The sequence below is a fragment of the Bos indicus genome, chromosome 3 (genome assembly GCF_029378745.1).
Source record: "Bos indicus isolate NIAB-ARS_2022 breed Sahiwal x Tharparkar chromosome 3, NIAB-ARS_B.indTharparkar_mat_pri_1.0, whole genome shotgun sequence".
NCBI lineage: Eukaryota > Metazoa > Chordata > Mammalia > Artiodactyla > Bovidae > Bos > Bos indicus.
This window is the reverse complement of record NC_091762.1, coordinates 10072001-10144089: the sequence shown is the minus strand read 5'-3', so window position 1 is coordinate 10144089 and position 72089 is coordinate 10072001. Positions and strand designations below refer to the sequence as shown.

Below are 72089 nucleotides of genomic sequence, written 5' to 3'. Positions count from 1 at the left end.
GACCTGAAATTATCACAACACTGTTAATTGGCTACACCCCAATACAGAATAAAAATTTCAAAAGAGAAAAAAAAGAAGAAATTGAATTATAAAAATAAAAAGTAGAAATTGAATCATCTATTATATGTATTAAGGAAAATAATGTAAACTAGAAATTTAGTCCACCTCTTCACCTCACAATCCTGTGGATGCTCAGCTCCATTCACTCTCTCCTGTGCCCACATAAAGTTTATTGAAGTCATAGCCTGGTGGACCAGAGCTCAGGCATGGGCTGGGTTGCAGACGGACTGCTGGTCAGAGGCCCAGGGCATGGATGAGGACTAGGAAACAGTGAGAGCTTTGCCAGTTTCACTCTTCCTGTTGTTCTGGACAGTGAGGATGTTTGTGGCTGAGTTCTCAGAACTTAAATGCCTTAGATAACCTCAACTCCAGGTATTGGCTAATGTGTGAAACACTTTCCAAACCTACCTCTGAAGGCTTTGTTTTGGTGGCAAAGGGAACAAGATCATTCCCGAGTCAGGAAAATGACAAGTTTTCTATTAGAGATTTCAGGCATTTCTGGAGCTTCAAATCTCTATAGTCATGCTTGAAAATGCAGGGAAAATTCATTCTATCTGCCAGTTTAAGTGAATCATTCAAAATACGAAAAAGATTTTTAGCACATGTATTATTTAGAGAAATAGGCGCTTAGACCAAATATTTATGCTGCCCATTGATTGAAGCCACAAATCTGTCAATTGCTCTGTAATCTAACCACCAGTTAACATTCCCCCTTAAGGCCTACTCAGATCTACCTGGGTCTCTCCAACATGAATGTCTTAGACATACACCAGCTACTATCACTTCCCACCTAGATTTCTAACAACACTCATATTGTTCTCAAAGCTACTCATCCCCCTTGAAAGCAGCTTTCACAAAGGAGCTGGAATAATCATTCTAAAACAAAAACATCAATTCTCACAATTAAAACATACTATTAGCTCCCTATATTTTAATTTTCCAGTCATAATAGAAAAATAAGACAAGAAAAAACAAGCTTGGGATGGGCATTATGTGAGCCAACTCCCTTAACTCTAAGGACCTTAGCATCCATTGCAAGCTCCTCACCTATTGGAGCTGTGTTTAATCCTCTAACTTCATTTCTGTCCACACCTCACCCTGAACCCTAGCATCCAAGGCTGGTTGATCTTTCGATTCTTAAAACATGCTGGTACCTCTCTTAACCCCAATGTCTGCACATGTTGTTCATCCTTTTCATTTTCCACGTTATTGATTCTGACTCACATCCTCTTTTGACCAGCTAACACTCGCTCTTTTTCCATTTTCAACTTAAATGAAACCCTCCAAGAATGATTTCTGCACCTCCCAACTCTAAATAAGATGACTCTCCCAAATTTATCAACTGTGTTGTCATTGGCTGTTGACTTGTATGTATTGTTCACTATGACAACGTCCTTGAAAACGGTAGTAAGTCTCTGTCATGTATGCTATTGTCTCAGTGCCTAGTCCAGAGTCTGTAGATAACTGCTGAATAGTTATGTGTCATTCACTGCTGAATAAATAATACAAGGATACCCCCTGAGGTATTAATTTGCCATTGCTGATGCTGAATGTGTTCTATTTTAAGTAAGTAGCATAAAGCTTCCTTGTGTCCGATGAAGGTTCATAACAGTGAGCAACCAACACTGTTGGAGATGATCTCCTATGGAACACATGTTCACCAAAACCCTGAGCTCTTGCATTGCTTATACTGGGAGCTGAGGGAGGCAGACACATGACACATGAAGGCATCCAAGGAGAATGAAGGGAACCCAAGGTTAGAAGGTTAGAGACTGGCAGGCCCAGTGTATACCAAGAACCCTGGCTCTGCTATCTGCCAGCTCTCTGCAGAGGGAGCAGAGTCTCTGAGAGGATGTATGCTAAATGTACATTTAGATCCTTGGGACTCCCACCCTAGACCAAATGCCTGTGATCCATTTGACAGAAGTAGCAGAGTTGCAGACTTCAAGGAGACCTTGAACAATGGGCATCTCTGCAGTACTCAGTGGACCTTCCTGACATTTGAGTGTTAATGTAAGACTCTCAGAACCTTTACCTGACCTTGGGTCATTGGAAAGGGAACACCAATAATGACTAAGTTAGAGTGTTCAATAACTCTATGGGACATAAGCCCAGGGACTTACTTAACTTGATTTAAAGCAAATAGAGGTGTGACATTCTTGCTCACCTGAGTTTATTGAATAAGATTTATATTCACAACAAAAATGAATGGCTTGATGATTTATACTACCTACATATGATGGATGAAATAAGTAATCATTCAAACTAACAGTGTCATACCCAAAGAGAAATAAGCCTCACAATGACAAAGCTCTATCAAAGGTGCTTACTACCTGGTTTTATTCTCTCTGAACACCATTATTTTAACCTAAAAAAATCTGGATCCATTCTGTCATGCTTTCTCAGTACAAGAATTCCTAAAAGATCTTCAAAAATCTTCAGAAAAATAGCAAATGGATCCACTGAGGCTGACTGAACTCACATTCTGTGATGAGAACAATATGTTTATTGGTTATAACTACTTGGCCTTTCAGGTTAGACCACGTGTAATGATTTTTCTCTTTTGTTTCACCTTCTTACTGGAGAATAAGAGAACACTTAATCCATGAAAGATAATCAACTATCATCTGTCCTGGTCACATCTAAATGCTCTTTCATGAGTCCCCTGATATTCCAAAACCCCCTACAATTTGATCTACTTTATTTTGATGACTTGATTATCAAGTCTCAGTACGTGCTTATGCACCTGCTCAAAAGAAAGCCTGGGAAGGCTCATTCTCTATTGATTTATCTGAAACATCTGGCCTTTCCCAGACCTCATCAATCTGGGAAAGAGAATTGAATCTCATTAACTGAAAGCCTTTTGCAACCCTTTCCCTAACCCCAGAGCTGCTGCTGCTGCTGCTGCTGCTAAGTCACTTCAGTCGTGTCCAACTCTGTGTGACCCCATAAACGGCAGCCCACCAGGCTCCCCCATCCCTGGGATTCTCCAGGCAAGAACACTGGAGTGGGGTGTCATTGCCTTCTCCAAACCCCAGAGCTACACTCAGCTATTTCTGAGGGTCCTAGCGGTGCTTGTAGGAGTTTAGTTCCTTCTTGGACTTCTATGATCATTCATTTTTCTGAAGCTCACCAAACCTCTCTCTCTTGAGTTTTGCTCTCACTGAAAACACTGTCCTCTTTGAGAAGACCAATATTTATTCCAAGGATGCCAGGGCTTCCAAAGCTGCCCTCACCAGGTGCCAAAGCTGGGTGCTCTCTCTTCTGTCCTCAAGACAGCAAAGTTTTGCTATCTTTCCCCATGAAGTAGGGGAAATTGATATCTCCCTAGCTCAACAGAGAACCAAATATGCTTTGATTGTCCCCCATAAGGTTGGACAAAACTATAGCTTATTTGGTTTCTACCTATCACCCCAAATCTCCAAATTGTTCAAGAATGGATCAATGGACCCAACGAGAAAAATAATCTGACATATACACCCATCTCCAGTTATTCTACCATCTCCAGTTGTTCCCCAAATGTCCCAAGCAAATACTGTCTCTTCTCCGTAGGACCAAAAGTCCTGAGGCAAATTAACTCCTCCTGGTTCTGTCTCTGTTTTATTAGACACTTCCTAATGCCATTTTACAGTCTCTGCTATATAAGAAAGCTATAACTTGCTCTAATTTTATAGTAGACCATTTGTTTTTATTTCCCTAGTCCCAACCATCTATCCTTGTCTATTTCTAAACTATAGACACAGAAGCAAGAGTTTTCTCTGACAACCAGAATCCCCTAAGTTTTACCAAAACTTTACTTGATATTTGCAGAGTATGTGTGGTTTCTATCGTCTAGCCTTTCTGTGGAAAATTCTAAAGCTGTCGAATGAGTCTTTCTCTTGTAGGTCCTTTATACAAAATTGGACAAAGTGAAGTGATCTAAAAATTACATATCAGTGGGACTTCCTTGGCTGTCCAGTGGTTAAGCTGCCATGCTTCCATGGCAAGGGGCAAGGGTTTGATCCATGGTTGAAAACAGTTCCCGCGAGCCACACTGCCAAAAAAAAAAACAAATAAATAAATTACATCTCAGAACCTCAAGAGTTTCTCTGTAAACTGATCACAAAATATTGACTCATTTATTTTAAGAAGGCATGTCCTGCTCATTATAACTTTTTCTCAAATATTCCTCACAAGGAAAAAAAATGTGTTTGTCCTCAAGTTCTATTCAAAATCTCACCACCCTTGAATACCTTCTTGACCCACATACCATCTACAACTTTTCCCTCCCTCGTTTCAAAAGAAAAATAAATCACTCTGTTAGTTCTTATCTCCTATAGTTCATTATTTACTAATATATTACACTTCTCTTTAGAATATAACTGTTCACGTGTGTTTTCCTCATCTGTAAGCCACAAAGACAGAGGCTACATCATCTTCATCCATTCATTTATTCATTCATTAATTTATTCAGTCATTCACTTATTCATTTATATCTGGTTTCACTATGTGCCAGTCACTGTATCAGGCCTCTATCTCACTAAGAGACATTAAATGACTAGCTTTTGCCTGAGTAAAGAGGAAGAAATGGTCAATTAAGAAATACATAAGGACTTTCTTGGCCGTATGGTGAATAAGAATCTGCCTGCCAATGCAGAAGATGCAGGTTTGATCCCTGGTCAGGGAAGATGCCACACGTCTTAGAGCAACCAAGCCCGTGGGCCACAGCTACTGAGCTGACATGCTGCAACTACTGGAGCCCATCTGCCTAGAGCCTGTGCTCTGCAACAAGAGAAGCCACTGCAGTGATAAGCCTGCGCACCACAACAAAGAGGAGCCCCTGCTTGCTGCAAGCAGAGAAAGTCCTCGCACAGCAAGGAAGAATAAATAAATAAATAATAATAAATTAATTAAATACTTCTTTAAAAAAAGAAATAAATAACTTCCCAAAACTTCCAAAAAATGATTTTCCATTCTTGGGTTGCTTCTTCCTAGTGCTTCTGCTGTGACACTTTCAGTTGTTCTACCAGTGGATGACATTTCTCATCTCTTCAAATCACTTAAAGACTACAAAAAAATTTTTTTAAGTTATATGTAAGGACACTGGATTTGGTAACTCTAACTCTGGTTCCCTGAAATTCACATTCCTGAGAGGCTACTTATCGTCACTGCCTAATGTTCTCAAATTTCCCTCTCTTCACCTTTTGACTGACCCCTCACAATGGACATAAATCCTTCCCTCAATCTTCCATAACAGAACTAAGCCCATATTGTTATATTTAGAAAAACATTACTAAATCCTCAAAGGTAATGCAAAATTACTCAAAGTTCTTAGATCTAGTACCTGGATATGAACATTCTCAGAGCCTACAGGTTTGGTTTATGCTCCTCAGATGGTCTTAGTCTACTTTTCTCCTGTGATACTGTAATTTATAATAAGAAATATATATTTGGTTTTGTCCCATTTCCTTGGAATTTCTTGAAGAGAGGAATAAAGGTGCCTTTGTTATGTTAATGAGGTGACTTTTGCACCCCACCTAAGGATAGGGGCAGGTTGCCACTGGGGCCAAGGGGATGATTGGAGGGTTGGCACTTCCAGTCCCACACCATGACCTTAGGGGAAGGGAAAGGGGCTTGGGGTTGAGTTCAATCACCAATGGCCAATGATTTAATAAATTATGCCTATATAATGAAGCCTCCAAAAGAAAAAAAAAAAGCAGAAGGACTGGGTTCAGAGAGCCTCTGGGTTGGTGAGCATTTAGAGGTTAGGGAGAGGAGCCCCTGGAGCTCCAGGCTCCTTCCACATACCTTTCCCTATGCATCTCTAACAATGACATCTGAGTTATGTCTTTTCATAATAAACCAGTGAACTAGTAATGAAATGTTTCTTTAAGTTCTGTCAACCACTGTAGAAAATTAATTGAATTCAAGGTACAGGTCATGGGAACCTCTGATTTATAGCCAATTGGTCAGAAGCACAGGTAACAGCCTGAGTTTGTGATTGCCTTCTAAAGGGAGGGAGAGGAAGTCTTATAGAACTGTCTCCCCTAACCTGGAGGATCAGTTGCTTCCTCCAGGTAGGTGAAATTCAGACGTGAGCAGAACTTTTTTGAATTGTGGGACACCCAGCTGGAGTCCTGAGCTTTGCTTGTTGGTATGGGGAACACACACACACACACACACACACACACACAGAAATTTGGTCCAGAAACCCAAAAAGATCTCTCAACTCAAAGGATGCCCCCAGGCAAGAGCCAAGGAATACCCTGACACATTTCTATCTTCTTCCACTCAAGTCTAGGCCCGATGGGCGATGGCCTAACATAAGAATGAGTTCCCTCTCCTTCCTGCTAAGCTCCATCTTCATCTTCCTTTGAATTACCATCATGCCATAATAATCAACACTGGAAATCTCTAGACATTCTGTGGGAGAATCAAGATCCTACTTTTGTCTGGGCCTTATCTATGAATCAAACTCCCAATGTAAGAATAACCCAAGCTTGGGACAAGAAATAAGCACACATTAAGCTATGAAATTAGAAGATGCTTACTCCTTGGAAGGAAAGTTATGACCAACCTAGACAACATATTAAAAAGCAGAGACATTACTTTGTCCACAAAGGTCCATCTAGTCAAGGCTATGGTTTTTCCAGTGGTCATGTATGCATGTGAGAGCTGGATTATAAAGAAGCTGAGTGCAGAAGAATTGATGCTTTTGAACTGTGGTGTTGGAGAAGACTCTTGAGAGTCCCTTGGACTGCAAGATCCAACCAGTCCACCCTAAAGGAGATCAGTCCTGGGTGTTCATTGGAAGGACTGATGTTGAAGCTGAAACTCTAATACTTTGGCCACTGATGCAAACAGCTGACTCATTTGAAGAGACCCTGATGCTGGGAACAATTGAGGGCAGAGGAGAAGGGGATGACAGAGGATGAGATGGTTGGATGGCATCACCGACTCAATGGACATGGGTTTGAGTAGACTCTGGCAGTTGGTGATGGACAGGGAGACCTGGTGTGCTGCGGTTCATGGGGTCACAAAGAGTCGGACACAACTGAGCGACTGAACTGAACTGGGGCTTCCCAGGTGGCTCAGTGGAAAATAATCTGCCTGTCAATACAGAAGACAGGAGTTTGATCCCTGGGTTGGGAAGATCTCCTGGAGAAGGGAACGGCAACCCACTCTAATATTCTCACCTGGAGAATCCCATGGACAGAGGAGATTGATGGGCGACAGTCCATGGGGTCAAAAAAGAGTTGGGCATGACTTAGCGACTAGACAACAAAGGATGAGGGAGGATATTTTTCTAACACTGTCACCTCCTGAAGGCTGCTTCTCCTTCCCAGTGTGTTATTCTATTTTTCTTCTCTTGTCCATTAATCTTACTTCTTATGTATACCTTGCCCCTTGACTGTGGACTTGCCTCAGACTAGTTTTCTCAGCTTCAACTTCAGAACACCCAACCCAGAGAACTTGGCTTGTACATGCAACACATGCATATGTGCCCAAACCTTTAAATAGGCAAGAATAAACACATATCCCTCAGGAGCCCCTGGAGTGCATCATAAAACAAGCCTGCTGCAAACATGAAATATACTAGTTTTGTGCTTTATCCTAAAATGAGTACATATTTTGTACTCTAATTTCTGTTATATTTATCTTTTTTCATATTCATTTTAGATTTAAAATTACTCAAAATCACATTAAACAACCCAACCGTGTTCCACCTGTCTTACTGCCCTGCAGGTAAGAAGTTGATGTACTAAGCATGTCACTTTTAATATCTGGACTGAATTGAATTGAACTGGCAGTTGATAAATCAAATTCAGCAACCAGGCAATTGCTCTTGCCTGTCTGGTTATCATAATATTTCAAGAGTCTAGGAGCACTCATGTAGATACAAATAGAATCAGCTTTTGGTGGTGGGGGTTATATGAGGAGAGAGGCTCTTTGTTTTAATGTTTGATAATCATGTCTGAGTGATCACACAGATGACATATCAGGAAACTGTCAATAACCCACCAACATGTACAGCTTGTAATTGGTAAAAATTATGATCAACATATTTTCTTACTGAGAAATTAAGTAGCTTTTGTCATTTGTTCAGTTAAAATACCTGCTGGTCCACCAGACAGTGTATTTTACTATTTCGAGAAAACACTTCCCAAAGGAATGATGTTGTTCCTTATTTTACCACCAAAGTTATCATTTCCATCACATATACATGAATAAGGAGTTTCAAATGATTCACTCTCCACAATCATCTTTCTTTAATCAATCTCAAAAATAATCTTCATTTCAGTATGTTTCTTATATGCCATAAAAACTTTAATAGTTTTGCCTTACACTTATTTATTAAGAGTATTCAGGCTCTTACAAATTGTTGGATAAGTCAAATTTGTAGCCCTTCTATCAATGATTAAGATAAAAATTTAATCAATTCACACTGTCTAGCTACTTATCCATTCTGGAGGGCATCTTTTTTCTGTACAGTTGAGTAATAAATCAATCTTCAATTTATAAACTCTAACCTACATCTTCTCCAAAGAATTTAGTATATAGTATAAATATACATAGCTAGCAGGGAAAAAAAGTACTTTCAAAACTATTTCCTTGTTCATAATAAATTTCCCTTAGAACATAACTTTTATTAAAAACTGAAAATGTAGCTACATTTTTAAAATTTAAGTTAATTATTTGGAGGGATAATTTTTCCCTTCCAAAAATTTCTCAAGTACAACAAATGACTGTGTAAAAAATATAATCAAACCTAAATTAAATAAGTTACTTTTAGTGAAATAACTTGAAAGCAAAACTATACAAACTATTCCAAATTTTTACAGGAAAAAATTATATTTGGGGAGATAAATACATGTGAATATATTCCTGAGTTTTAGAATGGAATCTCCAAAAGTTAAGAGTGTGCAGATTTTTAAAGCAGCTACATGCCAATAAAATTTTTGAAAAAGAATGTGTCGATTTTATCATATAAGAAAAAAACATTTTATTTTCACTCACTGCTGCTGCTAAGTCACTTCAGTCCTGTCCAACCCTGTGTGACCCATAGACGGCAGTCCACCAGGCTCCCCCTTCCCTGGGATTCTCAAGGCAAGAACACTGGAGTGGGTTGCCATTTCCTTCTCCAATGCATGAAAGTGAAAAGTGAAAGTGAAGTCGCTCAGTCGTGTCCGAGTCTTAGCGACCCCATGGACTGCAGCCTACCAGGCTCCTCCGTCCGTGGGATTTTCCAGGCAAGAGTACTGGAGTGGGGTGCCATTGCCTTCTCCGATTTTCATTCACATTTAAACATAATAAAATCTGAATTTGAAAGGTTTACAAGGGGTAAAGCGTCTGCCTACAATGCGGGCGACCTGGGTTCGATTCCTGGGTCGGGAAGATCCCCTGGAGGAGGGAATGGCAACCCACTCCAGTACTCTTGCCTGGAAACTCCCATGGACACAGGAGCCTGGTAGGCTATAGTCCACCGGGTCGCAAAGAGTCGGACACGACTGAGCGACTTCATTTTCACTTTCACTTTCACTTTACAAGAACATCCTAAAGCTTTTAATTTGGATGCTGCTGTTTAATGCCAGTTCATTCATTCTGACAAGGGGTAGTTTTGCTATCTTTTCTGTTTAGTTCATGTTGAATGTTTATTTCACTTTTTAAAAAGTAAGATAAAGCTTAAATTCATATTACAAAGTAAAAGATGCCATTATGAAAAGGCTACATACTATATGATTTCAAGCATATGATATTCTGGAAAAGGCAAAACTATGAACACAATGGTTGCCAGAGATTGGAATTTGGCAGGGAGGGATGAATAGACAGAGCACAGAGGATTTTTAAGGCAGTGAAACTGCTCTCTATGATACTATAATGATGGATACATACATTTATCCAAAGCCAAAGAATGCACACCAAGAGTGAACTTTAATGTAAACTACAGATTTTGAGTGATAATGAGTATCAAAGTAGGTTCATCACTTATAACAAAAGTATCACTCCAGTTCAGGATGTTAATAGTGGAGGCAGTTGCTCAGGTGTGCAGGCAGGGGATAAACAGAAACTCTCTGTACTTTCTGCTCAATTTTGCTATGAATCTAAAATTGCTCTAAAAAATAGTTTATTAATCGTTAGAAAGCAGGTTATATTTATTCTAGAAAATGCCAATGATTTTTTTCAACTATCTACAATCTCTTCCCCTCCAAGAAAACCAATTTGAACATTTTAGTGTGAATCCCTTTTGTATTTTTCTAAGCCTATACACACCTGTGTGTGAATGTATGTGCTTTCTTTATTTAAAAAATGGGGAAATATGGGTATTGATACTCATTCTTTCAAATTAAATGCATGTGTGTGTATGTTTATATCAAAATATTGAAAAATACACCAAAGTAAGCTTTATGCACAATTCCCTTGGTGGGTCCTATGCATTTCTCCGGTTGATATCTCTTTGGAAAGATGAAGTACATACTACATTTCTCAGGCTCTTTTGCAGCTCTGATTCTAAATGTGAATAAGGTTCTACCAGAAGGAATCCCTTTTCCTCCCTTCTTTCAGATGGATTTTGCTGGCTAACAAAATCATGGAGACATGAGATTTCCTTGGGGACAGGATTCCAGTGCCCACTCTTCAGTGATCTGGGCATGGAGAAACAGCTGCCACAATATCTTGATTCTAACTCTCTGACTCTTGGATGGTAACTGACAATATTGGAGAGGTTTGTCTAGTTTTTGTTTGTTGGGAGGTTTTCCAATTTTATTGAGTTATATTTGACATACTGTTGAATTAGTCTATGGTGCTCAACATAATGATTTGATATATATATATACTGAGAAATGATTTCACAATGTTTCATTAATAGCCATCACTTCACATAGTTATAATTTTATTTTCTACTCTCTTGTCAACTTTCAAATATATAGTGCAGTATTCTTAAGTATATTTACCATGCTGTACATTACACTGGCTTGAAACTCAACATTAAAAAAAATAAGATCATGGCATCTGGTCCCATCACTTCATGGCAAATAGAAGGGGGAAATGTAGAAGCAATGACAGGTTTTATTTTCCTGGGCTCCAAAATCACTGCTGACAATGACTGCAGCCATGAAATTAAAAGACGTGTACTCCTTGGAAGGAAAGCTGTGACAAAGCTAGACCGCATATTAAAGAGCAGAGACATCACTTTGCCAACAAATGTCCATATAGTCAAATCTATGGTTTTTCCAGTAGTCATGTACAAATATAAGAGTTGGACCATAAAGAAAGTTGAGTGCTGAAGAATTGATGTTTTCAAATTGTGGTGCTGAAGAAGACTCTTGAGAGTCCCTTGGACTGCAAGATCAAATAAGTCAATACTAAAAGAAATCAACCCTGAATATTCATTGGAAGGACTGTTGTTGAAGCTGAAGCTCCAATACTTTGGCCACCTGACGCTACAAACTGACTCATTGGAAAAGACCATGATGCTGGGAAAGACTGAAGGCAAAAGAAGAAGTGCGCAGCGGAGGATGAGATGGTTAGAGAGCATCACTGACTCAATGGACATGAATTCGAGCAAATGCTGAGAGATTGTGGAGAACAGATGAGCCTGGTGTGCTGCAATCCATGGGGTTGCAAAAAGTGGGACACGACTTAGCAACTCAACAACAACATAACATCCCCAGGACTCAATTATCCTATAACTAGAAGCTTATGCCCTTTGACTACCTTAATCTTTCTCTCAAATTCTCTCAATCACTAGTCTGTTCTGAGTTTGAGGTGTTTTGTTTTTCTTTTTTTAGTCTCCACATACAAGTGAGATTATACCTTTCTCCTGTCTGATTTATTTCACTTAGTATAAAGGTCCATCCATGTTGTTTCAGAGGCTTCCCAGGTGGCTTAGCAGGTAAGGAATCCACCTTCAATGCAGGAGACATGGGTTCAGTCCCTAGGTTGGAAAGATCCCCTGGAGGAGGGCATGGCAACCCACTCCAGTATTCTTGCCAGAAGAATCCCGTGGACAGAGGGGGTTGGTGAGGTACGGTCCATGGGGTCACAAAGAGTTGGACAGAACTGAAGCGACTAAGCACACACGCATGTTGTTGCAAATGGCAGGATTCCCTCTTTTGTGGCTGCATAATATGTTGCTATTTATTTATTTTTATTTATGACTTATTTCCTTTGGATATATAAGCAGAAGTGGAATTGCTGGATCATATGGTAATTCTAGTTTTAGTTTTCTGGGGAACTTCCATATTGTTTTCCAAATGTCTTCACCAATTTACATTCCCATCAACAGCATACAAGCAATCTTAAGCATGTCCTTGCCCACATTTGTTATCTCTTACCTTTTTGGTAATAGACATTCTAACAAATGTCAGGTGGGATTGTGTTCTTGAACTTGGAGTTCCAGCAATGGCCTCAAAGGAGACTCTGGGGTGTCACTTTTTGTTTGGTCTAGGAGTCATTCCATTCCCAAGAACCTACTTTTTCAGTTATTCCAATGATTTTGCAAATACTTAATTAGCTGTTTTAAATCCTTCCCCACTTAAAATATTTAGAATGATTTCTCTTTACAACATGGAACACTGACTAACATAATCCCAACACCCTAAAGTTTTTATAATAAAGTAATAACAGAGAATCCCCACCTTTGCCTATTTATTGCAACATGAACGTGTTTCCCAATATACCTATCTTTGATCTCTTTATCTGCTTATATGCCTATCATCTGTATACCCATATACGTGAAAATATTTTTGTGTTGTGAAATGGAATTATGCTGCACATGCTGGTCTGACATTTTTCCTCCTAAACCCTTTTCCCGAATGTGAATGTATCTTATTCACATTCACATGTGAATATATCTTGTTATTTTTTCATAACTACACAATGTTCTGTAGGATATTTGTAGCATAATTATTCAACCAATCCAAAAATTCCCCCATTGATGAACATGTGTTTTTCCAAATGTTTGCTGGGAGAATGCTGTAATGAATATTTTTTTACATATTTCCTTGGGAGTTTTGATTTTATTGAGGTAGGATAGATTTCTGTAAGCAGAATTAACTCAAAGAATATGAGTATTTCAAAATTTTAACAGATAATGTCAAGTTAAATTCCAATAAACTTCTACAAATGTACACTCCATGCACAAATACGTGAAACTGCTTATATCTACATAACCTAGTTATAACTGGATATTAACGACTTTTTTGCCAATCTAATAGCGTTTAAAAATAATATACTTTTAATGTTTATAAAGTAACATTTTAAAAGTATCATCTCTAAATTTCCTTTCTTGGATTGCAAGTAAGATAATGTCATTTCACATTTTTACTGGCCATTTGCAGTTTATGTGCTGTGATTGTCCTTTCACATGTACCTTTTGCCCAGTGAATTAATGTTCTCATCTATTTGTAAGCACTTTTAGTATATTAAAGATATTATCAAAAAAAAAAAGATATTGTCCCTTTATGTTCTCTCTCTCTCTCACACACACACACACACACACACACACACACACACAGAGAGAGAGAGAGAGAGAGAGGAAAGAGACTATTCTCCCAGTTTGTTGTTTGATATTTGTTGTTGACTTTTGCTAAAGCAAGTTTTTTTATGTAACATGGGTTTATTGTATTGCTCAGAAAAGTCTCCATGACTTTGATATTTTGCAAATATTTTTACTGTTTGTCTTTTGTTGTTTATAATTAAAAGTTTAACCCACCAAATTTTTAATTGTCTGTATTATATAAAATCAAGATTTAACTTTATTTTAGTTCAGATGGATAGATAACAGTCCCAGCAACAATTACTATCTAAGCCATCCTTTCCTCAATTGAAATTAATTGCTTAACTCTGCATATACCTGGATCCATCTCCAAGTTTTTATTTGTGTTTCACTGGACTATTGTCCAGTTCCTATTCAAATGCCATATTGATTTAATCACACTTTTTATAGATAGTAAGCTCTGGCATCTATTAAAAAAGAAATTTCCATTTTCTGGGTATTTTTTCCTTTTTGAAATATTTCTTGCTATTCATAGCATGTTTATTCTTCAAGATCAATTTCAGGTTTATTTTCTTTTATTAAAATAAGCTGGAACATTACTCAAGTTAAGTTAAATTTATATATTAATTTAGAAATGATTGACATTCTTGGAATGATTGCGATTTTATGATATAAAGTCTCACCATCCAGGAACACGACATGTCTTTTCCTTCAATTGATTCATGTCTTGTCCTTCAATAGTAACACTCCTCTTCCTTCATATAGATCTTGTGATTTCTATTGAGGTTCTTCCTAAAGAGACTGACAGTTCTACAGAATATGACAAACTAGCATGGACTCATGGCTCTTTCCTTTGAACCAAATCTTGGAGAAACCACCAAACTGAGAGGGAGGTAACTGGATCCCAGTATAAAAATATAATGGGAGAAATGGTTGGGAAGATGACATGACTGAGCCCAAGCATGAAACTGAAGAAGGTCTGAGCCAAAGGAAGCCATACCCCCACGACTTGGGGGGTAATGGGAAGAAATTGTCTAAAAGGGCCTTTTATTCTCTTGCCCACATTGCCTTGGGAGTGAAAGCAAGTAACTCAGATTGGAACTTGAACTCAACCAAAACCCATGGACTTCCAACTGAGATTGCACATGTGGTTTCAGGACTTAACTAAGCTCAGGTTCTTAATGTCTCATTGCAGAAAAAAATCAGTCAGAGCCAAAGTGATATTTAAGAAGTGGGTTTCTTTAGAGAGAAGCACACTCCACATGCAGAGCATGGGCCATCTCAGAAGGCAAGAGCATCCTTGAAATACGGCATGGTTAGTTTTTATGGGCTGGGTAATTTCATAGGCAATGAGAGGGAGGATGATTCCAACTATCTGGGGAGAGGGGCATAGGTTTCCAGGAATTGGGCTACCACCCACTTTTCCACCTTTGATGACTGACCTCAGAACTTGTTGCTTGTGAGTGTGTCATTTAGCTCGCTGTTGTGTTACAATGAGCATATAGTGAGGCTCAAGGTCTAGTGGAAGTTGACTCGTCTGCCATCCTAGACCCATTTAGTCTAATCAGTTTATGTCACGCCCTTAGACTATGTCATTCTTTCAAAGGTTGTGCCCTGGCCCCTTCCCTCCTGTTTCAGGAGGATTGTTGCCCATTTCTTCACAATGACTTGCTAAAAAGCAGCATCACTAACCCAATACTAATTCCAATGCTAAGTGGCAGACTCACAGTAGGGTGACTCTAACTGAGTGAAGAGCTGATAACAAGAAGTGCACAGAGTCTAGTCAGTCACTAAGCATTCCTTTCCACATCCTTCCCTCTATCTCACCCTGTGGAAGCATCAGTCACAATAGAGGAAGAGAGCCTCTGGACAGCATAAGTACTTACAGCAGAGATATTAAACAGATAGGGGATGCTGAAGGACAGGGCCCCTTTGTGGGTGGAATGAAGTAAACAGAAAATGGTTGAGATCACATTACAATACTAGAAGCTCTCTACTCTGTTCATACCCCATTTCCACTCTCAACCTCACCAATAGGAGAACAAGGCAGGGCAGAGGATCTTATCCCTTCATTAAAGTACATGTTACCAATCAAGGTAGTTGATAGCTCCCAAAGAATATGAGCTTGCACAGAAAAATGTTAGCAAAATAGGCCTGAGACTGTTATACTTAGGAAGGCCTGTTTGCAAGGCTGAACCTTCTCTTTCACCATAAGAAGATGTAAAGGTATTAAAAAAAACACACACATACACACGTAGCAAACATAATACTTAATCATAAATTATTTAAAACATTCCCCTTGAGATTAGGAACAAGAAAATGGATGGTGACAATTATCATTTCTATTCAAGTGTAAGTGTACACTGTCGAATGAAACCAAAAATAATATATGAGTCTATACTGATATAAATAAAGGAATGAATTAATGAAGAGAACGGAGAGTTTTTCCTTTAGAGCAGAATGTCATTAATAAGCTAGAAAGAATGATGGAATTAGAAAATCACCATTTGATAAACTATCACAGTAATAATTAATTCAGCTAAGAAACACTGATAGCTGTAAAACTAATGAGTGAAAGCTTGATGAGGAAAGGTATATGTACATACTCTTGATGCATTTCCTCACAACATATCTATTAATTGCAAAGAGAAAAAGAGTAACTTTAGGGACTTCCCTGGTAGCCCAGTGGGTAAGACTCCATGCTCCCAATGCAGGGTGCCTGGGTTCAGTCCCTGGTCAGGGAATTAAATCCCATATGTGCAGTCAAATAAATAAAAAAATTTTAAAGAGTAATTTAAAATGTAGAAAGCCAAATAAAGCCACTTTAATAAAATGATGAAGTAATGAGACAAATAAAAATGTGTTCCTCAACCAAAATTGAAAAACGCACATGTAGCCAGTGTTCACTCAGTTCAGTTCAGTTCAGTTGCTCAGTCATGTCCAACTCTTTGCAACCCCATGAACCACAGCACACCAGGCCTCCCTGTCCATCACCAACTCCCAGAGGTTACCCAAACTCATGTCCATTGAGCCGGTGGTGCCATCCAACCATCTCATCCTCTGTCATCCCCTTCTCCTCCTGCCTTCAATATGATTGAACATCAGGGTCTTTTCAAATGAGTCAGCTCTTTGCATCAGGTGGCCAAAATATTGGAGTTTCAGCTTCAACATGAGTCCTACCAATGAACACCCAGGACTGATTTCCTTTAGGATGGACTGGTTGGATCTCCTTGCAGTCCAAGGGACTCTCAAGAGTCTTCTCCAACACCACAGTTCAAAAGCATCAATTCTTCTGCACTCAGCTTTCTTTATAGTCCAGCTCTCACATCCATACACAATTACCGGAAAAACCATAGCCTTGACTAGATGGACCTTTGTGGACAAAGTAATGTCTCTGCTTTTGAATATGCTATCTAGGTTGGTCATAACTTTCCTTCCAAGGAGTAAGCGTCTTTTAATTTCATGGCTGCACTCACCATCTGCAGTGATTTTGGAGCCCAGAAAAATAAAGTCAGGCACTGTTTCCACTGTTTCCCCATCTACTTGCCATGAAGTGATGGGACCAGATGCCATGATCTTCATTTTCTGAATGTTGAGCTTTAAGCCAACTCTTTCACTCTCCTTTTTCACTTTCATCAAGAGACTCTTTAGTTCTTCTTCACTTTCTGCCATAAGGGTGGTGTCATCTGCATATCTGAGGTTATTGATATTTCTCCCAGCAATCTTGATTTCAGCTTGTGCTTCTTCCAGCCCAGCATTTCTCATGATGTACTCTGCATATAAGTTAAATAAGCAGGGTGACAATATACAGCCTTGACGTACTCCTTTTCCTATTTGGAACCAGTCTGTTGTTCCATGTCCAGTTCTAACTGTTGCCTCCTGACCTGCATACAGGTTTCTCAAGAGTCAGGTCAGGTGTAGCTAGGACATGGAAGCGACCTAGACATCCATCATCAGATGAATGGATAAGGACATATATACATACATACAATAGACTATTACTCAGCCATAAAAAAGAATGTTTTTGAGTCAGTTCTAATGAGGTGGACAAACCTAGAGCCTATTATATAGAGTGAAGTAATTCAGAAAGAGAAAGACAAATATAGTATATTAATGCCTGTATATGGAATCTAAAAAGATGGTACTGATGAACCTATTTACAGGGGAACAACAGTGAAGCAGACATGGAGAACAGACTTATGGACACGGGAAGTGGGGTGAGGGGAGAAGGAGAGGGTGAGATGAATGGAGAAAGTAACACGGAAGCATACACACTGCAATGTGTGAAATAGATAACCAATGGAGATTTGCTGTATGACTCGGGAAACTCAAACTGGGGCTCAGTAACAACCTAGATGGATAAGAAGGGGTGGGAGGTGGGAGGGAGTTTAAAGAGGGAGAGGATACATGTATACCTATGGCTGACTCATGTTGATGTACAGCAGAGGTCAATACAACATTGTGAAACAATTTTCCTTCAATTATAAATAAGTTTGGAGGAAAAATGTGTTCCTTTTGTTGGAATGCAGTGAGAAGTATAACAGCCTCGGTTCTGAGATATTTCTGCCAAAAATTTATAACCTGAATCTAATCATTAGAAAAGATCATGTAAATACAAACTGAGGAATGTTCTGGCCTATAACCTTTGAGTGTTAAGATTATGAAAAAAATAGGAAACGCTCCAAATATTGAAAGAGACAAAACAACATTCAACAGTGTTCCTAGATTGTACCCAACTATCTATTGTTAACAGCAGAAAAAGACTGTCATTATCCAATTATACAAAAGGTTAAGTTGCAACTTAGTGCAGATGCCCACTGACAGTGCACCCTGAGGGGAATTTATGATGGAAAAAAACTAGATGAAGAACTCTGTGCTTTGGATAAACAGGCCCTTATATATTTAGATGAACATCTCAGAAAACATTTCAATGACTACAGATGCTTGCCTCTTTCCAAAAATAGAAAAGCCCTAAAAATATGAACTTGAGGTATCTATACTTTGTGATTAGCAGTAATCTTTTACTAAGATGTATCCTTGACTACCTGTATTTCCTAGCTAAAACAAAAAAAGCATATAGGCTGGCTCCTCTACCTCTTCAGTGCAGTTTCTCAGAGCTACTGAGAGGCTGTCTCCCAGACTGTAGTCCCCAGTAAGGCCCCTGAATAAAACTTAACTCATAACTTTTATGTTGTGTGTTTTTCCTTCAGTAAAAACTATACAGGACATGACTGGGAGAATTGGTGAAACTTGAATGGGATCTATAAATTAGATAATAGTAACGCATTAGAATTTCCTAATTTTCATGGTTGTATTGTGGTTATGCGAGAGGTCTTTGTTTGCCTGAATTACACTTTAAGGGCTCCCTGGTAGCTCAGATCATAAAGAATCTTCCTGCAGTGCAGGAGACCTGGATTTAACCCCTGGGTCTGAAAGATCCCTTGGAGAAGGGAATGGCTAACCCCTCTGGTATTCTCGCCTGGAAAATCCCATGGACAGAGGAGCCTGGCTACATGGGGTCTCAAAGCGTCAGACACAACTAAGTGACTAATATTTTCACTTTTCACTTTCACATTCTAAAGAAAGTGTCCCCAGGTCCCAGGCCACAGACCAGGTCAGTGGCCTATTAGCAACCAGGTCACACAGCAAGAGTTGAGAAGCGGGTAAGTGATCAAAATTTGTATTTACAGCCACTCCCCATCACTAGCATTGCCACCTAATCTCCCACCTCTTTGGAGCAGTTTCTCAAAGCTTTCTGAGATGCTGTCTCTCAGGCTGCAGTCCTGATTTTGCCCCAAATAAAATGTAACATGCAAGTCTCACGTTGTATATTTTTTTTAAGTCAGTTGAAATTTTTGGAGATTTGAGATGGTCTGCAATTGACAGATTTCTCCTAAAGTTATCTGATCACTCTACTTTCTATTCTATTCATTCTTAGTAATTTTTAAATTTCCATCTTCTTTCTGCTTTATTCTCAGAAGTGTACTACTGAATCAAATGCAGACTCCATGGCCATTCCCTCCCTTCTCTAAGAAGAAAGTTATTACACATGTATAACAGACCATTCTGTGAGCAAAAATACAGTTTTACAATCTCTCACTCTTGTAAGTATTTCTTCATTCTCAGAAGCATCCAAATCATTTCTTCACTGCTGCTGCCTCCTCCAGAGTTAGTTAATTCATCAAATATTTATTGAGAAAATACTATGACCCATACCATTCTATAACCTGGGAATTCCTTCTTTGGAAAGAATGATGCTAAAGCTGAATCTCCAGTGATTTGGCCACCTCATGCAAACGATTGACTCATTGGAAAAGACTCTGATGCTGAGAGGGATTGGAGGCAAGAGGAGAAGGGGACGACAGAGGATGAGATGGCTGGATGGCATGACTGACTCGATGGACCTGAGTCTGAATGAACTCCAGGAGTTGGTGATGGACAGGGAGGCCTGGCATGCTGCGATTCATGGGGTCACAAGGAGTCAGACACGACTGAGTGACTGAACTGAACTGAAGAGAAAACATACTCTAATCACCCCTGCCTCCGAACAGGTCATAAATTCTTTCTGTATCTATCGGAGTGTAACCGCAGGCTTATTGATTATTAACTGTTTAAACACCTAACACTTGATAACACTTTAATAATAGGGTTATTTGTGATTGTATTTACCCTTCCTTTGTTTTACGTAAGTCTCAAGGAAATTGGGGTGGTGGGTTTGGATACGTACACATGGGGTATAAAAGATTTTCACAAATGCTGGTCGGGGTCCTTGGCTAAGAGGAGACTCTGCCTTGGGCCCGCCGGTGTAATAAACCGCACTCCACTATCTGCATTGTCCTTCTGAGTGAGTTTGTTTCCCAGAACGCCTGGCTATAACAGCACCTGGGCAGAGTGCAGCAGGGTAAGGGAGCCCGGGAGGACTGCTCTGCCATGTGGCTCACAGTCCTGGGTTTATGGTGACGGGATTAGTTTCCAGGTTGTCTCTGGCCAATCATTCTGACTCAGGGTCCTTCCTGGTGGTATGCACATGGCTCAACCAACCAGAAGGAATCCAAAGGACAAATGGACTGGGGGTCTCCTGTCTCCTTTTGATCTTTCCCGGATTCTTCTGATTGATGGTGGCTTGTTAGTTCCATGTTCCTTACCAGGACCTCCTGTTGTAAAATAACTATGCACATGGCTACTGTGGTGCCTGACCAGGGTGGATGGTTTCCGTCAGAGATTTCCTCTAAGACGTTTGTGGAAGAAATGGAAAGGGAACATGGCAGGAGGGCTGGGAACCTGGAGCAAGTAAGAGGTGTGTGAGGCTGCGACTGAAGGAAAGAGAAGTCTGAAATCACAGAGCTTTGAGCACCAGGAAAAGGGTTGTAAATTATTCTAAGTGCAATGGGAAGCCTTTGCAGGTTTTTCCTCTGGAGAGGACTTGGTCTTATTTACATTTGAAAAGATCATTCTCTCAACACCAGCCTGTGTGGCAATGCTTCCTCTTTGAGCCTGACCTCCCAGCAAGAAGTCGGAGGACTCTGAATTTGTGAGGTGTAGTTAGTGCTTGCAAAGCCTTGCTCTCACAGGAGGTCAGCTGTGACCCCCTTGTCCTCCAGTCCAGCTCCGCCCAGCCACCACCTTCTGAAGATTTAGAGTTTCCAGGCCTGAATTGACTTGGGCTATTCAATGATACAAAAACCTTTCTTTCCACCTTCTTTTCCTCAGAAGTTTGATCTGATGCTGCTTCCTCTAACATCCCACTTCCTTTCTCTCTGTTCTTTTGAAGCAAGCTGACTGCTGAGCTGTGAAAGGTGAAGCCAACTGCTCACACTAACCCTGTTTCTTTTACTCCCTGTAGAACCAACACAGCAGATCACAGTACCTCCCTTTCCTTTCCTACTTACTTTTGTTTTGACTATAAAATAAAGTCTGTCCTTTAAGTTGATTTCATTCTCCCTGAGTTTCTGATCTAAAAAATCCAACATTTCTGACCCCACGTGAAATTCTGAAGCCCCCTCACCCTTCACTGTCACCCACATTCTGTTGCAGGAAGGGGGACTCTTTCCGGGGCCCAAGAGTGGGTGCTTGTCTAACACTCAGAAATGAATTGTCCAAGAAGACACTCATGCTCACAATGCAAGAGATTTTATTGGGAAGGGTCACCTGGGCAGAGCGCAGGAGGGTAAGGGAACCTAAGAGGACTACTCTGCCACATGGCTCGCAGTCTCGGGTTTATGGTGATGGAATTCGTTTCTGGGTTTTCTCTGGACGGTCATTCTGACTCAGGGTTCTTCCTGGTGGCTCATGCATCACTCTGCCAGGACAGATTACAGCAAGAAGGATGCTGGGAGGCAGAAGGGCACGTGGAGTCTCCTTTTGACCTTTCCTGAACTCTCCCAGTTAGTGATGGCTTGTTAGTTCTGTGTTCCTTACTGGGACCTCCTGTGGTAAAATAACTCACACAAATGGTTACTATGGTGACCGGCCAGGGTGGGCAGTTTCAGTGTGTTTTCCCAAACAATTCCACTGCAGAGCAAACCTATTCCCTATAGCCACAAGCATCTGAAGCAAAGATCTTTCAAAGGTTCCCCTTTTTCCTTACGTTTGTGATAATTTCCATTTTTTTTCCCTCACCACAAGCTGACAAACTGTTCACAGAGTCAGAGTCTTCTTTCTTCTGTATTTATTCAATGATGAATCCCTTTAACCTACTGGATCTCTAATCCAGACCCTGGGCTTTGAAATCCAATTAGAAACTGAGCAGGACCCTATGAAGCTCCTGGCCTTTAAAACAGTTGCTAATCAGGGAAGGGGAAGGCAGAGACAGCAAGGAGCAGCCAAGAAACAGTCGTGCTGTCTTGGGTCAGGGTCCTAGTTCTGCCTTGAAGGATACATATAACAGTATCTTTGAGCTCTCTGTTGGCTTCCCTGATTGCTCAGTTGGTAAAGAATCCACCTGCAATGCAGGAGACTCCAGTTTTGTTGCAGGAGGGGGGACCCCTACCTGGGCCCGAAACTGGGCTCTTGTCTAACAATCGGAAATGAATTGTCTGAGGAGACACATGTGCTGACAAAGAGATTTTATTGGTAAAGGACACCCGGGTGGAGGGCAGTAGGGTAAGGGAACCCAGGAGAACTGCTCTGCCACGTGGCTCGCAGTCTCCGGTTTTATGGTCATGGGATTAGTTTCCGGGTGGTCTTTGGCCAATCATTCTAATTCAGAGTCTTCCCTGGTGGGGCACACATCACTCAGCCAAGATGGATGCTAGCGAGAGGGATTCTGGGAAGTGGACGGACAACTGGTGTCTCCTTTCGACCTTTGCCAAACTCTTCCTTGGTGGTGGCTTATTAGTTCCGTATTCCTTATCAGGATCCCCTGTCATAAAATAACTCATGCAAATGGTTACTATAGTACCTGGCCAGGGTGGGCGGTTTCAGTCAGTGTGCTTCCCCTAACAGTTTGATTCCTGGGTCAGGAAGATCTGCTGGAGAAGGGATAGGCTACCCACTCCAGTATTCTTGGGCTTCCCTTGTGGCTCAGCTGGTAAAGAATCCACCTGCAATGCAGGAGCCCTGGGTTGGATCTCTGGGTTGGGAAGATCCTCTGGAGAAGGGAAAGGCTACCCACTCTAGTATTCTGGCCTGGAGAATTCCATAGACAGTACAGTCCGTGGGGTCGCAAAAAGTCGGACACGACCGAGTGACTTTCACTTTACTTCACTTGAGCTCTCTATAAAACTAAAACCACCAACAAATGGAATATGTTAGCATTATTCATTCTAGAAAACGTCAGAGTTTGCTAACTTCGAGAAGTTCATCCTGAGACCACCTGAAGCCAGATTTTAAAAGTGCAAGTCCTATATACCCTAATCCTTATCAGCAACTCTGCACTTGAACTATTGCTATAAAACTCCTCACCAAGTCTGCATGAGTTAGGACACACAGTTTTAAGGAGCACAAGCCCACCATGTCCCTCTTTGCCTGGAAAAGCAATAAAGCTATTCTTTTCTACTTCACCCAAAACTCTGGGTGTTAATTAACTCTGAGAGTTAATTCAGCATTGGACTACAGAGGCCAGATTCGACAGTTCGCAGACCCTCTCTGCTGTCTTGTAAGAGGTTGTCCATTATTCTGCTCAAGCCTGAAGTCTGCTCAGCCCCACTTCCTACTGTTTGTATATTGTTCATTCACTGTCAGGTCCGACTCTCTGAGACCCCGTGGATTGCAGCACTCCAGGTTTCCCTGTCCTTCACTATCTTCCTGAGTTTGCTCAAACTCATGCCATTGAGTCAGTGATACCATCCAGCCACCTCATTCTCTGTAACCCCCTTCTCCCCCTGCCCTCAATCTTTCCTTTTTCAGGGTCTTTTCCAATGAGTTGGCTCTTTGCATCAGGTGGCCAAAGTACTGGAGCTTCAGCTTCAGCATCAGTCCTTCCAATGAATATTCAGGGTTGATTTCCTTTAGGACTGACTGGTTTGATCTCCTATAGATCTGATTATAGGTGTGGAACCACAAAATATAGAGCTATCAAAAGAGAAGCTTCTGTCTGTCTCCATGCTCCTGTTAGAGCTCTGAAAGAACAATCTCATCTCTTTCCCTGTGTGCTCTAAAGGAATTGAGCAATAAACATAGGACTCAGGAGGGATCACAACATCAGCCCTGTGGCTGGTGTTAGGGAAGGGAAACAGTTCCCTCGACCCTTTTAAGTTCTTCCGGCTGGTCTAAAAATTAAATTGGCATGAGACAAATTAACAGGAGAAAACCAAATTTAATTGTGTATGAATAAAGGTCCCATAAGAAAAATGAGGCACAAGGATTAGTTAGGGAATTGTGGCTTATAAGCCACTGAAAGAAGGAGAATGGGGTAGGAATTTGAGCCTTCAAAGGGGAAAAAGATATTTCACATAGAGATAGAAAAACAAATGTTTCCTATGCCATACAGAGACAGTGGGACACAATGAGGGGTTTGGTCTCCAAGCCCTGCCAAGTTCCCCCTACTGAAACAGAAGGGAAGCGGGCAGCACACAATTAAAAGAATAACATAACTTGAGGACGTGACATAAACTAATTAGAACCAAATAGGTCCAAGATAGTGGATGAGTCAACTTCCAGTAGACTTGAGCCTCAGCATACACTACTTGTAACATGTCAACAAGCTAAGGGACACACCAGCATCACCATCAAAGATCAAAAAGTAGGCAGGGGCTCAATTCCTAGAAACCTCTGCCCCTTACCTGAAATAGTTGACATAATCCTCTCACTCATAAGCCTATGAGATAACCAAGCCCATGAAAACTAATCACACCATATTTCAGGCCCTTTTGCCTTCTGAGATGGCCCACACTCTGTGGAGTTTGTTTCTCTCTAAATAAATCCATTTCTTACCTATCACTTTGTTTCTCACTGAATTCTTTCTGTTCTGAGGCACAAAAGAACCTGAGCCTCAGTAAGTCCAGACACCAGGTGAGTGACTCTAATGAAAAGACCATGGGTTCAAGTCCCAATCTAAGATGATGATTTTGGCCATTTTGGCAAGTTACTAAATTTTTCAGGTTTTTCCTAAGTATAAATTAAATTTTTGTTTTATTTTCTCCTGTTAATTTGTCTAATGTCAATTTAATTCTTAGGCCAACAAAACAGCCTAGAGGCATGGAGGAAAAATTCTTCCTCCTTAACACAAATATGAAGGATAGGTTTGAAGAAATAAAAGCTCAAAATGTAAGGATGAGGGACACACATAAAAGTAATCTGGGTAATAATAAACAAGAAGAAAAAATAATGGAAATTTCACATAATAAAAACCGGTGATCCTGAAGAAAAAATAGAACAAATTAAACAGAAACAACAACAAAAACGCCTTTTTCAGTTTTTGAATATTCAAATTGAAAGGATTAAAGAATTAAAGATAAATCTAATATTTAATGACCACATCCTGCTGGTGGAAGCAGAATGCTGGAAAAATTCTATTCCTGTATTCTTTAGATAATTTAATAAAACACAATAGATGGGGTTGGTGTACCTGTGAAAAGGAAATGAAAATATTGGCAGGACTACAGTTAAACACACTCAGTCTTTTAGGAGAAAAGTCAGCCCACTTGCTCTTAAACTATGATTAAAATTCAGTGGCTCTCTACCTCCCCTGAAAGCTGGAATTACTTGAAGAGCTTTAATAAACACTGATGTTTGGGTCCCACACCCGCCTCCCAATTCAGGTTTAATTAGCTTAGGGTATGGCTTGGTAATCCTAATGTGGAACCATGTTTAAGACCCTCTTCTCAGCACTATCCCATGTACTGATAGAAAAAGAGTGGTGAAAGGAGAAGGAAATACACTCCCCCGGGGCACAAGGGGTCAGTGAAACATCAGAGCCAGAAACACGGGAAATGTAAGGTGTAATCCCCAGAAGGCATCTTCAGGATTAGCGAAAGGGCCTCAGGGCCATAGGTGGCATTTGGCCATAGGTGGCATTTGTCACCATGTTTTTTGGGGTTTTTTTGTTTGTTTTTTTTTTCACTTGAGCACCTGCCAGTTAAGGATGTTAGGACTGAAGGTCCCACCAGCACAGACACTGCTAATCTCTTCTGGCAACAGCACAAAGTCTTACATGTTCATACCTCCAATGTCTCCCACCAAACACTGGTTTTTATCAAAGCCCCCAGTGAACACAGACTGCTCCTTTCCCAGGATGATGCTGGCCTTTGCCCCCAGAGAGGTTCCCTCTTCCAGACTCCTCCTCACCATGGGCTTCCCATTCACCCGGAGCCTTGTGATCTCAGAGGCAAACTCCCAGATCATACAGAAGTGCTTTGGTGCAGGAGAACCCTCAGGAGACTTGAAAAAGATGTCAGCTCCACCCATAATACACTGTACCTGCCAGTCCCTCATTATGTTGCAGAGGAGAATCTCATTATGCTGTTTCCTTGTGGTGTAAGAGAAGAGGCTATAGTTGAAGGTCAGGTCAGTAAAGATGTGCAGGCACACGTGACGGCCTGGAGTGGTTTAGTTAAGTGTGCCATCAGTGTCACATAGGAATTATCCGACTCTTTGGGGAACACAAAGTCCTTTGTGTGCATATCTGTAGGGTGAAAAAACGAGAAGGGAAACGTCAACAGTGGAGCTTTGTTAAAAATCAAAATTCAACTGAGTAAATCTAAAGATATAATTGTCATTATTCAGTGATTCATGAACTGGGCAACATCCCATCTAGCTGATAGAAAGGAATTTCAAAGAGCTGTAAAAAATCAAAAACTGTTATAGACAGAAAAGAATAGGAAGAGAACTTTTTAGCAAAGAGTGGGTTATTTCAGTGGGCTATTTAGCAAAGACCTATGACAAGGTCAACTTCTTATGGGGGAAAAATGGTGTCTTATTGGGTAGATTACCTTATTAGAGAGGCCAGGTAATTCCAGACTGACAAGGTAAATGTCACATTCCTGGGAGAGGGTGAAATTACAATTAGAATAGTTATTGCATTTTGACTTGCTAACATGGGGCTTAACACAAGTGACTCCATTTTCAAACAGTTGCCTCTCTCTCTCTCTTTTTTTTTTTTTTTTTTTTTTAACAGTTCCTCCCTTTTGATCAGCCTGAGATGTCTCCAGCTGGTATGCAGGACCAGAAGTCAAACGGAGCCTTCTGTGACTACAAGATGTGTACCTAAGGTTCAAGCCCCTGGATTTTACCTGCCATTTGGGTAGGGAGAAGGATCATGAGTCCCTTCCAAAGAGATTCAAGGGCAATCTTTTTTCTCAGTGATTCCAAATCAGAATGCGAGAAAATGGAAACATGTCTTTGGAGATTTATAGCCAAATTCATTAGGAAAATAGAAGAATTCAGGACCCAGTCCAACTTGTAGATATATAACAAAATCTCAAAGATAATCAACAGGATTAGAACTTAATATCTACAAATGTGCACACATAACTTTTTTCTCTATAATCGTTCCCATTTTTATTTTATAATCATTTTATAATCACCCCCATTTTTAAAAATCAAAGATAACCACAGTACAACTAATTTATTTGCACTAAATTTGGCCTTTGTTGTTGTTGTTGTTGTTCAGTCACTAAGTCATGTCCAACTTTCTGAGACCCCATGGATTGCAGCACACCAGGCTTCCCTATCCATCACTGTCTCCTGGAGTTTGCTCAAACACATGTCCACTGAGTCAGTGATGCCATCTAACCATCACATCCTCTCTCCCCTGATTCTCCTCCTGTCCTCAGTCTTTCCTGATTATTTACATACAGGCAGCAAGGATAGTGATTGACCATGCAAGCTCTTTTGAAGACTGCTCTGTTGAAACCTTGTAAGTAAAATACCAGGCCATTTTCCCAAGGGACTTTATTGACTCCAGAGAGTAAACCTTAATTCCTTAAAACTCATGGTCATCTGAATAGCAAAAGCAATCTTGAGAAAGAACAATAGAGCTGGAGGAATCAACCTTCCAGCCTTCAGACTATACTACAAAGCTACAGCCATCAAGACAGCATGGTAGTGGCACAAAAATAGAAGTATAGATCAATGGAACAAGATAGAAAGTCCAGAGATAAATTCATGCCCCTATGGGCACCCTATCTTTGACAAAGGAGGCAAAAATATACAATGGAGAAAAGACAGTCTCTTCAATAAGTGGTGCTGGGAAAAATGGTCAGCTATGTATAAAATAATGAAATTAGAACACTACCTACCTCTATACATAAAAAATAATCTCAAAATGGATTAAAGACTTAAATGTAATGCCAGAAACTATAAAACTATTAGAGGAAAACAGACAGAACACTCTTTGACATAAATCACAGCAAGATCTTCTATTACCCACCTCCTAGAGTAATGGGACAGGGGAGCCTGGTGGGCTGCCGTCTATGGGGTCGCACAGAGTTGGACATAACTGAAGTGACTTAGCAGCAGTAGCAGCAGAGTAATGGAAATAAAAACAAAAATAAACAAATGGGACCTAACTTAACCCCAAAACTTGCACGATGAAGGAAACTATAAGAAAAGTGAAAAGACAATTTTTAGAGTGGGAAAAAATAATAGCAAAGGAAACAACTGACAAAGCATTAACCTTCAAAATATACTAGCAGCTCATGGAGCTTAATACCAGAAAAACAAACAACCCTGTCAAAAAGTGGGAAGATGACCTAAACAGACATTTTACCAAAGAAGACATACAAATGGCTAGGATACACATGAAAAGATATTCAACATCACTCATTATTAGTGATATGCAAATCAAAACTACAATGAGGTATCATCTCACACTGGTCAGAATGTCCATCATCAAAAAGTCTACAAACAATAAACGCTGGAGAGGATGTGGAGTAAAAGGAACCCTGTTGTTCCATTAGTGGGAATGTAAATTGATACAGCCACTATACAGAACACTATGGAGATTCCTTTAAAAACTAGGAATAAAACTACTATATGACCCCAAACTCCCACTACTGGGAGATAGCCTGCAGACACCACAGTTGAAAAAGACACATGTACCCCAATGTTCATTGCAATACTGTTTACAATAGCTAAGACATGGAAGCAACCTATATGTCCATCAACAGATGAATGGATAAAGAAGTTACAGTGCATTTACACAATGGATTATTCAGTTCAGTTCAGTTCAGTCGCTCAGTCGTGTCTGACTCTTTGCGACCCCATGAATTGCAGCACGCCAGGCCTCCCTGTCCATCACCAACTCCTGGAGTTCACCCAACACACATCCATCAGGTCGGTGATGCCATCCAGCCATCTTATCCTCTGTCGTCCCCTTTTCCTCCTGCCCCCAATCCCTCCCAGCATCAGACTCTTTTCCAGTGAGTCAACTCTTTGCATAAGGTGGCCAAAGTACTGGAGTTTCAGCTTTAGCATCATTCCTTCCAAAGAACACCCAGGACCGATCTCCTTTAGAATGGACTGGTTGGATCTCCTTGCAGTCTATGGGACTCTCAAGAGTCTTCTCCAACACCACAATTCAAAAGCATCAATTCTTTGGCACTCAGCTTTCTTCACAGTCCAACTCTCACATCCATACATGACTACTGGAAAAACCATAGCCTTGACTAGACAGACTTTGTTGGTAAAGTAATGCCTCTGCTTTTGAATATGCTATCTAGATTGGTCATAACTTTCCTTCCAAGAAGTAAGCGTCTTTTAATTTCATGGCTGCAATCACCATGTGCAGTGATTTTGGAACCCCCAAAAATAAAGTCTGACACTGTTTCCACTGTTTCCCCATCTATTTGCCATGAAGTGATGGGACCAGATGCCATGATCTTTGTTTTCTGAATGTTGAGCTTTAAGCCAACTGTTTCACTCTCCTCTTTCACTTTCATCAAGAGGCTTTTTAGTTCCTCTTCACTTTCTGCCATGAGGGTGGTGTCATCTGCATATCTGAGGTGATTGATATTTCTCCTGGCAATCTTGATTCCAGCTTGTGCTTCTTCGAGTAATAATGGATTATTACTCAGCTATAAAAAGGATGCATTTGAGTCAGTTCTAATGAGGGAGATGAGTCTAGAGCCTATTATACAGAGTGAAGTAAGTCAGAAAGAGAAAGACAAATATATTAACACATGTATATGGACTCTAGAAAGATAATACTGATGATCCTACTTGCAGGGCAGCAAAGGAAAACAAAGACATAAAGAACAGAATTTTGGACACAGTGGGGAAGCAGAGGGTGGGGTGATTTGAGAGAGTAGCATTGAAACATATACATTACTATATGTAAAATAGATATCCAGTGGGAATTTGCTATATGACGCAGGGAACCCAAAGCTGGTGCTTTGTGACAACCTAGAGGAGTGGAATGGGGAGGGAGTTGGGAGGGAGGTTTAAGAAGCAGGGGACGTATGTGTAGTTACAACTGATTCATGTTGATGTATGGCAGAAACTATTGCATCATTGTGAATTAATTATCTGCTAATTAAAAATAAAAATTTAAAAGAAACAGTCATATCTGAGTCTATACACATCTCCCTCAAATATGACATTTCAGCTAATACCTTGGTAATATAACCTGTATTTGTAGTTGTGTTACAAATCTGTTACAAGGAGAACAGATTCTTACTAAATTTATGTAAATGACTAACCCTAATGCCATGAAAAGAATATTCAAGAGTTTTGGAGAGGGATCGGGTAGAGAGAAAAAGTAAATGTTTCATCTTTGTTTACAAAGGTATACTTTGCCAAATTGCTTTAAGTCATAGACAGCTTAAGAAAAAAGATTTTCTGAAATTTGGAGACAAAAATATTAAAGAATCAGCAATATTTCAAACAAAAAAATTATAATCTTCCTCCTTAATCCATTCAGTCCTATGTAATTAATATTTGTTTGCTCAAATCCAGCTTTTCCATTAGTTCTATAAATTTTTACTCAATTCAGTTTTATGATCTTAAAGCTAACAGAAACCTGTACTTGTCAAAGTCCTTTCCACTAATCTTCTTGAAGATGAAGCACATTTGAAGAAATACTTTTACAAAAGCATCTGAGTAAAACAATAACTGTCTGTAAGTGACAAAAAACTTTAAAATGCCCATCATTAAAAATCTGTTGAAAGCTCATTTTAATGGCATTGACAAGGAAATTTGCATATTTCTGTGATATAAAATGTTTTAAGATAACTGGCATTATGACTGATAATCATACCAGGATATGTCTGATTTCTAGGAATTTATCACAATTTTACAAAATTTATAACTTATACAAATACAACATAAAGAAGGCTTAGTACTACTTCTTATTTGACAATGCTTCCAATATGATTTAATACATCAAATAAACCAAATTGTTTAACATTTCCTTTTATACAAAGAGAGAACAAGTGTTTTAAAATTTTGCAGGGAACCTGTAATATCCCAAAGTTAGTTTGAGGTCAAAATGACTTCATTTAGAATTTGACCTGGGGAAAGTTTGTCAAAGAAATCAAAAGATTTTAAAGTCCTTGGTCAAGCAGGATCATAGATCACTGTGAAAAAATACTGTTATCCATTTAACAATAATAGCAGTTAAAGACTTCAAAGGCAAATGCAGGAAGTTAAGTAATGCTAAAGAAAAATGTAGCTCTTTTACTAAAGAAGACTCAGCTTTCTTAACTAATCAAAAGACCCGATAAAGATAGCACAGGAAATTATTCTGATAAGACACAAAATCTTTCTTTTCTAGGCAAATTACTTAAAAGGTCAGAAAAGAAAACTTTTACAATCTCTTATCAAGAGCGGAACAACAGTTCAATAAAACCTTATTGTTTTCACAGAGGGGGAAAGCACATTCTAACTTTATAACTGCTTCCTTTTTATATTAAAATTTATTCACTAGAATTCATTTCCACCTTAGCCAGTCTCAACCATGCATAAAAACCCTTACCAGATTCCTTTTCCACAAACCTTATACAACTTTCTTCTTTATTTATTTTTATTTTTCTTAAGACTTATTTGCTTATTTATTTGGCTGCACCAGGGCTTAGTTGTAGTATTCAGACCTTCAATCTTCACTGTGGCTGTGGGATCTAGTTCCCCGGCCAGCGATTAAACCTGGGCCACCTGTATTGGGAGGGCAGAGGCACTCTGACAGCTTTTAACTGCCTGAGCACAGCTTTCAACTGCCTGAGCCATGTTGACCAATTATATGGGGTTTTTTCTTTTTTGCTTTTATGATTCTCATTAGCAATAGCCTTTACTTACTAGACCCCGTACACCTTAAGTCAAACTCAGTACAATCTGAAACCCAGTCTAGTTTTTCAGTGGGACCTAGTCCTGCTCCAGCTGTTCACCTGATGTGGAATTTGTGGGGTGGATAAAGAACTGAACCAGCAGGTCCCCAACTATGAATTGCAGACTGAGGTTCCACACAATGGAGAACTTCATACTGAGCCATCAATCATTCCCAAATGGAATCTGAGGACAGAAACAAGGGCTGAGATTTCAAATCAAATAGGGAACTGACTAGCAAGCCAATTAGACCAGGAGCTTGATACAAAGGAGAGCAGAGCTCAGAACATAGAGCAACTAGCCCAGGGCCCCACTGAAGATGACCAAACCAAAAAAACTCCAGACCACACCCATGTCTCTTGTTTCAAAAACTCTTGAAAGAAATCTTTGAAGTCTTGTCACTGCCTCCAAATCTGCTAAACTGAGTAAATGGAAAGATCTAATTGGCTTTAATTCAATGATTCATGAAGCAGGCAACCTCCCATCTAACAGAAAGGAATTTCAAAGAGCTTATCCAAATAAAAGCCTTTTATAGGCAGAAAGCCGTAAGAAGCAGAAGTTTCTAGCAAAGGGTGGATTATTTCAGGCAAGGTCACCTTTCTATGGGGGAAGGAAAGGGTTTTATTGGGTAGATTACCTTATTAATCCTGATCATGTAATTTCAGATTGACTGGTGAAAGGTCACATTTTGGGGAGAGGCTGAAGCTGCAGTTAAGTTAGGTATTAGGTCTTGGTTTGCTGACTTGGGGGTTAACACAACTGACTCCATCTTGGGCCTGTTGTCTCTTTTCTATCTTTGTTAGGCCACAAAGATGCATTCTTTTACTATGTACAGGAGATTGTACTTAAAAACTGCAGCCTGCCTTCTTTGCCACATCACAATCCCTCCCCAGTGCTGGCTATTTTCCCTAACGTGGCTTTGCACAGACAGCCCTGATACAAGAGCCCAGCTACCACCTGAAGCAGCACCTACCTACCTGAGAAAAACCACTAAAGAGGATAATGATGACCAGAAAACATGGTGACAACTTCTCCATGTTCCTTCCTGCAGTCACTGTGCCCAGAATCTGGGTTATCCTCCTGGGAAGAGCAGCATCAGTTGGGCTATCTGGGGCTTGGGTGTCTGAGATCCCTCTGACTCAGGTCTGCCCCCTTTGACTTTATATGTGCAATAGTCAGATTGTCTCAGCTGATGGGTAAATGATTTTCCAAAACTGCTCCTTAGAACCATAAATCAAAGCTCTAAGGGCAAATAAACCAATACAAATCACAAAATGGGAGACCAACATGGGTTATTTATTAGCGACTCCATGTAGCCTACTGGAGCTCCAATAGCTCTGCATTGCAGTGTTTTGTGAATTAAAACAGTCACATCTTATGAGTCCATTCTGGAGAAATGTTGCTAAAAATTTGGGGATGGAGGAGATATTTTACTCACAAAGGCAACCATAACACCACTTAGGATCATGAAAAATTAGAAAACTAAGGCATGTTTAAGGAAACTGTATACATCTACAATCACTAAATAGAATGGATAATTGTTTAAAGTATTGGTTGTGAACTTTATCCTACAACATGCAAAAAATGCTTATAATAGTATAATATGAGAAAAATAACATAAATTTGTTTATATACAATTTTTTAAATGAAGTAACTAGTTCAGAAAAAAATCTAATAGGAATAACCCCCCCCCCCCCCGACCACAAAAAAAAAAAAAAAAGTGTGTCCTTATCATGGTAATGAAATTATGAAGAATACTTTTCTTTCATTAACATTTTCATAATATAGTTATATTGCTTATAAAATAAAGTGTGTGTGTGTGTGCACGCGCACACATATATGTGTGTAGTTAAGAAGCAAAGAAAGAGAGAACAGAATAAAGATAAGTAGCCCATGAAGCTTCAAAAGCTAGTTTCATTTTATGAATAAGACACCCAGCTTGTGGCTATTTGACTTTAATCCAAAAACGTTATAATTTCACATAAAAAGAATCTTAAGTGTATTCATCATGAGTTTTCCCATTGTAGTCAATAAGAATGGCAAACCACTTCAGTATTCCTGCCTTGAGAAACCCATGAACAGTATGAAAAGCCAAAAAGATATGAAACTGCAAGATGAACTCCCCAGGTCAGTAGGTGCCCAATATGCTACTGGAGAAAAGTGAAGAAATAACTCTAGAACGAATGAAGACATGGAGCCAAAGTGAAAACAAAGCCCAGTTGTGGATTTGACTGGTGATGGAAGTAAAGTCCAATGCTGTAAAGAGCACTGTTGCATAGGAACCTGGAATGTTAGGTCCATGATCAAGGTAAATTAGAAGTGGACAAACATGAGATGGCAAGAGTGAACATTGACATCTTAGAAATCAGTGAACTAAAATGGACTGGAATGGGCGGATTTGATTCAGATGACCATTATATCCACTACTGTGGGCAAGAATTCCTTAGAAAAAATGGAATAGCCATCATAGTCAACAAAAGAGTCCAAAATGCAGTACTTGGGTGCAATCTCAAAAATGACAGGATGATCTCTGTTCATTTCCAAGGCAAACCATTCAATATCCTAGTAATCCAAGTCTATGTCCCACCAGTAGTGCTGAAGAAACTGAAGTTGAATGGTGCTATGAAGACCTACAAGACCTTCTAGAACTAACACCCCAAAAAGATGTCTTTTTCATAAGGGACTGGAATGCAAAAGTAGGAAGTCAAGAGATACCTGCAGTAACAACAAATTTGGCCTTGGAGTACAGAATGAAGCAGGGCAAAAGCTAATAGAGTTTTGCCAAGAGAACGTGCTAGTCATAGCAAACACCCTCCTCCAACAAAACCAGAGAATACTCTAGACATGGACATCACCAAATGGTCAATACCAAAATCAAATTGAATATATTCTTTGCAGCCAAAGATGGAGAAGCTCTATACAGTTAGAAAAACAAGACCAGGAGCTGACTGTGGCTCAGATCATGAACTCCTTATCACCAAATTCAGAGTTAAATCGAAGAAAGTAGGGAAAACCACTAGCCATTCACATATGCCCTAAATCAAATCCTTTATGAATATACAGTGGAAGTGACAAATAGATTCAAGGGATTAGATTTGATAGACAGAGTGCCTGAAGAACTATGGATGGAGGTTCATGACATTGTACAGGAGGCAGTGATCAAAACCATCCCTAAGAAAATGAAATGGAAATAGGCAAAATGGTTGTCTGAGGAGGCCTTACAAGTAGCTGAGAAAAGAAGACAAGTGAAAGGCCAAGGAACAAAGGAAAGATATACCCATTTGAATGCACAGTTCCAAAGAATGGCAAGGAGAGATAAGAAAGCCTTCCTCAGTGGTCAATGCAAAGAAATAGAGGAAAACAATAGAATGGGAAAGACTAGAGATCTCTTCAACAAAATCAGAGATACCAAGGGAACATTTCATGCAAAGATGGGCACAATAAAGGAAACAATATGGACCTAACAGAAGCAGGAGATATTAAGAAGAGGTGGCAAGGATACATAGAAGAACTACACAAAAAAGATCGACATGACCCACATAACCACGATGGCGTGATCACTCACCTAAAACCAGACATCCTGGAATGTGAAGTCAGGTGGGCCTTAGGAAGCATCACTATGAACAAAGCTAGTGGAGGTGATGGAATTCCAGTTGAGCTATTTCAAATCCTGAAAAATGATGCTGTGAAAGTGCTGCACTCAGTGTGCCAGCTAATTTAGAAAACTCAGCAGTGGCCACATTTTCATTCCAATCCCAAAGAAGAGCAATGCCAAAGAATGTTCAAACTACCACACAATTGCACTCATCTCACACACTAGCAAAGTAATGCTCAAAATTCTCCAAGCCAGGCTTCAAGAGTATGTGAACTGTAAAATTCCATATGTTCAACCTGGATTTAGAAAAAGCAGAAGAACCAGAGATCAAATTGCCAACATCCATTGAATCATCAAAAAAGCAAGAGAGTTCCAGGAAAACATCTACTTCTGCTTTATTGACTATGTCAAAGCCCTTGACTGTGTGGATCACAACAAACTATGGAAAATTCTTCAAGAGATGAGAATACCAGATCACCTTACCTGTCTCCTGATAAATCTGTATGCAGGTCAAGAAGCAACAGTTAGAACTGGACATGGAACAACAGACTGGTTCCAAATTGGGAAAGGAGTACACCAAGGCTGTACATTGTAATCCTGCTTATTTCACTTATATGCAGAGTACATCGTGCAAAATGCCAAGCTTGATGAAGCACAAGGTGAAATTAAGATTGCCGGGAGAAAGATCAATAACCTCAGATATGCAGATGACACCACCCTTATGGCAGAAAGTGAAAAGGAACCAAAGAGCCTCTTGATGAAAGTGAAAGAGAAGAGTGAAAAAGCTAGCTGAAAACTCAACATTCAGAAAACTAAGATCATGGCTTCTTGTCCCATCACTTCATGGCAAATAGATGAGGAAACAATGGAAACAGTGACAAACTATTTACTGGACTCCAAAATCACTGCAGATGGTGACTGCAACCATAAAATTAAAAGACTCTTGCTCCTTCGAAGAAAAGCTGTGATGAACCTAACTGCTGCTGCTACTGCTGCTAAGTCACTTCAGTTGTGTCCGACTCTGTGTGACCCCATAGATGGCAGCCCACCAGGCTCCCCCGTCCCTAGGATTCTCCAGGCAAGAACACTGGAGTGGGTTGCCATTTCCCTCTCCAATGCATGAAAGTGAAAAGTGAAAGTGAAGTCGATCAGTCGTGTCCGACTCTTAGCGACCCCATGGACTGCAGCCTACCAGGCTCCTCCGTCCATGGGGTTTTCCAGGCAAGAGTACTGGAGTAGGGTGCCATTGCCTTCTCCGATGAACCTAGACAGCATATTAAAAAGCAGAGACATTACTTTGCTGACAAAGGTCCATCTAGCCAAAGCTATGATTTTTCCAGAGTCATGGATGGATGTGAGAGTTGGACTATAAAGAAATCTGAGCCCCCAAGAATTGATGCTTTTGAATTGTGGTGCTGGAGAAGACTCTTAAGAATCCCTTGAACTGCAAGGAGATCTAGCCAATCCATCCTAAAGGAAATAAGTCCTGAATATTCATTGGAAGGACTGATGCTGAAGCTGAAGCTCCAATACTTTGGCCACCTGATGCAAAGAACTGACTCACTAGAAAAGACCCTGATGCTGGGAAAGATCGAAGGCAGGAGGAGAAGGGGACAACAGAGGATGAGATGGTTGGGTGGTATCACCAACTCGATGGACATGAGTTTGAGCAAGCTCTAGGAGTTGGTGAGTCACAGGGAAGCCTGGCATGCTGCAGTCAGGGCGTTGCAAAGAGTTGGAGTGACTGAGCAACTAAACTGAACCGAAGTCAATGAGAAATCAGTATCAGACATTATTTCTTTCCTATTTGACTGGAAGAAGTGACATGTGGGTAGCATATTCTAAACTCCCAACAGAAAAGATCTATTACAAATGACAGTACATTTCTGGAAAGGTTTCTCTTCTAATGATGTATTAGTTAAAAATTCCTTTTAATTACCCTTTCTCAAACTCTTTGCATCTTATTTTTAAAATGTAAAACTTACTTAAAGTAATTGCTTCAAAAGCTTCTTATTCCAAACATTTGTCAAATTAAATAAATATGCATACTTTGAACAAAAATTATAGGTAAAACATTAGGACAAAGAAGGAAAGTGTTTTCCAAGTACTTGAACTGCCTTCTCATTAGCATTGGTTTTCCCAGGTTAAGTCAAAAGAAGGCAGCTGCAAGTATGATGGCAGGACTCTGGAAATGTTATTGATTTCAAGGAGCTGACCAGATCATCAGATCTGTGTCCATAATGGGTATTCTCAACAAGGCTTAAAATTGAAAAAGAGAGAGAGAGATAGAGGGACATAAAAATAGAGAGAGTGAGAGCTATAGAAATAGAAAGAGAATTGAAAGAAAAAGGAAGACAGAATTTGAGAGACCTTCCTGTGAACCATTTCACAAGCCACCCCTAGTTCCAAGAATCTGCCCAAGCAACACTGTGACCACTCACACCATGGGACAGAAGAGAGGTGTGTGCAATAGACCAGATTGCCTTGTGACATTTTCCCTGCTCAGATATGTTTGCTTGGGTGTCCTCTCTTATCTTTTACAGCTCATGATATCCCCATGAAAAATTTTAAGGATCTCAGCTTTTCTAGATATCTTGGCTCTTTGGTTTCTCCCTGATTTAAAGCCCCAGTACATCAGAAAAACACTTCATTTAGAGACTCCCAAGTATCAACTGGGGATAAAGAAAAACACTGTAAGACAAACAATGTTTGTTATCTTGCTACCACAGTGCAGCTTTATTGAATAAATAAGAGCATGGTAAATATAGACCTATCAGTTTGTTTAATCCTCAAGGACCTATAACTCTAGATTCCAGTGTTTAAAGAGAAAGTTTGGTGTGCCCACAATTCAATCTGAAACCACTATAACATGGGGAAAAGAGAAAGCAAGGGACATGTCAGTCAGAAACAACCATAGATCCAGCCAGAGACAAGAGTAGCATTTTCAAAGCTATCACTCAGCCTAAAACAGTGGTTCCCCAGCCCCCGCTGTTGGAGACTCGGCTGCACATTGTAATCAACTAAGGAGCTTCAAAAATACTAATGTCTGTATACCTAGACAAAACTATAACTCAAAAATGTACATGTACCCCTGTGGTCCTAGCAGCGCTATTCATAATAGTCAAGACATGGATACAACCTAAATGTCCACCGATAGATGAATGGATGAAGAAGATGTGGTACATATATACAACAGAATATTACTCAGCCATAAAAAGAACAAAACAATGTCATTTGCAGCAATATGGATGCAACTAGAGACCATCATGATCACTAAGTGAAGTCAGAAAAAGAAAGACAAATACCGTATGATAGCACTTATATGTGGAATCTGAAATACGCCACAAATAAACCTATCTACAAAGAAGAAAACAGACACAGAGCACAGACTTGTGGCTGCCAAGGAGAAGAGAGTGGGGGAGAGAAGGACTGGGAGTTGGGGATTAGCAGATGTAAACTATTATATATAGGATAGATAAACATCAAGGCCTTATAGGATAACATGCGAGCGTGTTAAGTCGTTTCAGTTGTGTCCAACTCTGTGTAACCCTATAGACTGTAGCCCCCAGGTTCCTCTGTCCATGGGATTCTCCAGGCAAGAATACTGGAGTGGGTTGCCTTGCCCTCCTCCAGGGGATCTTCCTGACCCAGGGATCGAACTCACATCTCCTACGGCCCCTGCATTGGCAGGTGAATTCTTTACTACTAGCACCAACTGGGAAGCCCTACTGTATAGCACAGGGAACTACATTCAATACCCTGTGATAAACCATAAAGGAAAAGAATATACAAAAAAAGAATGTCTATATGTATATAAGAGAGTCACTTTGACTGATTGACAATCAAGCAGAGATTGATTGACATGACACTGTAAATCAACTATACTGAAGTTAAAAAGAAGAAAAAGTTTTAAAAAATACTGATGCCTGGATCTCATCACCAAAGAATCTACTGCAATAATATAGGATGTGACCTGGGAAACTGGATTTTTAAAAGCTCCCTCAAGTGATTATAATATTAGCAACTAAATTTGAAAATTGCTGGCCTAAAGAATTTCTCATATGATTACATGCCTTTAATGAGTACTTCCTAGACCATGAAATGATGTCTAAGGGCACAACTAACAGTGGAAAAGATGGGGGCTTCCAAGTCAAAGAAGAGCTTTGACAATATGTCAAGGGCTTCTGTTGTTATTCAGTCCCTAAGTTGTAGCCAACTCTTTGCAACTTTATTGGCTGTAGCACATCAGGCTCTTCTGTCCTCCACTGTCTCCCAGAGTTTGCTCAAATTCATGTCCATCAAGTCAGTGATGCTATCTAGCCATCTCATCCTTTGCTGCCTTTTTCCTTTGGCCTTCAATCTTTCCCAGCATTAGGGTCTTTTCAAATAAGTCAGCTCTTCACATCAGGTAGGCAAAATACTGGAGTTTCAGCTTCAGCATCAGTCCTTCCAATGAATATTCAGGGTTGAATTCCTTTGGTATTGTTTGGTTTGATCTCCTTACTATCCAAGGGACTCTCAAGAGCCTTCTCCAACACCACAATCCAAAAGCATAAATTCTCCAGCAGTCAGTCTCCTTTATGGTCCGACTCTCACATCCATACATGACTATAGGAGAAATCATGGTTTTGACTATATGGACCTTTGTTGGCAAAAGGGTGTCTGTGCTTTAATCTGTCTAATGTAATGATGCTAAAGTTGAATAGGAATTTCATGTACAAGGCATTCTTGCAAACATATAATAATAAAATGAAAAGTTGGGAGATTGCCAGTGCCCCCAGAATGGTAGTTTACATGCTGTATGTATGGCATCCTGGAATGGCTTCTCCATGAGAAAATGTGTATGCATCCCCATACCCCCTCTCCTCCTCTAGGGGTGTGAGTACAACATATAAATTTTTACTGCATGTGGCAGTAGAAAGCAGTGGTTTGAAGCATGGGTCTTGGAGTCAGACTGCCTAAGTTCAATTCCAACTCTGGACAAGTTAATTAACCTTTCTGGACCTCAGTTTCCTCATCTGTAAAATGTGGACTATAAAATGATACTTGCCTCATAGGGTAGTCATTAAGCAAATAAATATGCCTAAAAAAACAGTGGAAACAGTGTCAGACTTTGTTTTGGGGGGCTCCAAAATCACTGCAGATGGTGATTGCAGCCATGAAATTAAAAAACGCTTACTCCTTGGAAGGAAAGCTATGACCAACCTAGATAGCATATTCAAAAGCAGAGACATTACTTTGCCAACAAAGGTCCATCTAGTCAAGGCTATGGTTTTTCCAGTAGTCATGTATGGATATGAGAGTTGGACTGTGAAGAAAGCTGAGTGCTGAAGAATTGATGCTTTTGAACTGTGGTGTTGGAGAAGACTCTTGAGAGTCCCTTGGACTGCAAGGAGATCCAAGCGGTCCATTCTAAAGGAGATCGGTCCTAGGTGTTCTTTGGAAGGAATGATGCTAAAGCTGAAACTCCAGTACTTTGGCCACCTCATGCCAAGAGTTGACTCATTGGAAAAGACTCTGATGCTGGGAGGGATTGGGGGCAGGTGGAGAAGGGAATGACAGAGGATGAGATGGCTGGACGGCATCACTGACTCGATGGACGTGAGTTTGAGTGAACTCCAGGAGTTGGTGATGGACAGGGAGGCCAGGAGTGCTGCAATTCATGGGGTTACAAAGAGTCAGACACGACTAAGCTACTGAACTGAACTGAAAGGCCTTAGAACAGTGAATGGAATGTGGTATGAGCTCACTATGTATAAGGTATTTTTAAGACCATCTGTGATCTGTCCTGTGTGACTAAGCAATTACCATTCTAGGAGTGGTGATGGAAACTTAGAGATTCCTTGTCTATGTGTATAAGAAGACATGGGTTGGATGTACTAAACTGAATGAGTCCTTAGATCCTGCACCAGAGGCAGACAAAGGGGATAGATAACTTGAGTCAATGTGTGCTAGATCCTTCTTTAAAGACCACCAACCTGCCTTCAAGGTTATTGGGAGCCACACATATCTCAGATAAGACTTCTGAGCTGCCAGGAAGACACTAAAGTGTTGGTTCTAAAAACATTTGGCAAAAGAGCTTGTGAATGGCAGACTCCTGGGCTCTAACTCCAGAGTCTAATCTGGTAGGTCTGGGGTCAATGAGTCTACAGTAAACACCTTGGGTGACAATGATGCTTGTAATCACCAGGCCAGGTTAAGAATCAGTTTAAGAATCACTGGACCAAGCTATCTAGGAAATTTGAGATAGGAATCTGCATTTTCTGAAGAAGAAAGGTAGCAAGCCCACTCAACCCACTTTCTGTTACAGGAGAAAGGAAAAGATAAATAGATAATATGGAGGCAGAGAATAACAAGGGAGGCATCTAGGCAAGTTCTGCCAACCCACCTGAGACTAGAGGTTGGCTGTCTTCAGATGAAATTATTTAGAAATCAACACAGCATTTTCCTTCTTTCCCTGGGAGTCTAAGGATCAGAAATTGATATTTTAAAAACCTGATTTGGGTAACTTTTTTTCTTTTTTGGCTGTGGGGCTCACAGAATCTTAGCTCCCTGACCACGGATTGAACCCAGGCCAACTGCCAGGGGATTCCTGGGTATTTTTGTTGGTGATGTTGCTGTTTTAATGATCTGGAGTCACTTACTTCTTTTTTTTCCCCTGTCAATCTTTACTTCCCTGGAGATCAAACTAAGTGATAGTGAGAAACATTAGGGAAAAAAATCACTGACTTACCATCCTACCTACTTTCTCAACTGGGACTCCAAATCTATTTCCATCAGGCCCAGTCCCATTTCCAAAGCAGCCTGCAGTCTCTCCTCCAAGCTCTGGATGGACCACAAGAAAGGGTCCTCATCCATTCATCTGGCTGGAGGCCACTCAAGATCACTGCGACCAGTGATCCAGTATTTTTCCCTGACAAAGGGAGACTTTATATACCTGATCTGTGCATCACCATGTTGCATCTTGTGCTAAGATGTTCACACTTGAGTCACTTCAAGCCAAGACTTGAAGACCTGGTTCATATTCTTACCAGCATGGCTATTTTCAGTCAGCAAAGGAAAGTGTCCTGTTGGGTAGCAGCCTCCAGCGTCTGCCTTTGGCTTTACATAGGCAATTGGTCTACCCCCAGTGTTTGGTCTATAACTGAACTACAATATCTCTTCATGCTACTAAGCTTCATGTCATTGATAGAAGTGTACAAATCTATCCTCTTACCCCCTTTGAAGGAAAGAAATGTTTATCATTTACTACTCATGTAGTAATCACTTTCCTCGTGCCTCAGACAGTAAAGAATCCACCTGCAATGCAGGATACCCAGGTTTCATCCCTGGGCCTGGAACATCCTCAGGAGGAGGGGATGACTACCCACTCCAGTATTCTTGTCTGGAGAATTCCATGGACAGGGGAGCCTGGCAGGCTACAGTCCGTGGGGTTGCAAAGAGTCAGACATGACTGATCGACTAACACTTTCACTTCTTTTTTTTTTTTTTTTTCGTAAGCATGTGCCCTCCATATAGCTTACATCATTTTCTCTCAAGGAAACCCTATATAGTAATTTTATTGTAGGTTTTATATCTCGTTTGGCCCCCTGTCTTCTTAACTTGAGCCTTAACACCTGATTTTACTTTTGAACAAACTGGATGCATGATCCCTGCTATTAAGGAGAACCAGTGTAAATGACATGGGTACATTAACATCAGCCTTACTGAATAATTGATCTTACTCTCCATTTGCTGTGACAAAGAATTGCTTAGAACTAACTTACCCAAACCAAAATCATCCTCTCTGGTAGATGTCATATAACATTTAATTGGATTATGTCGAACAACTCTATATAGTCCAATACCCCAGTTACCTTGGGATATCTTCTCTAACAGGATTACAGTGAAGAATCTTTAGGTAAGCTAAATTGTTTAAACATTCCAGAAATGCTTTATTGAGATTTTTAAATGTTCACTGAATGCAAATACCAGCTTTAAAAATTTCCCTGGCTAAAATGATCAGGACCAGAGGGTGTCCACAAAACTATGTGTGGCAAGGTACCAGTAATTGAATTCTGAGAAAAATATTAGCTCAGCCCACATCCCTAGGGAGTTGGGATAGCCTTCTATAATTAAGACATAACTCCTGACTGGATTCTTTAACTAGGGGGAAAAAAAATCAACCCTTCCTTCTTCCTAGCTGAATGTCAGGGTATATGTATCTGCCCTAATTAAAAAACAAAAAATATTTGCACTCGCCTATTTACCCAGGAAAATGTATCCTTCTTTTTTTTTCACACATTTTTAAAATTTATTTATTTGTCCATGTTGTGAAACATGTGGGATCTTAGTTCCCCAACCAAGGATCAAAGCTGAGACCCCTACATTGGAAGTGCAGAGTCTTAACCACTGGACTGCCAGGCAAGTCCTTATCCTTAACTTCTATGTTTTCAAATGGTTACCAAAAGTAAATTAGGAGAATCAATATTCATAATTCAACACTCATAAATTTATCGTTCTAATATTCCGAGCTTAATTTTTGGTTAAGATTCAGACCTTTCAACTGCAATCAACCCAGACCAATTCCACCAAATTGTATTTCAACGGTATATAATCAACCTTTGTTTGCGGACATCATACAAAGTTCAATTCAGCCGCTCAGTCGTGTCCGACTCTTTGTGCCCCATGGACTCAGCACGCCAGGCTTTTCTGTCCATCACCAACTCCCAGAGCTTGCTCAAACTCATGTCCATTGAGTTGGTGATGCCATCCAGCCATCTCATCCTCTGTCATCCCCTTCTCCTCAATAATAATAATAGCAGATAACTATTTTGAGAGTTTACTATGTGCCAGGCACTACCCTAGGTACTCTATATGCATGATCTCACTTGATCCTTTCAACAACTCTTTGAGCTAATTACTATTATTTCTCCTCACTTTATAGACAAGAAAACTGAGACAAAAATTCACATAGTAAGTTATAAAGCCAGGATATAAACCTAGGCAGGATGCTTCCAGAAACTCTATGCTTAACTAGTCTACTGATGCCTTCCCCAAAGTAACTATTTGATATATAGTCACAGGGCTAGTTCATACTTTAGTGTGACTTCTGTGGGGTAATTTCAACAGCTCACTTAGTACTAAAAGGCCAAGGTGAAGAACACCTTTGGAAGAAACCAACAGCCATCAACCTTGAGGGGTCTTTCTCTACAAGGGACTTAAGCAGCTTGGAAAGTGCATTCCAGCCATTGAAACTGACAGCAGATTCTTGGATCTCAATGAGCTTTAGTTTTTATTCCTCATATTGGAGGAATAACACAGTGAGTTTTTTTTAACTGAAGTATAGTTGCAGTACTCTATTATATGCTACACATATAATAGTGTAGGTGTACAATATAATGACTTAAAATGTTAAAGGTTATACTCCATTTATAGCTACTATAAAATATCAGCTATATTCCTCATGTTGTACAATATATTCTTGTGGCTTATTTTATACAAAATAGTTTATACCTCTTACTCTCTAGAGTGAGAGTTTTACATCCCCACGACTGGCCTCACACAAATTACCAGCTATCACAAAAGAGGGGTTGCATTCAACAGAAAAAAAATCCCTATTGGAGGTTAGAGAGCCATCAGCTATGTCACTGCAAGACGGGTAATTGTTCGCCTGAACTCACTGGGACTTGGTTTCAGAGGATTGTTAGAAACATTAGTCACCACTTGAAATGCAACCATCAGATAACAGCTCGGGTTCACTAATATAAACAGGGGCTTTACTGGTTCATGAATGTGCGAAGGTCAGGTGTAGATCTGGTTCCAGGCAAAGCAGATCCAGAAATTCAAACAGTGCAGTCAAGGCTCCACTGCTCTGTCAGTCCCTCAGTTCTGCTGGCCCCAGCTTGGCTTCTTTCCTCACAGTCTTTCTCCATGTGGTAAACAAGATGGCTGCTGACGGTCTCAGGCTAATACCCTCTCAGATGGAAATTTCAGCAGAAAGATGTCTCACTCCCAGAGTTCATAAATCAGTCCTGGGAAAGACTATAATTTGTCCAGCTAGGAGCATGTAACCATCTCCCCATCCTAAATCTCCAAACAAGTTCGGGCTACTCTGATAGTTCAGCCTGAGTCACACCCACTCTGTGGCCTGGCTGTGTTGGGGAAACAGGTGGGGATGCACGGTCCCATGTGGTTCAGATGGTGTTTGAGAAGAGTTTCCCAAAAGAACCACAAAATTAAGAAATCACTGTGAGCAAACAAAAACATGGTTATGTAAACGCTTGGCAGTAACAATTAAAGTAACTAACCAGATGCCTCCACTTTGCCCATGAAAAAATATAGGTTTTCTGTACTGGGCCTTTCTGATTGCCCTTCCAGGGTACTTTGAAAAAGTAAGGGAACTGCAGCACTAGGTTTCCCATTTTAGAAGACCTGGGCCAGTGTCATGACTCCAACACTAAAGAGCCCTGTGAATATGAGGAAGACTCTCCTACTTTCTGGGGGGTTCTTAGTAGGAAATTAGATATGAGACCAGCACTCCCTACTCAGCTCAAAGATTCACCTTTTGACTTAAAAAAAATCACTTCTCCTTGCTGGGTCCTAGTCTTCTCATCTAAGTGAGGGTAAGGGATTAACTCTAAAATAATCTAAGATAATCAACTTTAAAAAAAAAAAAAGAAAAAAAAAACAGGACATCCCAAAGCATCTGCAATCCTGATCCTGTTGGACAAAACTTTCCAATCTCCCAAGCCAGATACTTAAAAATTCCATCTGGTGTTGAGGAAGGTAGAACAGGGAAGCAAAAGCCTATGTTCACAGAGCAGGCTTGCAGAGGTGTGTACAGGGGTGGGGGAAGGTCCAGAGCCATAAGGTGGAATTGCCAGGAAGCACTTCTAGGACCACAGCCTAACCTCACTACCACAGCTGAGGCTTAATGAACACCTCACCCTTTGCTTCATAGTTCAGCGCCTGCCAGTTAAGGACATTAGGACTGAGGGTTGAACCAAGATAGACAGCATTAATCTCTTCCGGCGACAGCACAAAGTCCCACATGTTCACATCTCCAATGTCTCCCACCAAACACTGGTTTCTATCAAAGCCCCCAGCGAACGCATCCTGCTCCTGCCCCAGGATGATGCTGGCCTCTGTCCCCAGAATGGCTCCCTTCTCCAGACTCTTCCTCATCCGGGGTTTCCCATTCACCCAGAGCTCTGCAATTCCGGAGGTGGACTCCCAGCTGGCACAGATGTGCGTTGGAGCTTGAGTGTTTTCGGGACTCTGGAATAACACCTGCTTCCCATGCACTCCAAAAATATAGCCTTTACCCTTAGACCAAAATATGAGGATCTCGTTAGGTTGCTGCTTGGTGGCATAAGAGAAAATACTGTAGCTGTGGGTTCGGGCCAGCTCTGTGTAGAAATAGAGACACACGGTGAAGGCTTTGAGTGGTGTCCTTAACTGTGTTTTCAGGGATACGTAGGAATTCTCCGTCTCTTTGGGAAACACAAAGGCCTTCTTATGCAAGTCTGTGAGACAGAAAGCAGAGGAAAGATGAAAAGTTTCTCAGATCACAAAGATCTATTCCTGCATAAATAGAGTTTGGGATTGAGAAATAGACTGATTTTTCCTCAGTGTCATACACACACACAGACTTACACACACTCACCCGTGCTGGATGTTCCTCTGACTTCACCTTGTATAATCTTAGGCCCCACACCCATCACTCAGATCAAATCCTTGGCACAGCTTGGAGTAGCCCCTACCTGTCTGGCCTGAAACACTAGAGAAGCTGATCAAGACCAGGAAACACCACAACAGCCTCTCCATGGTCAGTCTCTGCCACCAATGCTTCTAAAATCTGGATTCACCCTTCTGGAGATGTCTGTGGCTGAAAGCTCAGCGACCAGAAGTCCTAGATTCTTTGCCTCAAGATCTGCTCCATCCTGCCTGGATTTATATCCAAGGCAGTGGGGGAGTCTGTGCCACACGTAAATGATTTTCCAATACTACCTTTCTCAGCAAGCGTCAGGGCTCTGGAAAGAAGGGAAGCAAAATAATTCTGGAACAGAGAAATCAATGTTGGTTATTTATTACAAGCTCCTGTGACTATGGGATCACCAATTCTTTATGCCAGGAAAAATGAAGAAGCTCCCTGAGAGTTCCACTTGGGTATTTATCTTGAGAAAATAATTTAAAAATCTTAATAGAACATGGCCATCTGAGAACATATCATAGTATATCTCTAGCACCCACTTCAGCCCAAGTCTTGGTGTTTCATGGAGGATAGCTTCTGGAGATGAACATCATTGCCGACCCTTTTCAGATGCCTCTGGTTCACAAATTGGGAAATGCCAAAAACAAACATGTCATCCACAGAGCCAAGGACAATTTTTTCTTAGCCAATTGAGTTTCATTGCAAAGAAATCTCTGGTCCAGTGAAATATGTAACTGATCACAAACTTACCATATGTCAGAGTTTCTTCATGTCAAGGTTCAGGGAAGAGTCAAGGTGATGTGCCCAGTCCTTCAGTTCTGTCTGACTCTTTGTGACTCTGTAGACTGCATCCCACAGTCCTATGGATGCGTAGTCCATAGAAAATCTCTATGGACTCCTCTGTCCATGGGATTTTCCAGGCAAGAATACTGGAGTGGATTGCTATTTCCTTCTCCAGGGGATCTTCCTGACCCAGAGATCAAACCCACATCCCTTGTATCTCTTGCATTGGCTGGGAAGCCAATCTTACTATAGATTCCTATTTAATCCAGTCTTCAAATGGCTATTTAGCTCCTCCTGTCTCCTCAAACCCCCAGAATCTCATCCATTCTTATACACAGCAATCACAGCTCTTTATTGAGAAATTAGAAGCAAACAGGAAAAAGCCACCGTATCTCTTGTAGCAGAGGCTTCTGGCAGCTGCACAATGCCCATTCTCCACTTCTCATCCCGTAAGAACAGCACTATTGGTTGAGCACACGGTCACCCAGTCAAATACTAAACTTCACAGCCTCCTCTGCAGTTAGGAGTGAGAATGTGATTACATTCTGGCCAATGAGATATGAACAGAAGGAATAAGGACATTTTCCAGGTTGCGCCCTTTAAAGACTTCTCTTGTGCTCTTCCTTTCCACTTCCCCTCCTGCCATCTGTCTACTATTCAGACATGATAATAGGAGCTAGAGTATCACTTTTAGACCACCATGGGTGAGATGCACATTTGAGGTTGCAGATAGATGGAACCTGGATAATTGACTATGGAACCACCGCATCAGCTCTAGACTAACTACCCCAACATTTCCTTGAAGGAGACATACTGTCCTTTGTTAAATCAAAACTATTAATGTGGTCTTCCTGCTATAAAATCCAAACTGACATCTTTACACATCCTCCCATCTCCAACATTCTGAATCTTTACTTACATATTCTGCCTCCCTCTTATGACAAAGGATGAACTGTCCATCTATATCTAAGGGCAACCTTTGTACTTCTGCAAAGGATCCCAGACCCTGTTAATCACTCAGAGTTTTACTTCCATCGGTATTCTATCTTTTGCATCATTAATTTCTTTGCATCTTTCCCCAAAACCAGACAAACATGCTGTAATATATTTAGTCTTTTACAGAAAGGAAAAAAGAAAGGAGGAAGGATCCCACATGTCAGACATCCCAAGATTCCACACCCCTTCAGCAACTGTTCATTGTTTCTGCTCTCATTTACTGGAAAACTCCTGGAAAGGGTTTTGTGTACTGACAATCTCTGTTTTCCCATCTCCTGTTTTCTCCTCAATCCATGCAAACAAGACTTTGGCCTCCACCACTCCAGCAAAACGAACATAAGCAAAAATCTCTCCTTGTCAGATTTAATCATTGATTTCTGGTTTGACTTCTCATCAACAACTGAGAACAACAGCTATGTGCCAGAATGCTTGAATACTGGCACACAGTTTTTTTAAAAAGTGAAATAGTTTTAAAGTTCTCTGCCTAATAGAAGTGGCCCTCACTTTCCCCTCTCTACGTCCTTGATTCCCAAGTGGAGACAAGAGATGGCGGTGCCTCCAAGGACATTGCTTGAGTCTCTCAATCTAGTCTTACTAGTTTCACCTCAGGTCTTCTGAAGTGAAGTTTATGACCCAATACACCCTCTTTTTACTTATTTTAGTTGGTTGTGTAATATTTACATTTCAATGAGTTTTCACAAATAGAAATCCCCCAGACAATGTGTGTCCAAACTGATTACTACTTGCCCTAAAATGAAATATCCAATCAGCATCCTTGCCTCAGGAACCACCCTCATACCAAAGGGAAGTATAGGTTTTTTATGGAAGGGGCAGCATTTAAGCTAAGACACAGGTAGGGAAGCAAGAGTTTTAAGACTAAGAAAATAATACGAGCAATGGTCACCACAAACTTCATTTTCTATTCTTCATTCACAAACTCCAAAAAAATTACTTGAACCTCTCGGTGCATGATAGTCCATTTTAGTGAATCAATATCTTTTCAGTCCCCAAATTTTATTGGTTTGCAAGACAAAACTCTGAGATATCCTTACTCTGTACCAATTGTACCAATTCACTCTCTTATTTACTCTCTATAGTGGTTCATTAGTGTATCTTCTCTACCTGATATTTCCCAGTTCAGTTCAGTTCAGTCGCTCAGTCATGTCGGACTCTTTGCGACCCCATGAATCGCAGCACGCCAGGCCTCCCTGTCCATCACCAACTCCTGGAGTTCACTCAAACTCACATCCATCAATTCAGTGATGCCATTCGGACAACTCATCCTCTGTCATCCCCTTCTTCTCCTGCCCCCAATCCCTCCCAGCATAAGAGTCTTTTACAGTGAGTCAACTCTTCGCATCAGGTGGCCAAAGTATTGGAGTGTCAGCTTCAGCATCAGCCCTTCCAATGAACACCCAGGACTGATTTCCTTTAGAATGGACTGGTTGGATCTCCTTGCAGTCCAAGGGACTCTCAAGAGTCTTTTCCAACACCACAGTTCAAAAGTATCAATTCTTCGGCGCTCAGCTTTCTTCACAGTCCAACTCTCACATCCATACATGACCACTGGAAAAACCATAGCCTTGACTAGACAGACCTTTGTTGGCAAAGTAATGTCTCTGTCTTTTAATATGCTTTCTAGGTTGGTCATAACTTTCCTCCCAAGGAGTAAGCATCTTTTAATTTCATGGCTGCAATCACCATCTGCAGTGATTTTGGAGCCCCCCAAAATAAAGTCTGACACTGTTTCCACTGTTTCCCCATCTATTTCCCATGAAATGATGGGACCAGATGCCATGATCTTCGTTTTCTGAATGTTGAGCTTTAAGCCAATTTTTTCACTCTCCACTTTCACTTTCATCAAGAGGCTTTTGAGTTCCTCTTCACTTTCTGCCATAAGGGTGGTGTCATCTGCATATCTGAGGTTATTGATATTTCTCCCGGCAATCCTGATTCCAGCTTGTGTTTCTTCCAGTCCAGCATTTCTCATGATGTACTCTGCATAGAAGTTAAATAAGCAGGGTGACAATATCCAGCCTTGACGTACTCCTTTTCCTATTTGGAACCAGTCTGTTGTTCCATGCCCAGTTCTAATTGTTGCTTCCTGACCAGCATATAGGTTTCTCAACAGGCAGGTCAGGGGGTCTGATATTCCCATCTCTTTCAGAATTTTCCACAGTTTCTTGTGATCCACACAGTCAAAGGCTTTGGCATAGTCAATAAAGCAGAAATAGATGTTTTTCTGGAACTCTCTTGCCTTTTCCATGATCCAGTGGATGTTGGCAATTTGATCTCTGGTTCCTCTGCCTTTTCTAAAACCAGCTTGAACTTCTGAAAGTTCATGGTTCACGTATTGCTGAAGCCTGGCTTGGAGAATTTTGAGCATTACTTTACTAGTGTGTGAGATGAGTGCAATTGTGCCGTAGTTTGAGCATTCTTTGGCATTGCCTTTCTTTGGGATTGGAATGAAAACTGACCTTTTCCAATCCTGTGGCCACTGCTGAGTTTTCCAAATTTGCTGACATATTGAGTGCAGCACTTTCACAGCATCATCTTTCAGGATTTGGAATAGCTCCACTGGAATTCTATCACCTCCACTAGCTTTGTTTGTAGTGATGCTTTCTAAGGCCCACTTGACTTCACATTCCAGGATGTCTGTTTCTAGGTCAGTGATCACACCATCGTGATTATCTTGGTCATGAAGATCTTTTTTTGTACAGTTCTGTATATTCTTGCCACCTCTTCTTAATCTCTTCTGCTTCTGTTAGGTCCATACCATTTCTGTCCTTTATCGAGCCCATCTTTGCATGAAATGTTCCCTTGGTATCTCTAATTTTCTTGAAGAGATCTCTAGTCTTTCCCATTCTGTTGTTTTCCTCTATTTCTTTGCATTGATCGCTGAGGAAGGCTTTCTTATCTCTCCTTGCTATTCTTTGGAACTCTGCATTCAGATGCTTAAATATTTCCTTTTCTCCTTTGCTTTTCACTTCTCTTCTTTACACAGCTATTTGTAAGGCCTCCCCAGACAGCCATTTTGCTTTTTTGCATTTCTTTTCCATGGGGATGGTCTTGATCCCTGTCTCCTATACAATGTCACAATCCTCCATCCATAGTTCATCAGGCACTCTATCTATCAAATCTAGTCCCTTAAATCTATTTCTCACTTCCACTGTATAATCATAAGGGATTTGATTTAGGTCATACCTGAATGGTCTAGTGGTTTTCCTTACTTTCTTCAATTTAAGTCTGAATTTGGCAATAAGGAGTTCATGATCTGAGCCACAGTCAGCTCCTGGTCTTGTTTTTGCTGATTGTATAGAGTTTCTCCATCTTTGGCTGCAAAGGATATAATCAATCTGATTTCGGTGTTGGCCATCTGGTGATGTCCATGTGTAGAGTCTTCTCTTGTGTTGTTGGAAGAGGGTGTTTGCTATGACCCGTGTGTTCTCTTGGCAAAACTCTATTAGCCTTTGCCCTGCTTCATTCCATATTCCAAGGCCAAATTTGCCTGTTACTCCAGGTGTTTCTTGACTTCCTACTTTTGCATTCCAGTACCCTATAATGAAAAGGACATCTTTTTGGGGTGTTAGTTCTAAAAGGTCTTGTAGGTCTTCATAGCACCGTTCAACTTCAGCTTCTTCAGCATTACTGGTTGGGGCATAGGCTTGGATTACTATGATATTGAATGGTTTGCCTTGGAAATGAACAGAGATCATTCTGTTGTTTCTGAGATTGCATATTCTGAGTACTGCATTTCAGACTCTTTTGTTGACCATGATGGCTACTCCATTTCTTCTAAAGGATTCCTGCCCACAGTAGCAGATATAATGATCATCTGAGTTAAATTCGCCCATTCCAGTCCATTTTAGTTCACTGATTCCTAGAATGTCGACGTTCACTCTTGCCATCTCCTGTTTGACCACTTCCAATTTGCCTTGATTCATGGACCTGACATTCCAGGTTCCTATGCAGTATTGCTCTTTACAGCATTGGACCTTGCTTCTATCGCCAGTCACATCCACAACCGGGTATTGTTTTTGCTTTGGCTCCATCCCTTCATTCTTTCTGGAGTTATTTCTCCACTGATCTCCAGTAGCATATTGGGTACCTACCAACCCGGGGAGTTCCTCTTTCAGTATCCTATCATTTTGCCTTTTCATACTGTTCATGGGGTTCTCAAGGCAAGAATACTGAAGTGGTTTACCATTCCCTTCTCCAGTGGACCACATTCTGTCAGACCTCTCCACCATGATCCGCCCTTCTTGGGTTGCCCCACAGGCATGCCTTAGTTTCATTGAGTTAGACAAGGCTGTGGTCCGTGTGATCAGATTGACTAGTTTTCTGTGAGTATGGTTTCAGCATGTCTGCCTTCTGACGCCCTCTCACAATACCTACCATCTTACTTGGGTTTCTCTTATCTTGGACGTGGGGTATCTCTTCACGGCTGCTCCAGCAAAGTGCAGCCACTGCTCCTTACCTTGGACGTGGGCTTGCTCCTCTCGGCCGCTGCGCTGACCTCAGGCATGGGGTAGCTCCTCTCGGCCACTCCTGCGCTGTTGCAGCCTGGTGCTTTCCACTTACTAATCACTATTAGTATTGCTGTTCTGTTTGCCAGAAAAATAATTACACTTGTATTTGTAAAGTATTATTGTCTCTCTCTGTTGCCACCATTCATAAATACTTGCTAATGAAACAATGTATAGAAAATTTGGGCCTGAGGTCTTTCAAAATAAGTGAGAGGCTTTCAAGGTTCCTTGAACAGGAAAATAATAGACCTGTGTTTGAAATTTTCATTGGTGGCAGGATGAAGGATGTATTGGAGTGAGAGAAATGGTAAATAGGAAGACCCCCTTAGTGGGTCTTAGTTCATTAGTACAACAAGACACATATTAGGAGATTTACCAGGAATCAGGCACTAAGCTAGCTAACTAGAAAGTTTTAAAAATCATTCTGGACCCAATCCCAATGTGGCAAAGCAGGGTGTGTGGGTGTGTGTGTGTGTGTGTGTGTGTGTGTATGTGTGTGTGTCTTCACAACACCAAACAATGCTTCAATACCAGTTGCATGCCCTACAATTCAATTTTAATACTGTCTCCCCCAAGATAGTATCAGATTCCACAGGTTAAGGATTCATTCTTACAAAACTGCCTTCCCCCACCATCCCTTCAAATGCCAATCTGAAGCCCAGGTTATGCTACAGACCTATTGGCTATAGAGCAGAGATTCCAACAACCTCCTCCACCCTGAGTTCGATTAATCTGCCAAAGTGGCTCACAGAAACATTTTACCTACTAGGTTACCCCTTAGTTATGAAAGGATATTACTCAGGAACAGCCAGATGGAGGAGACGAATAGGTCAAGGTCTCAGGAAAAGTGAAGAGCTCCTATGCCATCTCTGAACACACAACTCTCTTCACATCTCCACATGTTCACCAGCTTGGAAAGTCTGAACACCTTTTGGGTATTTATGGGGGCTTCACTCAGAGAAGGCAATGGCACCCCACTCCAGTACTCTTGCCTGGAAAATCTCATGGACGGAGGAGCCTGGTAGGCTGCAGTCCATGGGGCCGCTAAGAGTCGGACTCGAAGGGAAGCCTTCACTTTCACTTTTCAGTTTCATGCATTGGAGAAAGAAATGGCAACCCACTCCAGTGTTCTTGCCTGGAGAATCCCAGGGACAGGGGAGCCTGGTGGGCTGCCGTCTATGGGGTCGCACAGAGTCGGACACGACTGAAGCGACTTAGCAGCAGCAGCATTACATCATTCACCATTCGTGATTGAACTCAACCTTCAGCTCCTCTTTCCTCCCTGGAGGTATGGGGGTGGGACTGAAACTTCCAACCCTCTAACCACATGGGTGTTTCTCCTGGTAACCAGCCTCTGTCTTTAGGTGTAGTCCACCTATTCACATAACAAAAGACCTTCATCACTCTCCTAGGGTATTAGGAGGGTTGTGGTACAAATGGGGACAAAGACCAAATATAAACTTACTACACATCATGGTACCACAGTCATGCTAAAGACAATAGGCACCAAAGCTAGGGCAGAATCAATAAAACTACAGAGAACGGGAGATATTTGAGAAGCAAGTCAGCAGGAAAAATTGATAGAAATGAAACACTGATCAAATTCAAAAAGAGAGCAGTGTTCTTTAATGGCAAATGCTATGTGAATGAGGTCAAGGTGGTTTGATTGTTAGTACACAGGCTGGTTGATTTCACTTATCCAGTGGTCAAACACTACAATTTTAAACTCAGTTAGGAATCTAGGAAAGATAACCCCAAAGTCAAGGAAAAAATGTGCACGTGGATCAGTACAGCAACAGCACCTTCGTTAGGAAAAGAGAGATATGTATGCACATGTACTCAGTCATGTCTTTGTGATCTCATGGATGGTAGCCCTCCAGGCTCCTCTGTCCACGGGTTTTCCAGGCAAGAACACTGGAGTGGGTAGCCATTTCCTATTCTAGGGGGTCCTCCTGACCCAGGGATTGAACCCACATCTCTTGCATCTCCTGCACTGGCAGGGAGATTCTTTACCACTACTGTCACCTGGAAAGTCCAAAAAGAGAGAAAGTTCATTACCCTATTATTTGGGGCAATGGCATCACCTTCTTGAAAGGCAGTCTATTACAGAGCCTTTCACAGATTTGGAGCTCAATAGTGTTGTGGGATGAACAGATGAAGAAATAGTGAGGGAATGTAAGAAGGAACTGCAGGGAAAAGCCAAGTTGCTAAATTTAATCAATGGTGGACTGAGTTCAAGCACAAGTATTTTCTTCCCATCTCAATTCCTACAAATGAGAGAGAAGATTTTCTTAAAGAATAAATCCACTTAGTACCAGAAAAAAAAAAAAAAGAGTTCCCCAAGAAGAAAGAAACATTGGAGATCTCTGAAAGACAGAAAAGATATAAATACATAGATAGAGGAAATTATAACCCAAAATATATGCTCGGGAGAGCTGCTCTGAAAATTTGAAGTGTTTCTGAGTGCCCCAAAGTAAAGGACAATGGCAGCAAGTGGTAGAACAAGATAGTGGAGAGATTGATTAAGGAGTCACTGTCGCCATCCATTGCCTTCTTAGTCAACCGTTAACCTGGGCAGAGAGAATTCTTAGAACTGGGAGGCTGGAGATACCCACAAGGAAACTTGAAAATCTCACATCCAGAAGAGCAATTACTGGTATGCTTTGCCAGCACTTTTTGCTCCTTCCTCATAATCCCTGAAGATAAGCTACAGAAGAGAGTAACAGCATCTACAGACAAGCTGAAAGAATTAATGCCATGAAAAGGGGGCATCCCACTCAACAAGTTTAGGAACACTCACCTTAGGAAATGGGATTCAAGAGTGATTGAGAAGTTATTTGTTGAGAAACATAATTAAGATACTCAGGATATAAAGGCTAGACCAAAAAAAAAAAAATCTTGAGAATCAAAACTTTGATACTCCAAACAAGAGTTTCAGAAAAAGAAAAAATGGGGATTAGAGGTAGAAAAAAATAAGCAAAGAAATGATAGAAAATTTCCCAGAATGAATGACAAACATGGTCAGATTGAAAGAGTCACAAACCAAGCAGGACGTGTAAAAAAGATCCATGCCTAACAATTTCAAGGAGCTTAATAATCAAGAAAAGAAGAAGCATTGGAAAAATCTGTAAATAGTGTGTGTGTTTGTGTGTGCATATGTGTGTGTGTGTATCCTAGGAAGGATTAAGAAGCAATGGATGTTGAACAAAAGAAAGAAAGGGGGAGAGAGAAAGGGAAGGAGGGAGAGAGGAAGGAGGAAAGGAAGAATGAAAACTGTGAAGAAAAAGAGAATTTTAGAAAAGAGAAAGCTACCTGATTTATTTTAACAAGTTAACATGACAGCCCAAATAAAAACAGTACAAGAAAATGAGAAGTTAATCTTATCTATGAACATAGATGCAAAAATCTTACATAAAAATTATGCAAGTCAAATTAAACTACATAACAATGTTTTAAACATCATGACTGGGTAGAGTTGCTAAGCAAACAACAGCAAATGCAAATATTCCCACCTGCTGAAGCACCATTTATGGGAACACACAGTCACAGCTGTGCCCCCCATGAACCATCACATTCTAGAACAACAGTCAGAGACCCGGCAGGGCAAAACATCAGACTCTAAGGAGGGATCCCTACCCTTGGGTTACGAGGCTGCTTGATTACAGAAGTACCAGCTTCTCTCCTGGTGTGATGAGTCAGTGACACAGTGGCAATATGGCATGCTGCGGCTAATTTGCTTCAGTCGTGTCCGACTCTGTGCGACCCCATAGACGGCAGCCCACCAGGCTCCCCCGTCCCTGGGATTCTCCAGGCAAGAACACTGGAGTGGGTTGCCATTTCCTTCTCCAACGCATGAAAGTGAAAAGTGAAAGTGAAGTCGCTCAGTCATGTCTGATCCTTAGCAACCCCATGGACTGCAGCCTACCAGGCTTCTCCGTCCATGGGATTTTCCAGGCAAGAGTACTGGAGTGGGGTGCCATTGCCTTCTCTGAATATGGCATGACAGCTTAGCATTCATGGCTGGAGTGGACACTGCTTTTCCCCTAATGTGGCTGGGGGTTGAGCCTTGTAGTCATAGCTAAAAATCTCTAACTCAAGCTTGGAAAGGGTGAGCCATATATATACACCCATGGTAAGACCATGCTGGCACGACTGAGGAGTACGTGTTCAAGCCTTACAATGTATAAGGATTGGTTGCCTGAGTGGTTTCCATGGAGATTTACACTGGGCCAGCACATTTTCTGGGTAGCCAGCTACCAAGGGTTACCTTGAACACAGTAAAATAATTAACACTTACCTGTCCAGGGTTTTCTTCAGAAATTTGGGGTAGTTTAAAATTAGGACAACTTATCAATATAATTTATATGACTGACAGACTTAAAAGCAACCTCATAAGACCATTTCAGTAGATACCAGAGAAATTTAGAAAATGTATCATTTACTCATCCTAAGTAAGAGCTAAAAGAGGAGCTACTAAAAGCCTAGAGCAAATATAATTCTTAAAAGTGAAATTTTAGAAGCTTCCCTTTAGAGTCAGGGACATGGAAAGTTGCCTACTATCAGCCCACTGCACTGTCCAACAGAAAGCAGTAAAACAAGAAAAAAAAAGTGATCTGATGGTCAGAAAAGAAGAAAGATGTACAGTGACTTACACATATGGTTGTTTATATTTAAAATCCTGAAAAAAAATCTACACATAAATTATTAGACTCCATAGAAGTTCAACATTTGTGTTGATAGAAGATAATCATAGTAGAACACATTTAAGAAGTTTCCCACAGCGGAGATCAATTGGAAAATATGGCATATAAAAGATCCCAGTCACAATAGCAATAAAACCCATATAACATTTGGAAGTAAAGCTAATGGAAATGTGAAACCCTTTTATATTTAAAAATTTAAGTATTATTAAAGGATATAAAAATGAATAAATTGGTAGCTACATTATACCCATCAATTGACCCAATATTGTAATGGTGCTATGCTCAGTCCCTTAGTCCCTCAGTCCCTCAGTCATGTCTGAGTCTTTGCAACCCCACTGTAGCCCACCAGTCTCTTCTGTCCATGGAATTCTCCAGGCAAGAATACTGGAGTGGGGGGCTATTTCCTAACCCAGAAGATCTTCCTGACCCAGGGATTGAATGCAAGTCTCCCGTGTCTCCTGCACTGCAGGCAGATTCTTTAGCACTAGCGCCACCTGGAAAACCCAAGATGGTACTGCTGCTGCTGCTGCTGCTAAGTCGCTTCAGTCGTGTCTGACTCTGTGCGACCCCATAGACGGCAGCTCCCCAAATTACTGTATACATTTCATTAAATGTGTTCAAACCCTATGAACAAAATAATTCTTCTAGGAATATAACCTATAAAAAGTTCCTTCTTATAACTTTTTGAATGAATTAGGAAACACTTTTTATTTCACTTTAATTTTGGAAGATATTTATATCATAAAAAGGAACATTTTTAACACACAGTTTAAATTTTTTCAGGTTTCCACTTCACATTGTTAGCTAACTGGCAACCAGAAAGCAGATTAAAGTAGGAAGAGACATGTGCAAGGAAATTTTTGCAGTGTAGTTTGTAATTGGGAAAAAAAAATAGAAGGAATCCAAACGTCCACCGGTTGGGAAATGCATACCTATATGAAGAAACAGTACGCTTCAGTTAAAAAGAATGAATTAGATATGTATGCACTCTGCTCTGCAACAAATACAAGTGTCTGGATGCAAATTAGACCGTATTTGATTGGTAACTAAAAGAACAGTGTTAGAATAATATAAATCTAAATCCACTCATACACCACCTTCCTTAACAGGCTAATGTAGTGAAACAATAAAGATCACACTTTCTCATAAATAAAGAAAATCCTTAATAACATACAGAGATCTTAATGAAAAGGCTGAAAGTTCTGCCTAAATGCCATTAGTGCGTGTAGTATTTTTAGTGGCTTCAAAAACTGCTAAACATTTCATAGCATCCAACTATATTGTGGTGCTTATGAAGAAGCTGTCAAGATATAGCTCTTGTTTCCTTTGAAAAACATTTTCTGATAGTTAAAGCTACACTAGGGATCAGATTATAAGTTTTTATGAAACCAACATCTATTGGAGGTGATCATCCTCAAAGACATATATCTCAGAGGCAGTCATGAGTCTTGGGCTGTAGGTTCCTAAAGTGTGACTTATTTGTGAGACTGGTGAGGGTGTCTGAAAAGTCTTCACCATGCTAATAATTTGATTGGAATTGTTACTGTTCGTATTAGTGCTCTGATAGTGCGTAGGTTCTGAGTGGTCTGCTCCTAATTATCTATGGGTCTAATTATCCCACAAGACCTGCTATTTTTAGTGCACAATTAAGCAGAACATGAAGATTTTCAGAAATGCACATATCACATTATAGCAACAACAAAAAAAAATGCTTGCATTTCAAAAGGGGTAAATCTTAAAGCTGAATAAAAAGGCAGCTTATAAGAGCTATTTAAATGTTATCTCTTACTCAACTTTTAGAATTCAAAATAATATTATAAATGTACATAAGTATGTACGTATCTATTGTGTTTATATTTTTAAATAAATAACTCCCTAAAAACCCACAACTCCAGTCTAATAAGAAAAGAAACATCAGATAACCTCAAACTGAGGGACTTTCTACAAAATTCCTGACCAGTACTCCTCAAAACTGTCAAGGTGGTGAAACATAAGGGAAGACCCAGAAATTGTTACAGACCAGTGAGATTCAGGAGACGTGATGACTAAAGGTAATGTGGTTTCCTTGATGGAATCCTTGAACAGAAAAAGGAAATTAGTATAGAAACCAGGGAAATCTGAATGAAAACTGAAGTTCAGAGGAGCCTGGTGAGCTGCAGTCCACGGGGTCGCAAAAAGCTGGACACGACTGAGCAACTGAGCACACACACACCCAAGTCTCAACACACAAACACACACACACAGACATGGAGGAGAGAAAAAGGACTGACATAGATATGTTTAGTTCCTTATCCCAAAGTCATAATAGGACAAGTCATTCCTTCCAGGGTAGATGACCTATATACTACTGGCAAACCAGTGACCTGGAACAAAAAACCCTGGTTTGCAGTGTTTGCTGGTTTCCATGCTTTAAATACTCCCATTGGGGCTGATTTCAAACTGCCAATATGATGTCACTGAATGCAGACTTGAGAAGAAGAGTAGAGCCTGTATTAGCTAGCTGCAGGACATGACTGACTTCTCCCCTGGAGATGCGATGAGAATAAGGAAAGTAAGGCCAGGGACATATCTCTAATGCTACTTCCACCTCTATTTTTTGTTCTTTTAATCTATATGGCTCAACTAAAACACCTGTGACCAACTAGAGCTGTAACTATCCCCAATGCTCCTTTATAAATTCTCCTATGACTGCTGGCAATCAATGTATATTTTGCTCCAGAATAATAGATTAATTAAATTACTATGAGGCCATGCTACAATCAAGTCTAAAATTAACTGCATACTGTTTCCAATTCAAATTATTTATAGTCATCTCAAAGTTCTGCAATGACTTTCTTCACTCTGTATGAAAATCTCTAGGTCCATTCTAGGAAGGAAACCCAAAAAGGAGAGGATATATGTATACACCTGATGTGAAGAACCGACTCATTAGAAAATACTCTGATGCTAGGAAAGATTGAAGGCAGGAGGAGAAGGGGATGACAGAGGATAAGATGGTTGGATTGCATCACTGACTCAATGGAGATGAGTTTGAGCAAGCTCCGGGAGACGGTGTAGGATAGGGAAGTCTGGCATGCTGCAGTCCATGGGGTCGCAAAGAGTTAGACACAACTGAGCGACTGAACAACAAAAATAGCTGATTCACTTTGCTATACAGCAGAAACTAAACTAACACAACATTGTAAAGTAACTATATTTCAATTTTTAAAAGTTCTGCTATGAAATTCAATGACAATATTAAGGTATTTAAGTAATAAATGCCCACAACATATAATGTGTTCGTGCCAAGTCACTTCAGTCCTGTGATCAGTCTTTGCAACCCTATGGACCATAGGCTGCCAGGTTCATCTGTCCATGGGATTCTCCAGGCAAGAATACTGCCCCAAATCTAAATTCAAAATCTCTTCATTATTAAATTTCCAGGGAGAGGTTAAAATCCCAAAATTAAATTTCCCCGTAAGTAAAGTCTAAAGTCAAATTGCCTCACCCTTTTGAGTTAAAAATCCAAAGAAATTAGACTCTAAATTTATTCTGCCCAACTTCTCATTCTGGTTTGTCTCAGCCAGAGTCGCACTGCACAGTCAGGGCAGAGTCACACTTCCTCAGCATCTGCAGCCTGGGCTGCTTTCACCAAGAGACTGTGGCTCCTACAAGCCCTGCAAAGTGAAATGAGCTCGTCCTCTAAGGAGTTCAAAGGGTTTATCAGGGCACACAAGATGACCACAGCTTTGAATCCCACCTGCAAAATGTAGAAAACAAGCTCCTACCACAGATCCTAAATCAGATATCCAAGACAAAGTTATTTTCTCCAAGCTCAGGACTCAGTGTTACCAAAGGCAATGATAAAAACTCTGTAATGGTTGAAAGAATAAAAATAGTTGGAAAAAATTTTGACTGGGGCTTCACAAAACACCAGTGAAGTGATGTCAATTGTCCTGAGTCCATAACCTGTAAGCTCATCTGGGAGCAATTCCTTGAGAGATTAATGTGAAGCCCATGGATTCACCCCTGCTGGGAGAGAATTCCACCTCTGCTCACCCTGAGAGTGGCAGTGAGTATTGGCACCCTCGTGAATAGTTTAGTAATACGGGATGTTGGCAAAGCCCATTACCGTGTCTTATTTGATACATCTTCCTTTTCCCTTCTGCATAATCAGATTCTCTTGATCCCCTCCATCCCTTTGCGCCTTCTATTTTTGACATCTCCTGTTTCTGAATCCCCTGGGGGCTCCTATGTAGTGACCTAGCCTCTGAAATACATTCAGGGCGGGAATGTTTGATTCTTGGCCCCAGAGGTGGCTGCCACCGCCTCTTCCTGAAGAATTGTTCAGGCTGATAAAGGCCACTTGGGAAAGGTCTCTCTCCTGGCCTCGCATTTATTGGTAATCACCCTGAGCAGATCTCCAAACTGAAGTGGTTGTTGATGCTTCTGAATCTCAGCCCATGGGGCCAAATACACTACTTAAGAAATAACTTCATCAGCTTTCAATGCTCTGGGCCATCTCTGAACAGCATTCTTTCTGCCACATCATTTTCTTAGGTAATTAGCAAAGCCAGAGCCAACTTGGGAAGGGGTGATGTGACTTAAGTGAAAAAGAAATGATAAAATATACTTGTTAGTCAAATGTAGGACCCCTTTTCAACCAGACTTCCACTACTAAGTCCCCTTGAATACAGAAATTCCAGCACCATCACCACTGGTCATTAGTACACTTCAGCTACAGCTCTCTTTTTGTGACAAGAACTATTAATAATGCAGGTGTAATTGATGTGTAAGGGGATGATATCAATGTAGTATAGATGTTGCGTCATTGTTTTTTCCCAGTCAGTTACTATTTTCCACCACCAAGTAACAGCAACTATCACAAGAACACCAAAACAAGGGAATACAGGTAACTGAAAGGATGCAGAACCAGATATTCTTCCTCAATCCATCTGGCCATGTGCTCTGTCTTAGAAGTACTTACCGTGCTATCTTTTCTCATCTTGGTGCATTTTGCCTTTATCTCCACTACTCAACATTTACTTATACACCTTTCCATCAAGTTAGATTTATCTTCTTTTAAGGTTAAGTCCAATATTTGGTTATTGTAACTTAAGATATGTGTGATAGTAGTTTTACTGGAATAGTCATTGTTTTTGACATTGAGCCAATTACATCATTGCATAAGTCAACATTCAAAAAAAACTAGGATCGTGGCATCCATTCCCATCACTTCATGGCAAATCGAAGGAGAAAAAAAGAAGCAGTGACAGATGGGCTTCCCTGATACCTCAGTTAGTAAAGAATCCACCTGCAATGCAGGAGAGTCCGGTTTGATTCCTGGGTTAGGATGATCTTCTGGAGAAGACATAGGCTATCCACTCCAATATTCTTGGGCTTCCCTTGTGGCTCAGCTGGTAAAGAATCCACCTGCAATGCAGGAGACCTGGGTTGGATCCCTGGGTTGGGAAGATCCCCTGGAGAACAGAAAGGCTACCCACTTCAGCACTCTGGCCTGGAGAGTTCCATGGACTGTATAGTCCATGGGGTTGCAAAGAGTCGGACATGACTGAATGACTTTCACTTTCAGTGACAGATTTTATTTTCTTGAACTCCAAAATCACTGCAGATGGTGACTGCAGCCATAAAATCAAAAGATGCTTACTCGTTGGAAGGAGAGTTATGACAAACTTAGTACATTAAAGAGCAAAGACTTTACCTACAAAGGTCTGTATAATCACATCTGTGGTCTTTCCAGTAGTCATGTATGGATGTGAGAGTTGGACCATAAAGAAAGCTAAGCGCTGAAGAATTGATGCTTTTGCACTGTGGTGTTGGAGAAGACTCTTGAGAGTCCCTTGGACTGCAAGGAGATCAAACCAGTCCATCCTAAGGAAATCAGTCCTGAATATTCATTGGAAGGACTGATTCTGAAGCTGAAGCTCCAGTACTTTGACCACCTGATGCAAAGAACTGACTCACTAGAAAAGACCCTGATGCTGGGAAAGATTGAAGGCAGGAGGAGAAGGGGACAACAGAGGATGAGATGCTTGGATGGCATCACTGACTCAATGGACATGAGTTTGAGCAAGCTCTGGGAGTTGGTGATGGACAAGGAAGCCTGGCGTGCTGCAGTCCATGGAGTCGCAAAGAGTTGAACATGACTGAGTGACTGAACTGAACTGAGGCAGCCTACAAATAAACAAACCCTTTAGGTGATGACACATTGAAGAGGGAGGGAAAGCAGTCACAACAGAGCTGAGGCAAGATTCCAATACATGCAACAAACAAATACTGAAGAGCCTGACACACAGGGAGAGACAGGTTTAATCTCCGAGGTTTGCCCTTCAGGACCTGCACACTAAGAGGAGCACAATGGACCTCGGAGCCATACCTGGGGCTTGGTGAAGATTTCACGTGCACCTCCAATTTCCCTGGTGGTTCAGATGGTAAAGAATCGACCTGCAAAGCAGGAGACCCAGGTTCGATCCCCAGGTTGGGAAGATTCCCTGGAGAAGGGAATGGCTCCCCACTCCAGTATTCTTGCCTGGAGAATTCCATGGACAGAGGAGCCTGGCTGGGCTACAGTCCATGGGGTTGAAAAGAGTAATGACTGAGTAACAACTGAGTAACTAACACTTTTCATGCTCGCGTGCACCTCAGATATTGGTGTCCTCCAAGGTCAAAAGGTTAGGACCAAAAGTCCCACCATGACAAACCCATAACCCCAACTGGTGACAACACAGTCCCACAAGTTCACATCTCCAATGTCCCCCACCAAAGACTGATTCTTATCAAAGTTATCACCAAAGGACTCCTGCTCCTGCCCAAGACAATGCTGGCTTCTGTCCTCATAGAGAATCCCTTCTTCCTCCAGACTCCTCCTCGCTGGGGGGTTCCCACCCACCCATAGCACTGCAGTGTCTAGGGCAGACTCGTGGGCCCACACAGAGGTGCTTTGGACCAGGAGAGCTCTATAGAATCTTGAAAAACATATCAGAACCACCCACAAGCCCACTACACATTTCAATCTTTCCTTTAAAGAGAAGGACCTCATTTTCTTGCTCCAGGATGTTATTTGCCTATATATCATGGGTGAGGCTAGTACAGACTCTGACACACACCATGCACCAGGCCATGAGTGGCTCCTCTAAATCCACCGCCAGTGCAGCAAAGGAATCATGTGACTCGACGGGGAACACAAAGGCTTCCCTTCCCATGTCTATGAGGGAGAAAAGGAGAGAGAGGAAAGAAGTCAGACAATGTGGAACACAAAGATCTCTTCTCTCACTTCTCCATAAAATTAGGTGACCACATACCCTGCTCTCTCCCCTGTCCCTCCCCCATGCTAAGAGTTCCCTGGACCTGCTTTGAGCAACCTCAGGTCCCTCAGTCCAGACCACGGGCACAGTCTTGGCCAAATTCTAGCTCTTTTGGCAAAGAAACCTGAAGGTTAATGAGCAACATGGTAATAGCTTCACCACGTCTGCTTACCGTGCCACATGCAATCGGGTCTTGAGGGTAAGTCCGTGAAGAGGATGTGGGAGACTGATGTCCAGGGCCTCGGTAATTCAAATGCCACTCTCTCAAGACCTACTCCGTTCTGAGTTTATACCCACAGCACAGGGGCTTCCCAGGTGGCGATGGTGGTAAAGAACCCTCTACCAATGCAGGAGATGTAAAAGACAAAGGTTCAATCCCTGGGTCAGGAAGATCTCCTGGAGGAAATCATGGCAACCCACTTCAGTATTCTTGCTAATCCCATGAACAGAGAAGCCTGGATGGCTACAGTCCAGAGGGTTGACAAGAGTCGGACACAACTGAAACGATTTAGCACACTCTCAGGCACATCTCCAACACAGAGGTGTCAGTTCTGGTGTATGAATGATTTCCCAGACTCACTCCTTTGGGGCCAGGAGTCAAGGTTCCAGGGCTGAAGGTAGCAGAATCATTCTAGAAAATGGACATTGATTGGGGCTGCATTGCTGGAATCCCAGCTCTGGGAGAAAATGATAGAAAACCTGGATAAGCAGGGGAAGCCAGTTGTGTCTCCCCCAGAGAAGGCAATGGCACCCCACTCCAGTCTTCTTGCCTGGAGAATCCCAGGGACGGGGGAGCCTGGTGGGCTGCCGTCTGTGCGGTCGCACAGAGTCGGACACGACTGAAGCGACTTAGCAGCAGCAGCCGCAGTTGTGTCTTCCCAGGCTCTGCTACACGCTGCCCACATGGCCCCTCTTGGAGGTCTAGGGAGGTAAAAGCTGAGCCAAAAGCAATAAAGCCTTCACTTGCATTTTATGGAATAGGCATGCCTCCCCTCACCAAGGGTTGTGGCTGGGGTCCCTGGATACACACCCTGCATAGGCATGGAAGGAAACGATCACTGTGCAAAGAAAGTTTTAAAACGGCACACAGATTCAAAGCTTTATCAGAAAAAGGAAGGAAATCAACAGGAAGTCTGTGTGGGTTATGTATTAGAGATTCCTGTGACTACAGAGTTCCTGTTCCAGGAGGTACAGATTCAAAGTCAAGGGAGATAAAATGTATTGGGACAAGACCAAAGGATGTCTATGTCTCCATACTATGGTCTGAATTCCCATCCTGCTCCCCATTTCTCCACTCCTGGGTCTCCAGGGAACAACCTGAGCAGAGAGCTCATGCCTCAGGGGAAAACACAATTGAACATCAGAGACAGAAAAGACGTTAGAGGTTATCTAGCCTCGACACCTCGGAGATGTCAGATGACTTGTCTGAAACCACACAGCCTGGTGTTCCTCACTGTCCCAGTGCTACTGCTCTTCCTTATCCTACTGGGAGGACCTGGAAGGGCAGGGCACGTACCCTATCCACATTCAGGCAATGACAGGGCCTCCTTCGGAATTGTTCACTGATGAATAGCAGCCTTAAAAGTACCCTTATTGGGCAACCACCTTGCCCAATGCTCTTTTATAATTGAGGACCCTAAGGCCCCAACAGTTCTTACATCCTTATCACAGACCCTATGGATTCAACCTGTTTCATCTGTTCTTTGTTGTCTTAAATCAGAAATAAAACTCAGAAGAGAGTCAGGGTTGTCTTAAAGCAAAAGACAAGGTTTATTGTTTGTGAGGTTGTGCAAGGTTTGCAAACTGGAGATACATACTGAAAATACATCCCTGGAGGGTGAAGGGGATGAGGAATTTTTTAGAAGCAAAAGCTGCAGAAGTCACAGTTGGGGGAACTGCAAAGAGGATTGTGTGGCTCTTGCAGCCTGACCATAAGTCTTAACAGTCTAACCGCAAGTCTTCAATGATTGGCTATCACTGGAGCTTCTCATTGGAGGCTTTTTCAGGTACAAGCCTTAGGAGAAGCAGAAGTCCTTTATAGTTGTTTGTGGTTTTTCTAAGAACACAGAATACATGACTGAACCCCAGATCTGTCATGACTGTCTGATTCCATTTTATTTTGGGTCCCTGATAGCCACACAACGTCCATTTCCTTTGTTTTCCACAGGAGGTTCCTCTTCTTTCCACTTTTCCTTAGGGGATTATTTTATTTCATTTTTACATCTTCAAAGACCTACTTGGTCTCTTGGGCTTCTCACTTGATTTGTCGCAGAGTCAATGTCCCTCAGCAGTTCCATCCCATTTATTTGCTTTTCCCCCTCCAGGTATTACAGACGTTGGCTCTAGGTTTTGCTTTTGTTTGCTACAATAAACAGTAATGAAACAGACATAAGGAAAGAAAAATAACTAACATGAGATGTTGCATGAAATCTGATACAGTACTCATAGAAAAAGTTGTCTAGATTCTTTCCAGGTTCTTCTTTCACAAACATCATTCTTTAGAGTTTTATGAGTTAATCTGGCCCTCACCAAGAGAGTCACTTCATCTCTGGCTACAGGACTCAAGGATCATCTTACCTCCCTTCATAGGGATAGGACAACATCTCTATGGGTCAGCTACTCCAGTTTCCAGGAGATATCTAGACCACAATGTTAACTATCAGATACACACACACACACACACACACACACACACACACACACACACACACGGGCTTCCCCAATGACTCAAGCAGTAAAGTGCAAGAGACTCAGTTTCAATCCTTGGGTTGGGAAGATCCCCTGGAGGAGGAAATGGCACTCACTCCAATATTCTTGCCTGGAAAATCCCACAGACAGAGGAGCCTTGAGGGCTACAGTCCATGAGGTCACAAAGAGTTGGACACAACTGAGCAACTGAGTACAGCATTTCTCTCTCTCTCTCTCTCTCTCACACTCTCTCTCACACACACACACACACACACTTAGTGTAAAGTCTGTTCAGCATGAAGTGCAAGGCAACAGTGTTGGTAATTTCTACTGAAGGCCACAGTGGTAAATTTTGTAAACTAATTTGGTTCACTCAAGACCCACATCCTAACTTGCCTTCCTAACCTATCCTACTTGGAAAGCTAAAAGCTACATCTCCGAGATTTCATGTTGCTAAGGTTCCACATGTGACATAAGCTTTGCCAAGCAATAACACTCACAGATATTTGGATGTGCAAAGACTTTCTAGCGAATAGATTTGGAAACCCTCAACTTCCACGTGAGTCTTTCCTGGTACTGAGCCCTCTGAGCACACATTTGTTCCTGAGGCGTCTCCTAGGCTGTGCTTTCCTACCTCCTGCTTCATGTTAAAAATAAAAGGCACAGCCTCACCACAGCTTTCAGACTGATTAGCTTCTAAAGAACACACCTTTCTCTTTCTTCACATGTATGAAGTTACAATATCTGATCAAGTTAATGGAATGATTTCTGATACTAATACATGATTCTGACTTACTTCTGAAAGTCAAATCCCAGAATTTGATATATGTGTTCACACATATCATGCCATTTATGGCATTGTTTCATAACATTTTAGCTTCACATTACATTGGATTATTACAAAGTAAGTATGAGAATTAGCACAATTGATATGTTACCTTTTTATCATTTATTATATGTAATTTATTATAAAAATGAATAATCATTTTCACTTTACATCACTTTAATCTAGACCTTAATGATTTGAGTAATCTCTATCACAAGAGACTTTCCATAATTTATTTCTTTATATAGATTTTGGAAATATAAATCTATGTAGTTAAATGTATTCCTTGAAAATATAAACTTAATTATTCACAAATAAAAAGTACATTGTTTTTAACATATACAATTATAATCTGGTTGTATGGTTGTAATGGAAAATCTTGAGATGAAATTTTTCTAATACCTCAGTAATATTAAAACTCAGTGGTAAAATTTCACCTTTTGATATAAAAAAAATTTAACTAAATGTTATGATGGGTTGAATTGTGTCCCACTAAAAGATAAATATTGAAATCCTAACACCCTAGTGCTCCCTTGGTGGTAAAGAATCCACCCGCAATGCAGGAGATGCAAGCGTGCAGGAGAAGCGGGTTAGATTCCTGGGTAGAGAAGATCCCCTGGAGAAGGAAATGGCAATGCACTCCAGTATTCTCCTGGAAATCCCATGGACAGAGGAGTCTGGTGGGCTACAGTCCATGGAGTCTCAAGAGTAGGGCATGGCTTAGCAATTAAACCACTACCACTTCAGCACCTCGGAATGTAATTTTATTTGGATATAGGGCTTTAGCTACATTAAGATGAGGTCATACTGAAGTAGAATGGGCCCGCACTAATTACTACTGGTGTTCTTGTGGGAAGACAGACACACAGAGAGGATGCCCCATAACAAAGGCAGAGACTAGAGGTATGCAACTGCAAACTAAGGAAAACCAAGGACTGCTGGCAAATCACCAAAAGCTGGGGAGAGGAAAGGATTTCCCTGCAGGTTTCAGAGGTAACATGGCCCTGCTGACACCTTGATTTCAGATTTCTAGCCTCTGAAACTGTGAGACAGTCAATTTCTGTTGTTTTAAGCCCTCCAAGTTGTGTACTTTGTTACAGCAGCCGCAGGAAACTAATACAGATGTGTTTTATACAAATGTGAGTTCTGTTTGAATTGTACTGTCACTTTAGAGTAACAGAAGTCAGCATTTCATATATATATACCATATAAAATATTTTTAAATTGCCTGTCTATAGCTAAGAAAGAATCAGATATTAAAGAAAGCAGACTGAGGATTCCCCTGGACACAGGAAACCAATAGTTTGGGCACTTCTATAAGAGACCAAAGTTCTAACAAAAACACGACAGTTTTTCAATCAACAGTCCAAGAACTACCAAAAAAGCAAAACGGCAAAGCTAAACAATAAATTTTACACAGAACGTGTTCTTCTTTCTAATTACAATTCTGCTTTGTGATCATCATCATAAAAATTGTCAAACAATAGTATGAAAAATCTCTCTAATGCAATGTGCAATAATTATTTACAAAATGTAAATCAATTAATTCTTTGTAAGGAAAGCTAAGGGCACTGGTAAAATTATCACTAAGGTTAACATTAAAAAGTTATTAGACTTGGCTTGGAGAGCATCATAAGAATTAACATTGCTCATTAGGTCACTGTTTTTCTAGTGAAAAATAGAAAATATTACATAAATATGGAAAAGGTTATAATACCAGGTACACCTTTGATAGGTAAAAAGATTTTATATACCAAGTCTGTCATTGCCATTAAATCAATTCCTATTCTAACACTACTGTAACTTGAATAGTTAATGAAATTATTGAATAATAATAATAGAAAACAGCTCTGTTCTACTACAGCTACCATAGTACTACATGCCATACACTGTTCTAAGTGCATTCCCATATTAACCCAATTAGTCCTTACAAGTCAAGGTAGGTACATAATCCCCATCTTACAGATGAGGAAACTGAGGCACTGAGAAACTGTTCACCAGATTATGATAAAGGTTGTGATAGACAGATTTCCTATGCCTTTCAGATAAGGAAAATACACAGGTGTTTTCAGTTAATAAATTGTGTCCACTTTTATGGAGAAGAAAATGCATGCACAGGTGGCTCAGTGATATTATTTTTTAAATTTGGAACTTTTATTCACATTGATTCAGCTTATCCTAGGAATGGGCATAACAGTCTTTATAAACAAAACTGCTATTCAGGCCAGCTTGCTGGGTCTGTGACCTGCCCTTAGAAGAGCCCCACCTTTTAAAAGTTAGTGCTGGCTTTCAGGATCTGATGCTCCCATCCTGAAATACTTAATTTTTGAAAAAAGGGCCCCACATTTCCACTTTGCACTGAGCCCTTCAAATTATGCAACTGGTCTTGATTGTTTCAGTGACTACACAGAAATTGGTTTGTTGTTTTTTTTTAATCCATGCTTTAAACTTGCTTTAGCTTGGGAACATGATTTTATTGATAAACAAGCTTTAGCTGCAAAAAAAAAAGAGTTCTGACTTGTAGGGAGTATTGAATGGTGCTATTTAAATTGTAAATATTATAACATCAAGGGAGTTAAGACTGTATCTTTTTAAATTGATGTGTGAGGAAATAGGTTCATCTTATCCCCAGCTAGTTGCTGAATTTAGAAGTGAGCTGGTTGTCATGGGGACACATAATAGCATGTTTATTTGGATTGAATATGAAGTCAGCTTTTTTCTGACAGAAAAGAAGTTGATT

The 72089-nt window shown here is 40.8% G+C and overlaps 1 protein-coding gene and 1 pseudogene across 2 annotated transcripts; both read right to left on the bottom strand.

The window, feature by feature from the left end:
- Positions 1-21651: 21651 nt before the first annotated feature.
- On the bottom strand, positions 21652-33924 carry LOC139181076 (C-reactive protein-like; annotated as a pseudogene).
- A 9814-nt stretch (positions 33925-43738) lies between these two features.
- CRP (C-reactive protein) lies at positions 43739-47800 on the bottom strand. Of its 2 annotated transcripts, none has more exons than XM_019988381.2 (2): positions 47573-47800; positions 43739-47335 (listed from the first exon to the last, which is right to left on the bottom strand). In XM_019988381.2, exons 1-2 carry the CDS (start codon positions 47634-47636, stop codon positions 46725-46727), a joined length of 675 nt encoding a protein of 224 aa, XP_019843940.1. In that variant the 5' UTR covers positions 47637-47800; the 3' UTR covers positions 43739-46724. The 2 variants fall into 2 exon arrangements, with proteins under 2 accessions (XP_019843940.1, XP_019843949.1); XM_019988390.2 differs by having other exon boundaries at positions 47476-47615.
- Between the last annotated feature and the right edge of the window lie 24289 nt (positions 47801-72089).

Excerpts from the sequence above, each read along its gene's own strand:
- CRP (XM_019988381.2), bottom strand. The coding sequence starts at position 47,636 with ATGGAGAGGCTGTTGTGGTGTTTCCTGGTCTTGATCAGCTTCTCTAGT. Across the intron at positions 47,336-47,572 it reads TAGTGTTTCAGGCCAGACAG|ACTTGCATAAGAAGGCCTTT; the intron begins GTAGGGGCTACT and ends TCTGTCTCACAG.